We start from the raw sequence: 70,113 nt of genomic DNA on the forward strand, positions 1-70,113 counted from the left end.
GAGTCATCCTTCCTGTGACCCAACGTCAACCTGCTGTCTTTCTCCTGACAATTTCCCCAGAGAACTACCCTAAACTGCTTGGTAGACATGAAAAGAAAAGGACGGCTTTGGGGATGCTCGTGACATAACATCAGTACAGGGATTTGCAAAACTGCTCCATGGCATTTACTGAAGCTAAACACATGCATATTCAATGACTCATTAACTTCACTCCCAGATGCACGCCCAACCAAAATGTGTATGTAGGTTCACCAAAATACCAACAACCTGATTCGCTGAAGATTTTTAAAAAACTTTCGTTTACGTATTTTTGAGAGAGAGACAGAGTGTGAAGAGGGGAGGAGCAGAGAGAGAAGGAGCCACAGAATCCGAAGCAGGCTTCAGGCTCTGAGCGGTCAGCACAGAGCCCGATGCAGGGCTTGAATTCAAAAACCACGAGATCATGACCTGAGGCGAAGTTGGAAGCCTAACAGACTGAGCCACCCAGGCGCCCATTGAAGTTTTTCAAATAAAATTCTCAGCAACACTGATAGAGAATAAATATATGGCGATATAGTCATGCCATGAAATAATTATGCAGCAATGAAAAAGAACCCACGCTACAGCCAAGACTTGAATGAAACTCACAGGCGTAGTGTTGAGCCAAATCAACCAGACACAAAAGTGTCCATATGTCCTAACTCTATTTCTATGAAGTCAAGATAGAGGGTGGTGACTGGAAGGGGACTGGAGGGTGGCTTCTGGGGACAGGGTGTCGTTAGTTACCTATATGCCAATTACATGAGTATGTCCGCTTGAGAGAATTCATTGAGCTGAACGTTTACGACTTGTGCACTTTTAGGGGTCATGTTAAGCCTCACTAAAAATTGACTTAAAATCATGAAAAGGTTAAGTTTACTGCAAAATCTCTCCCACTGATCTCTGCAGAGCCTCCTTACTGGTCTCCCTACTGCCATTCCCATCCCCTTACGATCAGTTGGCCACCCACCTCACCCCAGTCTGAAGCCAGAGTATTCCCTATGAAAATGTAAATTAATTAATACCCCTAACTGGCTCCAAACCCTCCAATGCGCCCCACTGCACTGAGGGTAAGATCTGAGGTCTCCACCTTGATCCACATTACCCTGCATGAGGTGGCTGCATCACCCTTCTGCTTGTCCTCCCCCTCGCCCCTTCCCTCCCTCAGATCCAGCCTCCATGTTGTCCCCCAAACATGCCGAGCTTGCTCTCGCTTCAGTGTTCTTGCACTGACATCTGCCTCTCTATGGTGCTTTCCTTGGGCATCTTGCAGGGTGTCTGCTCACAGACACAGCGAGACTGAGCCTCTCCCCCACTATTCAATCTAAGTAGCTCCACCACTTTCTAAAATAGCACCTGGCTTTCTTTTAATCATAGCTCTTGTCTACCTAGTATTTCCTTATTTGCTTAACTTGTATGCCTTGTCCAAAGCCACATCATCAATGCCTAGAATGTTCCCAGGACACAGAAGGTGCCCTGTAAATGACTGTTGAATGAATGGATCAAAACAGCTGCCATTTAATGAGCACGTACTATACACCAGGCTCTATGCAGTATGCCACTCAGTCCTCATTAATGTTATAAGACACACATTCTTACCCCCATCTCATTTTAACAGAGGAGGAAACTGAGACTCAATGAGTAAGAGTTGACTCTGGAACACAAAATCCACATCTGTCTGACTCTAGAAAGATCTGGGAGCATACTAGGGAATGGAGGAGGAGCGGGGCCACCTTCTCCGACCTGTCCCATCGTGACACCCCTTAGTCCATTCTCTCCCTTCCTGTCTCCAAAGATGCAATAATAATGGAGGATCATGGACCCCTAAAGAATCCTGGAAGTTCCATGGAAGAACTTGAGGGGGTCTGGAACTCTCAAAATTTTATGTACAAATCTTTGTGGACATTTGGAGGGGAGAGAGCCCACACTTAACCAAATTCTCAAAGGATTTGTGATCCCCAAATCATTAAGTAGCTTTGGCCCAGGAGGACATTGGAGATGAGGACACCTCTGTGCCAGACCCCAGCTTTCCCTCCATGAAGTCCCAGCTGTGTGACTGAGGACAAGTGTCTTCCCCAGGCTGAGCCTCACGGTCCATACCTGTGAGATAAGGATAGCACCTCACCTCGCCCGCAGGCGTGTGATAAGCCAGACCTGATGAATTCCCACGGCGATACAGATAAATCCTAGCCATGTAAATCTGAGCAAAGAAATCAAGCCCAGGAGTTTACAGAAAAGCGTGGTGCCCTTGGGAGGCACTGAAGTAAAAAGTACTCGGGGCCTGTGCATACCCATCCCTCCACTTGTGGGAACATTCTCTCTCTTAAAAGCAAAGGGATGACAAACCCAAGATTCAGGAGTGTGGTGGCCTTGGGGTATGTAAGCTGGCAGTTATGTCGGTGACCCAGTTCTCCTGTTGCCCAGAGGGTGCACCGGTGTAGATTACATTATTCATAAATAAATTGATAATCACATGTAAAATCAGGCGTGGAAAGCGGTGATACAGAGCCTGGTAAACACTCCAGTGTCAGCCATTACTGCACATTTGTTTGTGGCCGTTATTGGTAAGAACCTTGTGCTTCCTCCCGTCTTCCTTCTCCTCCTGGCATCCACCTGGGCCAATCTTCGCTCTCTTTTCTTGCCAGAGGAGAAACTTATGATTGGTGACTCTGCCCCTTCTCTCTCTTCCAGGGCCGGTCAGGCGCCCAGAGACTCCACAGGCAGAGGCAGAAGAGTATGAAATTCTATACCCATGGCTTGCGCCCAGACGCCTCCGCGTGCCCACCCACCCACCCACTCCGGGGCCAGTGCCCACACACTTCAACTGAGCAGGGACGCCTCTGACTGTCTGACCACCAGCTATCATGCTTCACCTCCATGCACCTTCCTCGCCACCTTCATACACCCCACCCGGAGCCTGAAAGGATGCCTTCACTCCTTCTGGGGAGTGATCCCCAGGTCCAGGGGCAGTGAGTCACCCTCAGACCCCATGCATCGGCATCTCACCCTCAGGAAGGATTTGAGTAAGCCTCTTCTGTCCATCTGCAGAATATTCCCCAAGAAGGCCAGAGGACGGGGGCCTGGCGGGAGACGGCCATGGGCCTTCGGGTGGTCCCTGGCCAGCAGAAGCAGGAGTCCCGTGAGGACAGCAAGGAGGAGAACGACGCTGAGCTCCATGGCCCGGCCCAACTGTCTTTGTCCCAACTTCAGCCTTGATTGAGCTGGGCCTTTTATTCTGAGCAGGCTGCCCCACCCAGTTATGTAACTGCCTTCACTCCCCGCCTCCCCTCTCATCACGTCCAGGAGTGTGAACTTAAAAGGGTGGTGTGTTTCTCAAGTCGGGAAGTCCCATTCTTCTGGCTCACACAGCCCTGTACATGTTGACAGAGACCAGGCGGTAGCGATTCCAAAGCCCTCGAGAGTGCATGTTCCTGGTGCTCACATGCTGTGTTTGTTTTGCGGCTATGGGTGAGCATGCGCATTCGCCTTGAAGTGCTCGGGCTTGCTTACGTCCCACGCCTCCTTGCGTCTGTGCCTGTGCTGGTATGACTTTATATGCAGAGCGCTGTTGTATTCACGTGAACGTGCTGGTGTGTTTCTGTGTATGCATCTGCATGAGGTTGCGTATATGTTTTTGCCTGTGTCAGGGCTTACATGTGTGTGCATCTGGGCGCAAGCCCCCCCCCCCGCCCGCCCGTGTGTGAGGCTGGGTGTGCCTGCGTGTTTGTGCGTCTCCCAGTCCCTGTCTCTGTGGGACCTTTAGGTGGCTGGTGTCTACCTCCAACACCCTATTCCACCCCCTTCCCCTGGTGACAGCCACTGATGAGAGGATGGGAGGACAGGAGGAAGGAGAGGCACAGAAATGGGGAGACTCAGAGAGAAAGAGAGACAGAGACGGAGGCCTGGCGGGTGCGGCGTTCAGTTCCCTCCCCATCCCCGGCTCTCTGATTGCTCTGAGCAGTGCCTGGCACTTCTGTCCCCACCTCTGGCTCTGCCTTCACATTGCAGGACGTTTCTCTGACCCTCTCAGACAGTCTTGTGTGACTATCTCTCTATCCTTTGCTATCTCTGTCTTGGTGTTTCTGTTTCTGCCTTTAGATTCTGAGCTCCAGGAATGCAGGAACTGGGTGCAATTTGATTGATGTCCCTTGCGCTCATGTGTGTCTCCATCATCAGGCCCGGCCTCCAGCAGGCTCAGTCCAAATTTGTCCAGGACGTGAATGAATGTGGCCACATGCACCCGTCGTGCCCTGGGCCTGGGTTTCCACCTCACTCTGTCTCTCTCCCTCAAATGGGAGTGGGGGAATATGAGGCAACATCATCTCTCTTACAACGTTGGCCAACCCTTTGCAGGTCGCAGGACTATGACCCCAGAGGTTGAATCATACCCTCCCGATCCAGGAGAAAAGGACTGATAGTCCCGATATCTTGAATTCAGGGGTGGAGCCTTAACTTCACTGATCTGGGAGAGGTGCCACCATGGACTTTCCTGACCCAGGTCCTGGCCCCTGCTGTGCTGTGTATCTGGCACTGAGCCATGGCCCCATTCGAGCCCCGGGTGTCACTGAAGGAGAGCCATAAAGTGCTTTACACAGAGTAACTCACTCAGTCCTCACCCTTTAAGGTAGGTACGGTTGTCACCCCCACTTTATAAATGGGGAGAGTGAGGCAGAGAGAGGTGGACAGTTTTACCAAGAGACACAACGGCAGGTTAGAGCTGCATCATTCAATATGGTAGCCACTTGCCACATGCAACTATTAAGCACTCGAAACATGGCTAGCAGAAAATGTGAAACTTAATTTAATTTAGTTAGAAATTGATACTCACTTCAGTGGTTAGAAAACTTACAAGTACATTTGGAGCAACTTGGGTATGTGAACCTAGTTTTTCAGTTACAAATTTCATGAAATCTAAACACAGATTAAGTATTTCTGAAGAAAAGTCAAGGTCCCAATCAAGGCGTTGTGTAAGTGCGAAATACACACCAGATTACAAAAAAAGATATGCTGAGAGTCAGAGGCAGGACAGGGAGAAGCCAAGAAATAGACAAGGAATATAGTGTAGGGATGGAGGCAGAGGAAGGGAAGGGACAAAAGAAACAGCAAGAGAACAGAAGAGCAAGAGAGAGGCAGAGATACAGAAACATGGGGACAGAGTCTGCAGGGGGCACAAGTGGGGCCGCCAGCTGTGGAAGAGTTGTGGGTTTTGTTTGTTTAGAAGAATATGTTTTAACATTTATTTAGTTTTGAGAGAGAGAGGCAGAGTATGAGGAGGGGAGGGAGAGAGAGAGAGATACAGAATCTGAGGCAGGCTTCCAGCTTGAGCTGTTTGTTAACACAGAGCCCAACGCGGGGCTCAAACTCATGAACTGCAAGACCGTGACTTGAGCCCAAGTCAGATGCTCAACAGACTGAGCCACCCAGCCACCCCTTCTTTGTTTAATGTTTATCTATTGTGAGAGAGGAAGAGCATGCGTGGGGGAGGGGCAGCAAGGGGGAGAGAGAGAGAGAAGGGAGGGTGTAGAATCCTATGCAGGGTCTGCACTGTCAGCGCAGAGCCCAATTCAGGGCTCAAACCCATGAGATCATGAACTGAGCTGAAATCAAGAGTCTGACTCTCAACCGACTGAGCCACCCAGGTGCCCCAAGAATTGGTTTTTACATATGAAAAGTGTTTGTATTTTTTAACAGCTTTACTGAGGTACAACTGACTACAATAAACTGCACAAACAAGATGATGAACATACCATCACCCCGAAAGTTTCCTCATGATTTTCTGTAATGCCTCCCTTCCCCATTTTTAAAAATTTTTATTAAAAAAAATTTTTTTTAAGTTTATTTATTTGAGAGAGAGAAAGCATGAGTGGGATAGGGGCAGAGAGAGAGAGAGGGAGACACAGAATGGCAAGCAGGTTCCATGCTGACACCGTGCAGAGCCCTACAGGTGGTATTATGTCACTTCACATATCGTATAAGAACCTGCCCATAGAATATTCTGGAGCTCTGGGCTGCTGTTTTCACACGGATTATTTTTACATATGCTGTAAGCCACACACTACATTGTAACTATCTCATTTAAACATTCAATTATCTCTTTTTTTGAGTTTTTAAAATATTTGGCAGTTTTTATTTATCTGTTTTATAAGAAGTTCAGAAAAGCTGTTTAGAATGATGTGAACTTCAAATCGCAGACTTGTGGAAGTGTGACTTCTGAAAACTACTCATTGATAAATGCATATATATTGAATAAGCTTACATAAGGTAATATATAGTATTATATACGTAAGATGGAAATGACTAGGGCTTAGGCTGCTGTCTCTGCTGAATTTTTTTCCAGAATTTTTTAATTTTATTTTTTTTAATTTACATCCAAATTAGTTAGCATATAGTGCAACAATGATTTCAGGAGCAGATTCCTTAATGTAAACATTCAATTATCTTTTTAAACAATTTAAATAATTGGGGGGGGGCATCTTACTTATTGCCCATGCAATTACTGTTCCCAGGTTCTTCATTCTTTGGTGTAGATCCCTATTTCCATTTGACATCATTTTCCTTATGCCTGGGAGACACCCTTTCACATTTCTTGGGGTACAGACCTGCTGGTGAGGAATTCCTTAACGTCGGTGTATCTGAAAACATCTGTATCTTGTCTTTGTTTATAGAAGATTTTTAGCTACATGTAGAATTCTAGATTTAGAGATTTGTCATGTCGGTATCTTAAGATGTGTCTCCACTGGTTTCTTAGCTGTACTGTGTCCGATGAGAAATCTGATGCCCGCTTTATTGCTGTCTACATCATGTGTCCTTCTATGTCTGCTTTAAGATTTTCCTTTTTTCTTTTCTTCTTTTTTTTCTTTTTTTTTTTTTTAAGAAGACTCCATGCCCAGCATGGAGCCTTATGCAGGGGCTTGAACTTATGACCCTGAGATCAAGGGTCAGACATTTAACTGATTGAGCCACCCAGAACCCCCAAGATTTTCTTTTTAACACTAGTTCTAGGGCCCCTGAGGGGCTCAGTCTGACCATCTGAATTCAGCTCAGGTCATGATCTCACGGTTCGTGAGTTCCAGCCCCACATCAGGCTCTGTGCTAACAGCTCGGAGCCTGGAGCCTGCTTCAGATTTTGTGTCTCCCTCTCTCTCTGTCCCTCCCCTGCTCTGTCTCTCTCTGTCTCTCAAAGATAAATAAATCTTTAAGGTTAAAAAAAAAAAACTAGGCCTGAGAAATTTGATTATGACATGTCTTGGTGTAGTTTTTTTTTTTTTTTTTTTAGTGTGTGTGTGTGTGTGTGTGTGTGTGTGTGAGTGTGTGCTTGAGTTTAGTTAAGATTCTTAGACCTGTGTTTTTTATCATTTTTGCCATATTTGGAACTTTTTCAGCCATTATTTTTTCAAATTTTTTTCCATCCTCACCTCCCTCTGTGTCTCTGCCTGGCTATCAGCCCCTTTCTTTCCCTCTCTTTTAAATTTTTTTTAATGTTTGCCTATTTTTGCAAAAGAGAGAGTGGGGGGAGGGGTAGAGAGACACACAGAATCTGAAGCAGCCTCCAGGCTCTGAGCTGTCAGCACAGAGCCCAACACGGGGCTCAAACCCACAACCGTGAGATCATGGCCTGAGCCAAAGTAGGACACTTAACCAAATGAACCATCCAGGCGCCCGTTTTCTCTTTCCTTTAAAATGGGGAACCAGCAGTTTGTTTACAAAGCTAAACAAGCAACCTGCCAGCAACAAAAATCCTGATCTAGGAGGTGAGGTGGCTGAGTCACCCCACATGCATGAGGGGGAGGCAAGGTTATGCTTTATCTGAGTCTCAAAGTCAAAACTGCCAGGCCCAGCTTCTCCCCATACACCTCTAACCCAGGAGGAGGGCACAGATAATCCTGATACTGTGAAATCAGGGGTGGAACCTGTACTTTCCTGACCTTGGAGAGGTGCCACTGTGGACTTCCCTGGCCCCAGCGAGGTCTTGTTTCCTGCTGTCCTGTGTGATCTAGCACTGAGCCTGGGGCCTCATTTCAGCCCCAGGAGTCACTGATAGGGAGCTGTGAAGTGCTTTGCACAGAGTAAGGTGCTTAATCCTCACCCTCTGAGGCAGGTATTGTTGTCATCCCCATAGACGGGGAGAGTGAAACCCAGAGAGCTTAAGACCTTGCCCAAGCTCACATAGCAGTGTAGAAGTAGAATCCGGTGTCAAATCTGGTCTCGTTGCAGAACCTGCTATTCAACCACTTCCCTCTGCTGCCTTTCTGAGAGAGATACAGAGACACAGAGACATGGAGAGAGATAGCAGACAGTGAGAAGCAGAGAGAAAGAGAGTCAGAGAGGACAAGAGACAGAAGAGAACTGTAAATTCTGGGGAAAAGGGATTCTTTGGAAAAATTAACTAGGGAGAGATTGGATTGAAAAAGGCAAGCAGGTTCCTTTCTTGCAGAACTTCTCAGGGCCTTTAGAATGCTAATTTGCACTGTTAATAACCCAGCAAGAGGGCAGGAGGGTCAATAGCAGCTCCCCAGCACATCTGAGAGTCTAGGGACTCTGAGGGAAGACATTCTAGGAAGTGTTCATACGTGAAAATAAAGCACTAATTTTGAGTCAGGCAGACTCAGTCTCAAACCTCAGCCTTGTCATGTATTTATTGTGTCAGAGACACCTAGACAAGCGTCAGGTTTCTCCCTCTGGGAAGTGTGAGTACCTACCCTATGGGGTCACCGCGAGGATGGAGAAGAGACCCAATGTGCACGGCTTGGGACACACTAAGTGCTCGGTGAATGTACAGTGGCCACAGGAGAGACCCAGAGACCCAGAGGCCAAGGCTAAAGGGAGTGGAAGATCAGACAGACCCTGAAGGAGACTCGTCATTTGACAAGATGGTAAGAGAATGAGAAACCCGCTCTCCTAAGACAACAAGACACGTGGTAAACACTCATTCATTCATTCAACAAACACTTATTGGACAGCTGTGTGGAGGCGCTATTCTAGGCTTGGGGGAGGCAGCAATGAACAGGACAGGTAAATAAATACCTGGCTCTTACAGAGCTAACATGCTAGTGGGAGGGACAGACGACAATAAGACAGGAATCAATACAGAATGATTCAGAGTGACAGGGCAATATTCAGGCATCGTGCCCTCAGTTGTCCTGGTGGTTTCCCCTCCAGCACCCGGTGTGGTCCTCAGTGGCTGCGCGTGTTGAATGGAAGGTAGCGAGACCCTCACATTGGAGAGTGGCACGTGTCACTATCAGGGCAGAAGGTACAAAGATGGAACCATGACACCTGAGGCTGTGAGGGTAAAGATGGCACAGAGGCAGGTGGAGAGATGAGGAGATGGCCAGAGAAATGCGGGAGCCCAGAGACTGAGGACAGACAGACGTACAGACCTATGGAGATTGAAGCCTCACTGAGAGACAGAACAGGAAAGACAGGGGTGCTGAGGGACTAGTGAGGTGCAGGGGGAGTTAGTGAAGGGCTGAGGGACTAGTGAGGGGCTGAGGGAGACAAAGAGGGACTGAGGGACTAGTGAGGGGCTGAGGGACTAGTGAGGGGTAAGGGGAGCTAGTGAAGGGTAGACGGAGCTAATAAAAAGCTGAGGAACTAGTGAGGGGCAGGGAGAGCTAGTGAGGGGCTGAGGGACTAATGAGGGGCAGGGGGAGCTAGTGAGGGGTAGAGGGAGCTAATAAAGGGCTGAGGGACTAGTGAGGGGCAGAGGGACCTAAAGAGGGACTGAGGGCCTAGTGAGGGGCAGGGAGAGCTAGTCAGGGGCTGAGGGACTAATGAGGGGCAGGGGGAGCTAATGAGGGGCTGAGGGACTAGTGAGGGGCAGGGGGAGCTAGTGAGGGGTAGAGGGAGCTAATAAAGGGCTGAGGGACTAGTGAGGGGCAGAGGGACCTAAAGAGGGACTGAGGGCCTAGTGAGGGGCAGGGAGAGCTAGTCAGGGGCTGAGGGACTAATGAGGGGCAGGGAGAGCTAATGAGGGGCTGAGGGACTAGTGAGGGGCTGAGGGACTAGCAAGGTGCAGGGGGAGCTAGTGAGAGATTAGTGAGGGTCAGGGGGCATGAGTGGGGAGCTGGGGCAGTGAGAGTTCAGAGCCAGGCTGAGAGGCTAAGGGGGGAGCCAGTGCATCATGGCCCAGTGGTTAACCACTGGCTGCTAGAACCAGAGGACTTGGGTTCAAATCCCAGCCCCAGCCCTTTCCATAGGACAGCTAGAGGGTTATTTAAGCTCTCTGTGCCTCTTTCCTCATCTGTAAAATGCTCTCTCCCCATCCCCAGGGATGCTGTGAGATTTCAGTCAGTTATGTTTGTAAAGCACTTAGATAGACCCTGACACATAGTATGTGTTCACTGAACATGTTTCTCTGCTAAAACCCAACTCATGAGACAAGAGGTTTGCTACAAATCCTCTTTGGCCCATTTATGCATTACAGTGCACGATGATACCATGGGCCTCTTAGGATAATTTTTTTCAACTGCATATAATTAAATTCGTGAGATAAGCCAGACATAAAAGGGCACGTATTGCCTATGATTCTCTTGATATGAAATATCCAGAGGAGGCAAATCCACAGACACAGAAAGCAGATCTGTCTTTGCCAGAGACCAGGGGAGAATTAAAAGCGGGGGGGAGGGGGAGACTGCCTAAAGCCACAGGGTTTTCCTTTTGGGGTGATGAAAAAGTTCGGGAACTAGCTCCGGGTGGGGATGTACAATATCGTGCATGTACTTAATGCCACTGAACTATACAATTTAAAATAGTTAAAATGGTAAATCTTATGTGCATTTTACCACAATTGAAAAAATTTAATTCATGGGGTACCTGCGTGGCTCAGTAGGTTAAGCATCCAACTTCGGCTCAGGTCGTGATCTCACAGCTTGGGTCATGGGTTCGAGCCCTGTGTCAGGCTCTGCACTGACTGTGCAGGACCTGCTTGGGATTCTCCCTCTCTGCCCCTCCCCTGCTTGTGCACGTGTGTGCTCTCTCTCTCTCAAAATAAACTTAAAAAATTTTATTTCATTAGGGTATATGTGCCCACCCCCAATATTTATAGCCATGCTGTCAACAATAGCCAAACTATGGAAACAGCCAAAACGTCCATCAACGTCCATGAATGGATAAAGAAGATGTAGTGTGTGTATATATATATATATATATACATATATACATGTATATATATATATATATGTATACATATATATGTGTGTGTGTATATATGTATATATATATGTGTAAATATACACACACACACACACACACACACACACATACACATACTATGGAATGCTACTCCGCAATGGAAAAGACTGAAATCTTGCCATTTGCAACAACATGGATGGAACTAGAGTGTATTATGCTAAGTGAAATAAGTCAGAGAAAGACAGATATCATATGATTTCCCTCATGTGTGGAATTTGAGAACCACAACAGATGAACATAGGGGAAAGGGAGGAAAAATAAGATAAAAACAGAGGGAGGCAAACCATAAGAGACTCTTCAACGTAGAGAACAAACTGAGGGTTTTTGGAGGGGAGGTGGGTGGAGGGATGGTTTAAATGGGTGCTGGGCTAAAGGAGGGTACTTTTCGGGATGAACATTGGATGTCATATGTAAGAGATGAATCACTGGGTTGTACTCCTGAAACCAAGACTACACTGTATGTTAAGTAACTTGATTCTAAAAAAAAATTTAATTTGGGGTGCCTGGGTGGTGCAGTTGGTTAAACACCTGACTCTTGATCTCAGCTCAGGTCATAATCTCACAGTTCTTGAGTTGCAGCCCCACATCAGGCTCTGCACTCTCTTTCTCCCTCTCTCAAAATAAATAAACTTAAAATTTTTCATAATAGAATTCCTATAAAAATTAATTTTGCTGAAAGTTATCAGATTTTGACTTCAGAAAAAAAGGAAGTTATCAGATTTTAATTTAAAAATAAATCAGGGGCGCCTGGGTGGCTCAGTCAGTTGAGCGTCCGATTTCAGCTCAGGTCATGATCTCACAATCTGTGAGTTCGAGCCCCATATCGAGCTCTGTGCTGATGGCTCGGAGCCTGGAGCCTGCTTCCGATTCTGTGTCTCCCTCTCTCTCTGCCCCTCCCCTGCTCATGCTCTGTCTCTCTCTGTCCAAAAATAAATAAAAACATTAAGAAACAAAAAAATTTTTTTAATAAAAATAAATCAAATAGTGTGATATAGTCTGTTCTTCCTAATAAACACCTTAAATAACAAAATCTGGTGGTGGGTCCATAGCACCATATTTTCAGAGTGGTAATGAGTCTAAATGTTGTTTCAAGAGGTAGAGCTGTGGGGCGCCTGGGTGGGTCAGTCGGTTGAGCCTCCGACTTCAGTTCAGGTCATGATCTCCCAGGTGATGAGTTCAAGCCCCGCGTCGGGCTCTGTGCTGGCAGCTCAGAGCCTGGAGCCTGATTCCGATTCTGTGTCTCCCTCTGCCCCTCCCCCGCTCTTGCTCTCTCTCTGTCTCAAAAATAAAGATAAACATTTTAAAAATTAAAAAAAAAAAAACTTTATTGCCAAGAAATGCTGATCACCACCTGAGCTTTCACCAAGTTGTAATCAGTGACCACAAATCCCCACACCAAACATAATGATAATGAAAAGGTCTGAAATCCTACCAAAATGTGACCCAGACATGAAGTGAGCCAAATGCTTTTGAAAAAATGGCGCTGATAGACTTGTATCTCCATGCAAGGTTGACACACACCTTCAACTTGTAAAAAAGAAAAAAAAAAGCGAAGTCTACAAAGCACAATAGAGTGGTGTGTAATGCAGCGCGGTGTGCCTGTATCAGACATGAAGGACCCGCAAAATCTCCGCGAGTGTGCGGGTAGGCGGCACCACTCACAGGCAGGCCTCTGGGAGTATGAGTGGGGCCTTTTTCCTCCCCGGGTCCCAGCATTGGTGAGAGGGGCCAGGAGGAGAGTGGGTGGTCCGTGGAGTGCCCGCACTGTGGTCCTCCGCAGCCTGAAAGTTCCCGAAGGCCCCTCGTGCCGGCTGGTTGTTTACTTATTCGCCTGACAGCAAAGTGCCCTCTCGGAGGGGTTAAAAAATCTATGACATGCTCAAAAGCAGTCCAAAGAACTATAGATGATCTAGAATAGGGGAATGTTCTCACAAGGGGCTGAAATCTGGTCCTGGGGTCCAAAGTGATGGAAATAATACCAGGGTATCCACGAGGCTTTATGGTGCCTCTCTGTGAGAAGAAAGAAAGGAACCAGGGCACCTGGGTGGCTCAGTCCCTTAAGCGTCTGACTTCCGGTGGGATCATGATCCCACAGTTTGTGGGTTCAACCCCGCGTCAGGGCTCTGCTGACAGCTCGGAGTCTGGAACCTGCTTCAGATTCTGTGTCTCCCTCTCTCTCTCTGCCCCTCCCTTGCTAGAGCTCTGTCTCTCTCTCTCAAAAATAAACATTAAAAAAAATTTTTTAACATTAAAAAGAAAACAAAGGGACCTCCTCTGGCCAAGTGGCCTATTGAATGTATGGCATGAAGAAGAAGGGCCCTGCTCAGATTTCGGTCACACCCACACACACACATTTTAAATTTTTTCATTTGCTAAAAATAAAAACAACTTTAAAAATTAAGCACAATCCGGGGCGCCTGGGTGGCGCAGTCGGTTAAGCGTCCGACTTCAGCCAGGTCACGATCTCGCGGTCCGTGAGTTCGAGCCCCGCGTCGGGCTCTGGGCTGATGGCTCAGAGCCTGGAGCCTGTTTCCGATTCTGTGTCTCCCTCTCTCTCTGCCCCTCCCCCGTTCATGCTCTGTCTCTCTCTGTCCCAAAAATAAATAAAAATTGAAAAAAAAAATTTTTTTTTAAATTAAAAAAAAAAATTAAGCACAATCCTTCAAGTTCTGCATAAAATAAATAGCATGTTTAACTCAAAATAACAAATATTTTTTAATTTTTTGAAATGTATTTATTCGGGGGGGCAGTGGCAGAGAGACGGGGAGAGGGAGAATCCAAGGCAGAGCCCAATTCAGGGTTCGAACCCACAAACCATGAAATCGTGACCTGAGCCAAAGTCAGACGCTTAACTGACTGAGCCACCCAGCTGCTCCGAAATAACAAATATTTTTTAAATGATCACTTCTGTTATTACCCAAAAATTAGAAGCTAGGTAAACACTGGCTAATATTTTTATTTAAACTAGTTTTTAATTCTATACAATGCAAACAGTATGAAATAAATCAAGCAGAATAAGAGTATAAAATGAAAGTAAAGTCTTCTTCTTTGGTCCTATCCTATTCCCCAGATTCTAAGTCCTAGAACCCAGCAAAGAGCACAGCTGATGGTTTCTTGTGTAGCCTTCTAGAATTTGTCTAAACAAATGCAAATGTAGGTACGAAAATATGTGTCTTTTACAAACATTCATTTAACCTCACAGCTTGGGTATTGAACCATTGCAGCATGTAGAGTTCTGGCCCATTCTTCTTCCTCTTCTCCTTCTCCTTCTGCTTCTGCTGCTTTTCCTCCTCCTCCTCCTCCCCTTCCTCCTCCTCATCCTTCTTTTTTTTTTTTAGTCTTGACGTCAGGAGCGGAATGCAGTGATTCATCTCTTACGTATGCCACCCAGTGCTCATCTCAACAAGTGCCCTCCGAATGTCCATCACCCATTTAGCCCATCCCTCCACCCACCTCCCCTCCAACAACCCTCAGCTTGTTTTCTGTATTTAAGAGTCTCTTAGGGGTACCTAAGTAGCTCAGTTGGTTAAGCGTTCCACTTCGGCTCAGTTTGTGAGTTCAAGCCCCGCGTCAGGCTCTGTGCTGATGGCTCAGAGCCTGGAGCCTGCTTCAGATTCTGTGTCTCCCTCTCTCTCTGCCTCTCCCTCACTCATGTTCTGTCTCTTTCTCTCTGTCTCTCAAAAATAAACATAAAAAAAAAAAGAGTCTCTTGTGGTTTGCCTCCCAGTCTGTTTTTATCTTATTTTTCCTTCCCTCTCCCTATTCTTCTTAATTGGGTACCTGGCATTCTACTGTGGATGTACCATAAGGAATGCACGCGTTTCCATCCTGATGGGCATGTCGATTGTCTCCTGCTTTTCGCTTGGCTCCAGTGTACATTGTTCTGCATAGGTCTTGGGCCACATCTGGAACTATTACTGAAGGAGCAATGTCTTGGATCTCTGGGTCACACCCGTTCATTGAAGAAGCCACTGCCTGATTTTATGGATGGCTATTTACAGACAGAAGGACACAGGCCCAAGGATGATCTAGAGCAGTAGCCATTAATCCACAGTATCCCATCTGACTTTGTGGCACATTTGATACATGATTGATTCTGGGGTCTTTGAAAGCCATAGAACTTCACCTGGGAAGATACCAGAAGTGCCATGGTCTAGCTCCTCCTCGGATGGAGGAACAGGTTCATTTCTCAGACACTCTCCAAAATGACTACCTAGGACGTACCTGCCCTCACAGGTGGACAAGAGTATGTGGCATCCTGGCCTACAGGAGAAAGAAGGTATATGTTCAAGAAGGAGATCAGGAAGGGGGTGCCTGGGTGGCTCAGTCAGTTCAGCCTGCTTCAGGCTGTGTCTCCATCTCTCTCTGCCCCTCTCCCGCTCGTGCTCTGTCTCTCTCTCAAAAATAAATAATAGACATTTAAAAAGTAAAAAAAAAAATCACTTTGATTTCATAGCCCAGCTATCTGGGAAAAACAGATTTAGAGGCTTTAAAACTAAATCATTAACATCATAAGTAGGTCGAATGTTAGAATTGTAGGGTCTTTAAAACAACCAAAATAGCTGGCCTTTATTTTTTTAACTTATCTATTTATTTTTATTAATTTTTTTGAGAGACAGAGAGACAGCATGAGTGGGGGAGGGGCAGAGACAGAGGGAGAAGAGAGAGAATCCCAAGCAGGCTCCACACTGTCAGGACAGAGCCCACTGCAGGGCTCAAACCCACAAATCATAAGATCATGACCTGAGCCAAAATCAGGAGTCAGACACTTAACCACCTGAGCCACCCAGGCACCCCCACAGTAGCTGGCCTTTATTAATCACTGACTCTGTGCCAGGCAACGTTGTCAATATTTTACAGTCATTAGGTCACTCACTGCTCCCACAGCTTCAAGAGGTGAGTACTGTTCACTCCATATTACAGTTGAGGAAACCGAGGCACAGAGGTTGCCAGCTGGTAGCACCTCCAGACCTCCCCAGAATCCAGCACCAAAAGGATTAACACCCAGCTCAGTCTCCCCACCCTGCTCCTGCCATCTATCAGATGTCTACTCTTATTGTTCAGGTGTCAGACACTCGTAATAGCACCCCTGCTTGGACCTATCATGTGTCATTTCTGGAAGGAAGTGGGATCTTCAGTCCAAAAATTAACATCAAGTTCACCCAACAGAGGTGTAGAAACACGGGCCAAAGCCAGGGCATCTTCTCAGTAGACATTCTTGAGTGCAAGCCTCATTTGAAACCATCTGTAAGGTCAAATAAATACTCTGGGCAACAAGCCCTTAATCTCCTGAGGAGTTTCTTTCAGAACTAGGTCTGAGGTCAGACCACGTACTCCACTCAGCATTCCTGGGGCCTGCCAATATCCTCTGTGTCGTCCACCAAAATGCTTCAGCTATAGGTCCACTCCTTGCAATGAAGGGAAGGACGCGGGCTCCTCTCCCGCTTCTTGGGGCCAACCTTGGCCAACACACCGCATACGCGTCCCTCCGAGGCTTGCCTTCTGCATGGTTGAGGCAGAGGCTGCTAACAAACACCAACACCCACCTTCCCTCCTCTTCCCCCGCGCACGCCAGGACATTTCCCAGTCTCCCTTGCGGGGAGGCCTCGTCATGTGATGTGTTCTGGCCAATGGGATGCAAGCGGAAGTAGTGTGCTCTGCAGGTTGCAAACTTGCTCTGCAAAAACCTCCCACGTGCAGGGCTCATTCTCTCTCCACCCCAATTGCTGGCTGAGCGGCATGGATTCTGTGAACCCAGGAGAGAGAGGATGGAGCCTCAAGACGCATGGAGCCTGGGTCTCTGAATGATCCCGTGAAAGTCCACCCACCAACTACATACACCTAATTTACATAAGTGGAAAGTAAACTTGCATTGAGTTAAGTCGACAGGCTTTTGGAATCTGTTACAGAAATTTGTGTTACTTATCCTAATTCAGTATTGTCGGGAAGGTGGCAAAATCACCTCCCTCTCATCTATGAAATAGGAATAATGACACCCACGGGTTGTTGAGAAGATTAAGATGATGGATGAGTATTTCTGAGACGTAGACATTTCAGTTCAATGTGTACTCATCCTTCCCCTTCCTTCCTCTTCTAATATCCCCACAAGAGAAGCTTGTGGAAGCTTCTAAAGGAGGAAACTTCTGACTGGACTCCCATTTACTGGATACAAAGGCCAAGTCAACAATGCCTGGGCTATGGCTTGGACTTTTATCCCAAGTGGGGGCACGGTCGGACCTGTATTTTGACAAGAATGCTGTGGCTGCTGTGAGGGAAAGCAGTGTGGGCAGCACGCAGGGCAGAAAGCTACCTTTGGAAGGCTGTGTGAGCCCATTACAGCAGGGGCTGCCATAACCAAGCACCACACACCTGGTGGCCTGAACACCACAAATGTGTTACCTAAGAGCATGAAATCAGTGTCACGGGGCTATTCCTCCCAAAGTCTGTGAGGGAGAATCTGTTCCAGACTCTTCTGTGATTGGTGGGCCATCTCTGGTGTTCCTTGGCTTGTGGGAGCATCACCTGATCTCTGCCTTCTTCTTCATGTAGAGTCCTTCCCAATTTCCTTTAGTTTTTTAAAGTTTATGTGTTTATTTTGAGAGAGAGAGAGAGCACGAGCAGGGTAGGGGCAGAGAGAAGGAGAAACAAAATCCCAAACAAGCTCCAGGCCCCGAGCTGTCAGTGCAGAGCCCCATGCAGAGATCAAACTCACAAACCAGAAGATCACAGCCTGAGCTGAGATCAAGCATCAGATGCCTAACCGATCGAGCCATCCAAGCACCCCTCAGTTTCTTCTTTTTATAAAGACACACTCATGGGCACCTTGGTGGTTAAGCATCCGACTTCAGCTCAGGTCATGAGCTCACAGTTTATGAGTTTGAGCCCTGCATAGGGTTCTGTACTGACAGCTCAAAGCCTGGAGCCTGCTTGGGATTCTGTGTCTCCCTCTCTCTCTCTGCCCCTCCCCCACTTTTTCTCTCTCTCTGAAAAATAAATAAACGTTAAAAAATAAAAAATAAAGGCACACTCATATTGGATTTTAGCCAATTAATGACCTCATCTTAACTCAATTATCTACAAAGATGTCATATCCATATGAGGTCACATTTACAGATACTGGAGGTCATGGTTTCAAGGCCTTTCCTGGAAACACAATTCAACCCATGGCAGTAGTGGAGGTGCAGACAAGTGGACACATTGAAAAGGTATTTAGGGGGCGCCTGGGTGGCTCAGTCAGTTAAGTGTCCAACTTCGGCTCAGGTCATGATCTCACAGTTCATGAGTTCCAGCCCCACATCGGACTCTGCGCTGTCTCCCTCTCTCTGCCTCTCCCCTGCTTGTGGTCTCTCTCTCTCAAAATAAAGAAATAAAGTTTAAAAAGAGAAATAAAGGAAAGGTATTTAGGAGGTAAAATTCACAGGATGTGGCAGTGAGTTGCACCAAGGCAGGAGGAGAGGGCCGTGCCGAGGGTGAGGCTGGAGTTGGGGTTCAGGCCAGGACACTGGATGGCTGGGAAATCCCCAAAGGACTGGGAGTTGTTCTGGTCTTGTTACTGTTCCTGGCGAGAAGGTTGGGTCTGGAGCACCCTCGTGTCGGAGGGTGGGGGCATGTGTTGCTCCTGGAAGTGTGGGAGCAATGGGAGGTGTCCCCACTGCAGACTCAATCTTGGAACCTTACAACGAATTGTCTAAACCTTAAAATTAGAGACTGTGAGATCTTAGAATCATAGATTAGTAACAGATGACATTGGCAGAGTCTTAGTCCATGCAATTTACATTTGTGAACTTAGTGAGCTCTCTCGTCATCTTCTGAGACAACATCCCCATTTTCAAGAGGAAGAAACAGGACAGATGCAGGTGTCCCCAGCCAGGGTGAGAACATGGCAGAAATGGATATGATCCCAGGTCCGCCCAACTCCAAGACCCTTACACAATAAAATTCCTTACACTAATGCCAATATTAATTCTTTTAACAACAACGATGGTCATGAAAATGATAAGAATGCTGTCATTACAGAACTTGCTGTGGGTCAGCACTGCTGGCTTTGAGTCACTGAACCCCCACCTCACAGGGGAAGAAACCGAGGCTCAGAGATGCTAAGCTCCTGTTTCAAGGTCACCAGCAAGTAGGTGGCAGAGGTGTGGCTTGAATCCAAGCTGTGTCTGTCTTCCATGTTAGAACAGCAGAAAGGACCTCCTCACCTACTTGGACACTCGAAAATGAAGGAAACGAAGGCAGGGAAGAAAAGGTCTCATGTAAGTTTCAGCCCAGGGAAGAGCCACGGTGACAAAAAGGGATGTAAAAGTCTTGGATCAGAGCCCTGTGTTTATAGACATTCCTGTGTGCTGTTCTTTCACACCCTTCTTGAGAATGCCCTTAACAGGGGACACAAAGCAGGCCTGGACCCTTAATCCCCTGAGGAAATTTTTGGAATTCTGTTCCAATGCCTCTCCCACTTCTGAGGTAAACTGGTCTAAACTCAATACCTGAACCTGCCACTTACTAGCTGTACAACTTGGATAAATGTCTTGACCTCTCTGTGCCACCTCATTTCATGGGGTGTTTTTGTTGTTGTTGTTTATTTATTGATTTATTTTGAGAGAGAGAGAAATGGAATGAACAAGGCAGGGGCAGAGAGAGAGGGAGAGAGAGAATCCTAAGCAGGCTCTATGCTGTCTGTGCCCGATGCAACGCTTGATCTCATGAACCATGAGATCATCACCTGACCCGAGATCAAGAGATGGACGCTTAACCGATTGAGCCACCCAAGCGCCACTCATGGGGTGGTTTTAGAGACTCAATGAGGACAAAGGTGTTCTAGATCTGGCACATAAGTTCTTCAAAAATTTTAACCTCTCCTTAGCCTCATTCTCAATAAATCATATGCCTGCATGGGGCAGGGCCAGGGAGGGGGGCAGGGAGGATCTGAGGCACAGGGATAGCTGGACAAGGAAGGGTCCTGGAAGTCCGGGGTGGGCAGGTCACTGAGATGCTCAGATCTGATATGGACTCCTGTGACCCCAGACTTTGGATTCTGTCTGGTACCTGAATGGGCCAGGGCTCAGATATCTCAAAATATCAGCTGATAGCAGGTCAATAAATACTTTGAGAAAATGAGAAATTGACAATCTGAAGCCCAAGCCCCGATTCAGCCTGGGCACTGAGCTGGGTCCTAGTCACTTAGTGAATTTGACCCTGGTCACACGCTGCTACCCCCATAGTGATCCTGAACACTGCTTGGCCTACAAAAGGCACCTCAGGGAGAAGAGCAAAGACAAGGAGATATGAACCTGTGTGCCACGTTTGGTTGGAGGTAAGTAGGGTGAGTGCTTAGGCCAAAGCGGGTATCAGGGGAAATTTTGGAAAATGGACCCAGAGAGGTCCCTTAGGCCCTCAGCAAAGCTTTGAAAATCCCACTGAGCAATTTTGACTTTTTTCTTGGAGGGCTTTGGAGAACCACAGAGGATTTTAAGCAGGAAAGGACACAATCAATTTGTGCTTTAGAATAGTCACTGGTTTGGAGACTGGGTTAAAAGGGTGACACAGGTTGAGGGACATGGGGGAGAGGCAGCCCCCAGGATGGTGTAATAGAGTAGGTTAACTGTTGTAACAAAGATTCCCATAAATCTCAGTGGCATAAGGCAACAGAAGTTTATTTCTCATTCACATCTCATTTGGGTGAGGGTTTGGAGGGTCTCCCCCTAGTGGTCACTTCAGGACACAGATGGGTTTGGGGATTTGTTGTTTTTGTTTTTTCCTCCATTTTGTGGCTCTTCAATCTTGCTGGTGGACAGAAAGCCTGCAGAGGATTTCACTCCGGATGCATAGTCGCCTTGAGCCAGAAGTAACACGTATCACTTCTGCTCTCATATTGTGAGGGTGAGAACGGGTCACACGGGTCTCATCGACGTAATGCTACCTGGACAGTGGCTTCTCGTCAACAACTCCAGAAGGCACAGCACAACTGTTTTGGTGGCCAACTCGCTGTGCCTAGGGCACACCACGGCTCCAGTCGTGGGGGCTGAATAGTCAGGAATTGTTTCTTAAGTCAACAAATGTTTATAGAGCTCCCGGTATGTGCCGGACGCTGTTGTAATTCCTAGGAATTCAGCCAGGGACCAAAGTTCTTGCCCTCAAGGAGCTTAGATGTTTAGGGAGGAGACGGATAATAAACACATATGTGCTATTTTTCTTTCAGTTGCAAATAGCAGAAACTGACCTCAAACCAGTTAAAAAAGCAAAAAAGAAAGCAAAGGGGCAGTATTGGTTAGCTCCCATATTAGTTAATTTGGGTATTCCGGGAGGTTAACCAGCTTCAGCAACTCTTTCACGACCACCACCACCCTTGAGAGGAAAGGTGCTTCTGTCCCTCCCTTTGTGCTATGGCTTCATTCTGGGTCGCTCTCACATTTTTTGGAGGGCAAGTTGTTCATTACAGCCCCCAACCCCCTATTAACTCAGGAGTGACCCTGATTGGCCCCGCCTCAGTCACATGCCCATCTTTGGTCCATGAGTCTATGACATAGACCATGAGTCTATGACAGTAGCAGCCAGAGCCATTGTTCCCCCTTGAGGAGGGTGGGAGGGGAGGACAGTGTCTGGTCTTACGGCCCCACTAGGATCAAGTACCTGTGTTGTGGAGGAAGTTCCCCACATCAGGTGATTACCAGGTAAGGAAGGAAGTGAAGGAGCACTCAGATGACAACAAACAGTAGACCTCTCAGTCCTAGTCCACTGTGGTCCACGTTTAGACCAGAATCAAGACACACCCACCTGCTCCTACATGCAGCCCAAAAGCAGCCCCACTTGGGGGCACCTGAGTGGCTCAGTCAAGCGTCTGACTCTTGATTTCAGTTCAGGTCATGATCTCACAGTTCACGGGTTCAAGCCTTGAGTCAGGCTCTGCGCTGACAGTGTGGAGCCTGCTTGGGATTCTCACTCGCTTTCTCCCTTGCCTCTCCACTCCCTCTCACAAATAAACTTTTTAAAAAATGTCCCTGTTCTGGGGCGCCTGGGTGGCGCAGTCGGTTAAGCGTCCGACTTCAGCCAGGTCACGATCTCGCAGTCCGTGAGTTCGAGCCCCGTGTCAGGCTCTGGGCTGATGGCTCGGAGCCTGGAGCCTGTTTCCGATTCTGTGTCTCCCTCTCTCTCTGCCCCTCCCCCGTTCATGCTCTGTCTCTCTCTGTCCCAAAAATAAAAAAATAAAAAACGTTGAAAAAATAAAAATAAAAAATGTCCCTTTTCAACACAACAGCAACTCCCATACACGACCAAAAATTTCATTTACCCTCCGTCCCCATAAAAAGGCTAATCCCTGAGCCAGGGTCTAACAAAGGAACTCTGAGCAGGGTGTGAGGTGCACACTGTGGCAAGGTGTCAGTCAGATGTCCAAAACCTTTCAGCCCACCGAAACCATGGGCTGTACCCCTGCGGTACAGCCTGTTGACTGTCTACACCACAGCCATTCCCATTCTCTTTTTTTGGACTGCAAAGTTTGGGTCCCACAAAAAAGCTTGGAAATACTCATTTTCCCAGCATTCCTTGCAGCTATGGGTATTCCTGTGTCAAAGTTTTGGTCAAAAAGACATGAGAGGAAATTCCTGCTATGTTGTTCCAAAAAAAAAGATTCTTCCCCTTTAATAAAAAGGGAGTAGGATGTGAAGAAAGTCCTAAGTTGCAGGCTGCTCGCTGCTTGACTTTGGAGACAGCTGGGCAAGGACTAGAAGTCAGCAAAGAGGACAATGGAGTGAGCGAATGAACAGTTTTTTATTACCTTGTGAGTTACCAAATCAGTTCTGGCACTGCTTACCTCCAGACTTTGCTTTGTAAGAGAATTAAATATCCTTATTGTTAAATGCACTGTTGATCCAAGATTTTTTTTCTTTTATGTTTATTTATCTTGAGAGAGAGAGAGAGAGCATAAGTGAGCAGGGGAGGGGCAGAGAGAAAGGGAGATAGAGAGTCCTAAGCAGGCTCTGTGCTGCCAGCACAGACCCCAACGCCTGGCTTGATCCCAGGGACCATGAGATCATGACCTGAGATGAAACCAAGAGTCAGACGCTCAACCAACTGAGCCCCCCAGGTGCCCCTGGTCCAAGATTCTTCTTTCACTGTTCACTAGGTGACCAGGCTGTACAGCGAAGGTTAGAGGCAGTTCATGCCACCCAGGGGAGAAACGGGTGCATAATTCAAGGTCACTGAAACAGACAACACACACACCAGGCTCAAGTGATACAGCCTTTACTTACAGCAAGGGAAGAGATCAAGTTCACAAGATCCAGGCCCCCATGACCGGAAGATCTACTCCACGGCCAACACTGGCCATGTAAATGCACACACCCCACTTTATGCTGCACTGGAAAGACCCGGACCCCTCCCCTGGGGGGTCTGAAATCCAGAAAGCTAGGGACTTGTCTGAGGGCCATTGACACATGCACTTAAGTAGAACAAGGGAGTACTGGGGCACCTGGGTGGCTCAGTCAGTTAAGCGTCTGACTCTTCATTTGGGTTCAGGTCATGATCTCCCAGTTCGTGGGTTTGAGTCCTGCCTCTGGCACTGCACTGACAGCACACAGCCTGTTTGAGATTCTCTCTCTCCCTCTCTCTCTGCCCCTCCCCTGCTTGCTCTCTAGCTCTCTCTCTAAATAAATAAAAATAATCTTAAGAAAAAAAAAGAACAAGGGAGTACTCATTAAGTTTGACACAGGGAAAAATATTTCCTCACAAGGCAGTAAGCCCAGCACAAGCTGGGAGCGCTCCTTACCTCTTGATTAGGAATTGTTCCAGGCCCAAGGCGTGTTGTTATGCAACTGAGCGGGTGTGGAAAGACTGCTCACAAGAGACTGACTGCCGTTTCGCAACAATTCTGCTACTGGAAGCAGAAAGTTGGCATTCTAACGGTCAACATCTTGGCAGTGCAGTGACCGCCTTTGACATCCAACATGCCGGCCTCTAGTCCTCTTCTCTGACACCTAATTCTCCATCTTGACCTCCAGGTCCAACCTGAAGGGGGTTTAGAGGAGGATTTCCCTTCCAAGGTTGTACTGTTTTAACTTCGGGGAGATGTTTCAATTTCTTGGGAGTTCCATGGAGGTTGCCTGTAACGCCAGGAATCTTGACAAGTCCTGGTTCTTGAATCTGAACTTAGGCTCAGTCAGGTGCCCTTGTGTTAATTAGAAAAAAGCACTCCCTCCAGATGGATAAATTAGAAGCAAAAAAAAAAAAAAAAAAAAAAAAAAGGATCTCATCTGGCAGATCCATTCCTCAGAATGCTACGTTAGATGAGTACCAATTTTTGAAAAATAAAAAAGTGTCTTGGGGCGTCTGGGTGGCTCAGTTGGTTAAGCATCGGCCTTCAGCTCAGGTCATGATCTCATGGTTCATGATTTTGAGCGCCGTGTCGGTGGTCTGTGCTGGCAGCTCAGAGCCTGGAGCCTGTTTCGGATTCTGTGTCTCCCTCTCTCTCTGACCCTCCCCCGCTTGTGCTCTTTGTCTCTCGAAAATGAATAAATGAAAAAAAAATTTTTTTAAAGAAGTAAAATGGTGGGGGCGCCTGAGTGGCTCAGTCCGTTAAGCATCTGACTCCTCATATCGGCTCAGATCATGATCTCGGGTTGATCGGATCTAGTCCAGCGTCCAGCTCCATGCTGACAGCACTGAGCCTGCTTCAGATTCCCTCTCTCCCTATCTCTCTGCTCCTCCCCCGCTCACTCGCCCTCTCTCTCTCTCTCCCAAAATAAATAAACTTTTTAAAACAAGAGAGAAAGAGCCTTTTTTCTACATCATCTAGATTCAACCCTGGCTCCATTGCCTCTCTGAGCCTCAGTTTCTTTATACGTAGGATGGTACCAACTCATAAGCGTAGTTACCACAGGATTTTGTGAGAAATAAAGGGGATCATCTAGTTATTATTACTGTATCTCCCTCTGTGTCTTGCCTCTCCAGCCATTCTGTCCCCACCTCACCCACCCCGTCAGCCCCTCCACCTTCCCGCCTCAGCCCCTCACCTGGAGCAGACATTCCTGGGCTCGCAGCGCCACCTGGTGGTCTGGAGGGCCTGATCCTTGGGGCAAGTGCAGGCCGAGGTGCCTGTAAACGCGAGGGTGCTGGGCTGGAGAGGGTTAGAGAGGATGCTACCTACTATTGCGGGAAGAGACTGTTTGTGGGAGAAAGAGAGTGCCCCTGTGCACACTGTGCTGAGTCTCAGTGGGTCTGGGCTCTGTGAACGCGTGGGGGAATCCATGGAAGGTATTATGTGAAGGACAGTTGAAAAGTCTGAGACATACCTGGAGGTTTGTGAAAATGAAAGACAAGGTGTGCACGAGTCTCTCCGAGGGGGTGTGTCAAAGCTAGGTCTGGGCCCTAACTGGATATCTGTGTTGTTGGGAGGCTGTGTGTAAGTGTAAATATGTGAATGTACTATATGGACCCCATAGCTCTAACCGTACCTCTCTAAAGACAAAACAAAAATGCAAAAACATCTTCAATGCCTTTCATTAATGATATCATAGCAACATTGATGTTGTTATTCTGAAACCTTTAGATAGATGTAAATATAGACTATGGATATGGATATATAATGTTACCATAGGTATATATAGATGGTATTGATATAGATAAATGATACAGACATATATAGTATAAAGATGACATATAGTAGAGATACAAGGATAAATTATGTAGATGGAGATGATGTAGAGGTAGACAATTTAAATATATCTGATACAAGTATGGTACAGACATATGATATTCATGCATAGATACAGATGATAGAGAGAACATAAAGCAGGTAAATAATTATGTTAATACTTGGGACGCCTGGGTGGCTCAGTCAGTTGAGTGCCTGACTTCGGCTCAGGTCATGGTCTCACAGTTCATGAGTTCGAGGCCCACACCAGGCTCATTGCTGTCAGCACGGAGCCCGATTTGGATCCTCTGTCCCCCTCTCTCTGCCCCTCCCCCACTTGAGCTCACGCCTTCTCTCTCTCTCTCTCCCTCAAAAACAAATAAGCATTTAAAAAAATTTAAAGAGGGGCGCCTGGGTGACGCAGTCGGTTAAGCGTCCGACTTCAGCCAGGTCACGATCTCGCGGTCCGGGAGTTCGAGCCCCGCGTCAGGCTCTGGGCTGATGGCTCAGAGCCTGGAGCCTGTTTCTGATTCTGTGTCTCCCTCTCTCTCTGTGCCTCCCCCGTTCATGCTCTGTCTCTCTCTGTCCCAAAAATAAATAAACGTTGAAAAAAAAATTTAAAAAAAAATTTAAAGAAAAATAATATGTTAATACCTTTAAGAACCAAGATCTTCAACTTAAGAGAAAGAGGGTCCTGAAGTACAGTTTGTAAAGAAAAAGCAAGAGAAATGCTTGATTCATCAGCTTTCAAATCACGAGTTGTTTCCTTAGCGTCCTTCAAAGGTAACCCACGAGGTTCATTTGAGTATCGTGATACTAATTCCCTGATATGCTGGATCACAGTGAGAGTTTTATGTTTATGTCAGCATCTAGGGAGGAAATATGAACAAGTGATTTGAAATGTAAGCAAATGAGGGGCACCTGGGTGGCTCGATTGGTTGTGTCCAACTCTTGATTTCAGTTCAGGTCATGGGATGGAGCCCCATGTCAGGCTCTGCACTGACAGCACGGAGCCTGCTTGAGATTCTCCCTCTCTCTCTGCTGCTCCCCTCCCTCAAAATAAATAAATAAACTTTTAGAAAAGGAAATGTATGGGGCTCTTGGGTGGCTCAGTTGGTTGGGCGTCCAAATTCGGCTCAGGTCATGGTCTTGTGGTTTGTGAGTTTGAGCCCCGCATCAGGCTCTGTGCTGACAGCTCAGAGCCTGGAGCCTCCTTCGGATTCTGTGTCTCCACCTCTCTCTGCGCCCCCCCATACTCATGCTCTGTCTCTCTCTGTCTCTCAATAATACATAAACATTAAAAAAATTTTTAAAAAGGAAATGTAAGCAAATGAAAGACAAGGCACTTACTAACTCCAGGAAAAATAAGCCTGTAGGATAAAGAAAATGTAGCTGTAGGGTCGCTAGATGGCCCAACTGTGAACTCTATTACACAATCATAATAATGTAAACACTGAATATTGATTCAACTAGAAATGAAGATAAACTCAACTGAGGGACTGTGGGGAGGAAAAAGTTTTGCTGAAGGCACCCCAGGATTTGGTCCCTGAGGGAATTCTGCAGGAGACTGAAGTCCATGCATCTCCTTTGTTCTGGGGTGGAAGGCTGGAAATACCCGCCTCCCCATAGATGCCCATGCTCTCGTCCCCAAATGAGCTCCCTCAGATGGTAAAGGAGACCTTGCCGGGGCACCTGGGTGGCTCAGTCAGTTGAGCCACCAGCTCTTGATTTCCACCCAGGTGGTGACTGCAGGGCCATGGGATCAAGCCCGGGCTCCGCGCTGAGCATGAAACTTACTTGGGATTCTCTCTCTCCTCCGTGCTCAAATAAATAAATAATTTTTTTAAAAAAAGACCTTGCAGATGTGATTAAATTAAGGATCTTGAGATGGGAATATTACTCTGGATCATCCTGGGGGCCCAATGTAATCATAAGCGTCCTTATAAGAGAGAGGGAAGGAGGCACCTCAGTGGCTCAGTCTGTTAAGCGTCTGACTTCGGCTCAGGTCATGATCTCCCAGTCAGTGGGTTTGAGCCCCATGTTGGGCTCTGTGCTGATAGCTCGGAGCCCAGAGCCTGCTTCAGATTCTGTGTCTCCCTCTCTCTGCCCCTCTCCCATTTGCGTGCTCTCTCTCTTTCTCTCTCAAAAAAATAATAAACATTTTACAGAGAGAGAGAGGCCGGAAAGGTCAGAGTTGCAAGTAGAGTGATGCAGCCAGGAGCCAAGGAATGAGGGCAGCCTCTAGATGCTGGAAGAAGCTGGAACAGATTCTCCCTGGGGCCTCCAGAAGGAAGCCGACCTATTGACACCTTGATTTCAGCCCTCGAAGACTCATTTCAGATGTCTGACTTCCAGAACCGTAAGAAAATAAATGTGCTGTCATAAGCAAAGTTTGTGCTCATTTGTTACAGGAGCAATGAGAAACTAATACACCCCAGTATAGATCCTTCTGAAATGGGATGAAAGGGAGGCCCCAGACCTAAATGATCCTCAGCCCCAAGCTCCCCGCTTCCATACCCTTCTGGGGCTTTTGTGGCAACAAAGAGATGGGGAGTCCCTCTGGCTTACACAGCCTAGTCCACGTATCAGGCCACATATGCCTCACCTCCTGGCCTTTACCCAGGCTCTCCCTGTTCCCTGCCTTTCCCTCGTGGCTGGATTGAGGGTTCAAAGAAAATCTAGGGCTAAGACTCATTCTGAGGCCTCGATCAGCAGTTAGTTTGTACCTGGGGTCAGGACTCTTGGAATGTCCACTGATGGGGACATTGTCCAACCCCTGCTCATCTGGTCCCTGGAAGAGAAGCCAAGTTGTTGTAGCATCTGGTTCGGGGTTCATGCCCTTGCCTCCAGGAGAAAGTTTTCAGAAGATTAGGGAACTCATTCAGTTACTGCCATCAAGTGTTTATTTTCAAAAGAAACCGTGCCTCGGGGCACCTGGGTGGCTCAGTCAGTTAAGCATCGGACTTGGGCTCAGGTCACAATCAAAAGGTTGCTGAGTTTGAGCCATGCATCAGGCTCTTTGCTGTCAACACAGAGTCTGCCTCAGATCATGTGTCTCCTTCTCTCTTTGCCCCTCCCTGCGTGCTCTCCCTTTCTCTCAAAAATAAACACTAAAAACAATTTTAAAAGGGGCACCTGGGTGGCTCAGTCGGTTAAGCATCCGACTTCAGCTCAGGTCATGATCTCACGGTCCGTGAGTTCAAGCCCCACGTCGGGCTATGTGCTGACAGCTCAGAGCCTGGAGCCTGCTTCGGATTCTGTGTCCCCCTCTCTCTCTGTCCCTCCCCTGCTCATGCCCTGTCTCTCTGTCTCAAAAATAAATAAAACATTAAAATTTTTTTTAATTTTTTTTTTAAAGAAAGAAAGAAAGAAACTGTGCCAAAGTCCTTGGTATCAGAATGTCAACAGGGAGAGGTTCCCACCCACCCACGCCTCCAGCTTCGCCTCTCACTCAACTCCTTGTACTTGTTATACCTGAGTTGATGACATTGTGCAAGCCACTTCTTGACTCTGGCCCCAGGTCAGAACAAAGGCGATGGATGAGAGAGTCCCTAATGGGCTTCCAAGATTAAAACTCCACACTTCTGAGAGCCTAGAGTCCCCAGGCAGTGTGGCACAGGCTTTGGATTCAGACAGACCAGAGCTCAAGCCTTAAGCCTGACGGTTATTGGTTGGGTGGTCTCAGGAAAGCGACCGAACACTCCTGAGTTACCAGTTTTCTCATCTGTGAAATGGGGATTAAATAAGACAACGCCTCTTGAGTGCAAGGCACAGTACCTGGCTCCACACCCCCTCTGTATATGCCATTGCTGTTGAGTTTGAAACAGTTATTTATCATTAGGTCTGTGCTGGTAATTGACCCCGAGGGCCAAGCATCCGCCAGGTCGCACGTCCATCTGGGTTGTGAGATAGTAAGTATGGTCAACTCCTTTGTTAACACAGGACACAACAGATCAAAGGGAGCACAACAGAAAACATTAACTGCTCAGAGATCGTGATTGAGACTGTGGAGATCGGTCCTTAATCTGAGATACATGCACGCCCGCAAGAGTCCATGAAGGCTTTCCACTGGATAGGCAGCCACAGGGACAAATTAAAGGGGAAAAAATGTTTTTAATTTGTTTTAAAGATTATTTATTTATTTTGAGAGAGAGAGAGAGAGAGAGCATGAGTCGGGTAGGGGCAGAGAGAGAGAGAGACAATTCCAAGCAGGCTCCGCACTGTCAGCACAGAGTCTGATGCGGGGCTTGAACTTGTGAACCATGAGATCATGACCTGAGCCAAGATCAAGACAAGAGTCAGACACTTACCTGAATGAGCCACCCAGGCCCCCAAATTAAAGAAAATGAATGCCCAGATCATCACCTTCCCAATGGACAATTCCCTAAATAAATCTGCCTGAGAATGTCGCTAGTTTGGTAGGACTTAGCCATTTCCCATTTCCGTCCTTCACCACCTTTTTTTTTTTTTAATTTTTTTTTCAACGTTTATTTATTTTTGGGACAGAGAGAGACAGAGCATGAACAGGGGAGGGGCAGAGAGAGAGGGAGACACAGAATCGGAAACAGGCTCCAGGCTCTGAGCCATCAGCCCAGAGCCTGACGCGGGGCTCGAACTCACGGACCGCGAGATCGTGACCTGGCTGAAGTCGGACGCTTAACCGACTGCGCCACCCAGGCGCCCCTGATTTTTAAAAATTGTTAACATTTATTTACTTTTGAGAGAAAGAGACAGAGCATGAGCAGGAGAGGATCAAACTCACAAGTAGTGAGATCATGACCTGAGCCAAAGTCGGACACCCAACCGACTGAGCCACCCAGGCGCCTCTACTTTATTTGATTAAAAAAATTTTTTTTAACTTTTTTTTTTATTATTGAGAGGCAGAGAGAGACAAAGCATGAGCATGGGAGGGGCAGAGAGAGAGGGGGAGACACAGAATCTGAAGTGGGTTCCAGGCTCTGAGCTGTCAGCACAGAGCCCAACGCGGAGCTCAAACTCACGAACTATGAGATCATGACCTGAGCCGAAGTCAGATGCCTAACCGACTGAGCCACCCAGATGCCCCAATTTATTTGATTTTAAAATTTATCATGAAGCTGTAGTAATTAGGCTTGTGTGGAGTTGGCACAGCATGAACAGAGACCAGTGGATGGAAGAAATTGGGCAGCTCAGAAGAGGGACCCACATCTGGATCAGGCCAGAGATGGCATTATGGAGCAATGGGAAACAGATGGTCTTTTCAATAAAGGGACTGAGACAACTGAGTAATGCAGAAAAAGGAAATTCGATGCCTGCCTGCCATCACACCAAATATCAATTCTAAGTAGATTGTAGATCTAAACATGAAAGGCAAAATAACAAAAGTTTTAGAAGATAACATATGAGCACAATCCTTATCAAAATAACACCAGCATTCTGCACAGAGCTAGAACAAACAATCCTAAAATTTGTATGGAGCCAGAAAAGACCCCGAGTAGCCAAAGCTGTCCTGAAAAAGAAGACCAAAGCTGGAGGTATCACAATTCCGGACTTCAAGCTGTATTACAAAGCTGTAATCATCAAGACAGTATGGTACTGGCACAAAGCAGACACTTAGATCAGTGGAACAGAATAGAGAACCCAGAGATAGACCCACAAACATATGGCCAACTAATCTTTGACAAAGCAGAAAAAAACATTCAATGGAAAAAAGGTCTCTTTAGCAAATGGTGTTGGGAAAATTGGACAGTGACATGCAGAAGATCGAGCGTGGACCACTTTCTTCCACCATACACAAAAATAAACTCAAAATGGCTGAAAGACCTAAATGTGAGGCAGGAAGCCATCAAAATCCTGGAGAAGAAAACAGGCAACAACTTCACTGAACTTGGCTGCAGCAACTTCTTATTTGACGTGTCTCCAGAGACAAGGGAAACAAAAGCAAAAATGAACTATTGGGACCTCATCAAGATAAAAAACTTCTGCACAGTGAAGGAAACAATCAGCAAAACTAAAAGGCAACCGACAGAATTGGAGAAGATATTTGCAAATGGCATATCAGATAAAGGGTTAGTATCCAAAATCTATAAAGAACTTATCAAACTCAACACCCAAAAACAAATAATCCAGTGAAGAAATGGGCAAAAGACATGAATAGACACTTCTCCAAAGAAGATATCCAGATGGCCAACCGACACATGAAAAAACTCTCAACATCACTCATCATCAGGGAAATACAAATCAAAACCACAATGAGATACCACCTCACATCTGTCAGAATGACTCAAATTAACAACTCAAGCAACAACGGATGTTCGCGAGGATGCAGAGAAAGGGGAACCCTTTTGCACTGCTGGTAGGAATGCAACCTGGTGCAGCCACTCTGGAAAATAATATGGAGGTTCCTCAAAAAATTAAAAATAGAACTACCCTATGACCCAGACATTGCACTACTAGATGTTTATCCAAAAGATACAAAAATGCTGATTCGGAGGGACACATGCACCCCAGTGTTTATAGCAGCACTATTGGCAATAGCCAAAGTATGGAAAGAGCCTAAGTGTCCATCAACTGACGAGTAGACAAAGAAGATGTGGTATATATATTCAATGGAATATTACTTGGCCATCAAAAAGAATGAAATATCGCCATTTGCAACAACATGGATGGAACTAGAGTATATTACGCTAATCAAAATAAGTCAGCCAAGGAAAGACAAATATCATATGATTGCACTCATACATGGAATCTAAGATACAAAGCAGATGAACATAAGGGAAGGGAAGCAAAAAATAACATAAAAACAGAGGAAGACAAACCATAAGAGACTCTTAAATATAGAGAACCAACTGAGGGTTGCTGGCAGGGTGTTGGGTGAGGGGAAAGTCTAAAGGGGTGAGTGGCATTAAGGAGGACACTGGTCGTAAAACCACAATGCAACACAACTACACACTCACAGAATTGCTAAAATCAAAAAGGTCTGGAGCAAACACTGGCCTAGAGGGGGAACAGAAAATCTATATGCTGCTGGTCAGAATGTTAATTTGTATAATTATATCATCACTTTTGAAATCTGGTAGTAACTACTTAAGGCACAAGAAATGCATATCCAATAACCCATTCATCATTCTTCTAGGTATATACCCAACAGAAATGCGTAAATATAAATGGAGAAACATAAACTTTAAAATCTCACAATATTGGGGCACCTGGGTGGCTCAGTCAGTTAAACATCCGACTTCACCTCACGTCATGATCTCACAGTTTGTGAGTTCGAGCCACAAGTCGGGCTCTGTGCTGACAGCTCAGAGCCTGGAGCCTGCTTCCGATTCTCTTTCTCTCTCTCTCTCTCTCTCTCAAGAATAAATTAACACTAGAAAAAAATTTTTTTAATATTCAACTCTGGTTATAAAATTTACAGTATTGGGGTGGCTGGGTGGCTCTGTCAGTTAAACGTCTGACTTTGGTCATGATTTCCCAGTTCAGGAGTTTGAGCCCCACATCAGGGTCTCTGCTGCAAGCACAGAGCCCACTCCAGACCCTCCGTCCCCACCTCTCTCTGCCCCTCCCCAGCTTGTTCTCTCTCTCTCTCCGTCACTCTCTCTCTCTCAAAAATAAACATTTAAATAAAATAAAAAATAAATTGACCTTTAAAAAAAAGTGACAGGGGCAGCTGGGCAGCTCAGTCGGTTAAGTGTCCTACTTCAGCTCAGGATATGATCTCACTGTTTGTGGGTTTGAGCCCCGCGTCGGGCTCTGTGCTGACAGTTCAGAGCCTGGAGCCTGCCTTGGATTCTGTGTCTCCCTCTCTCTCTGCCCCTCCCCAGCTTGTGCCCTGTCTCTCCAGTTCTCAAAAATAAATAAAAATTTAAAAAATTAAAAAAATATATATGACTGACTCTTGATCTTGGCTCAGGTCATGATCTCATGGGTTCATGGAATCAAACCCCAGGTCAGGCTCTGTGCGGACAGCGTGCAACCTGCTTGGGATTCTCTCTCCCTCTCTCTGCCCCTCCCCTGCTTGCACTCTCTCTCTCTCCTTCTCTCTCTCAAAACAAATAAATAAATTTAAAAAAAGTTATATTATTGATAAAAAAAAAACTTCCTAGAAAATAGTAGGTGAAAGTAAAAGCATCTCCAGTGATCTCCAAGGCTGGTGCAAAAATCCCAAAAAGATCAATTTGAAATGCAAAATAACATTAGCCGCACATGATTTTTGAAAAGTATTGTAAAGTACAAATTCTTAAACGAATTTTTTTAATGTTTATTTATCTTTGAGAGAGAGAGAGAGAGAGAGCACAAGCAGAAGAGGGGCAGAGAGAGAGGAGGACACAGAATCCGAGGCAGGCTCCAGGCTCTGAGCTGTCAGCACAGAGCCCAACATGGGGCTCGAACTCAAAAGCTGTGAGATCATGACCTGAGCCGAAGTCGGATGCTTAACCGACTGAGCCACCCAGGTGCGCCTATAAAATATAAATTCTGCTGAGGGTTGATGGAGGGAGGTGGGCGGGGGATGGGCTTATATGGGTGGTGGGTATAGGAAGGCACTTCTTGGGATGAGGTCTGGGTATTATACATAAACAACGAATCACTGAATTCTACTCCTGAACCAATATTGCACTGTATAATAACTAACTAAAATTTAAATTAAAAAATATATTTTTCAATAATTTTAATTTTATATAATTTTATATAATTAAAATTTATATAATTTTAATAATTTTAATATATATATAAAACAAAATACAAATTCCGGTGGGGAGTCCATTGAGAGTCCCTCTGCCTGTACAGTCCCTCTGTACAGAGTCCTGCACTCCCTCTGCTTGGTGGTGGCAGGTGGTCTTACCCCCCACCCCACCCCACCCGGGGCCTCACCCTCAGTTCCTCAATTCCTTGATCCTCCCTCCCCTATTCTGTCCCACCTCCAAGAGCTGGGATTCCTGGGGGCTAGGACCCAGGGCCACACTCTCTCTCCTGGTGAGTCCAGCCATTCGTAGGCTCCGAATGCCACCTCTTTCTGCTAAGTGTGGGGTGTGAAAGAATTCACCCAAGGCAGAACAAAGGAGATTGAAGTTTATTGAATGCGCTGTAGAGGAGCAGCGGGCAGAGCAGCAAAGGAGAGACTGTCTGCCAGGAGCAGTGGTGAGGAGCTACAGTTATAGGGTAGAGTGAGGGAGTGTGGGGATATATGGAATTTTCCCTTTTTTGGTGGTCATTCCACACTCTGTGCTGGAATCATCATGAACAACGCTGAGCTCTTCCAGTCCCCTGTGCTACCCCGAGCCCCCCAACATGCTGTTCCCTCTGTGAGGAACACCTTTGCCCATGATCTTCCTCTACTCATTCCTCAGACTCACATATGCCTCCTCCAGGAAGCCCTCCTTGACACCCACCATTCCCAGACTAGCAGGCACTTACTCCGGGTTCAAACAGTCCTCTGTGCCTCCCTGATCTCAGCCCTGATCCCGTTGGGCAAGAAATGGTGATCGATCCGTCTCTCTACTGATCTGTGAGCCTCATGAAGGCAGGGCTGTCTTTATCTCCACTGTGACCACAGCATCCCCCAGCCAGGCCTGGACACAGAGCTGGCTGGCACCAACTCTGGATGTAAGGAGCTGAGGCCCAGGTTCTCCAGGGCGCCCAGCATCTGGCACAGGCAGAGGGACCTTCTGCATCCTCACCTTCTCCTCTCCTCCAGCCTCTCCACTTATTCTGGAAGCTAGCACAAGGTGAAATAAAACGGAATTAATGGGGCGCCTGGGTGGCTCAGTCGGTTGAGTGTCCAACTCTTGGTTTCAGCTCAGGTCATGATTTCACGGTTTGTGGGATCGAGCCAGGCATTGGGCTGTGCACTGGTGGTGTGGAGCCTGCTTGAGATTCTCTCTCCCTCTCTCTCAAAATAAAAAATTAAATTAAAAAAAAAAAAAAAAACAGGGAGGGAGGCCTTACGTGGCTCAGTCTGTTAAGCACCTGACTCTGGTTCAGGTCATGATCTCAGGGTTTGTGGGTTCAAGCCCACTCCGGGCTCTGTGCTGACAGCTCAGAGTCTGGAGCCTGCTTCGGATTCTGTGTCTCCCTCTCTCTCTAGCCCTCCCCCACTCATCCTCTGTCTCTCTTTCTCTCTCAAAAATGAAATAAACGTTAAAAAAAAAAAAAAAGAGGGGCACCTGGGTGGCTCAGTCAGTTGAGTGTCTGACTTTGGCTCAGGTCATCATCTCATAGTTCTTGGGTTTGAGCCCTGAATCAAGCTCTGTGCTGACAGCTTGAGCCTGGAGCCTGCTTCAGATTCTGTGTCTCCCTCTCTCTCTGCCCCTCCCCCGTTTTCTCTCTTTGTCTCTCAAAAATAAATAAACATAAAAAAAAATTTTTTAAAGAAAGAAACAGGGAATTAAATACAGATGGAATGTGCTACAGATTCAAAGACAAGTGTGCATAAAGGGGAATGTAACTTCCCCAAAGTAACACCAAGAGCCAGTGACCCCCCCCCGACCCTGGGTGCCGCCTTTGGTCAACTTTCCAAGGGTGGGTCTCACTTTTGCGGGAAGATAGAAAAAAAATGGAACCAATCCAGGCTGGTTCCTGCAGCTGAACTGAGAACAGTTCCTCGAAGTTGATGGCCTAGCCCAGCCAGGAAGGAAAGAGCTGAACAGAGAAAAGCAATTCTTTTTCTGTAGTCTTTGAAATTTTTTTTTAATTTTTCTTTAACATTTATTTATTTTTGAGACAGAGAGAGACAGAGCATGAGCATGAACGGGGGAGGGGCAGAGAGAGAGGGAGACACGGAATCGGAAGCAGGCTCCAGGCTCTGAGCCATCAGCCCGACGCGGGGCTCGAACTCACCGACCGCAAGATGGTGACCTGAGTTGAAGTCAGACGCCTAACTGGCTGAGCCACCCAGGCGCCCCAGTCTTTGAAATTTTTAATGAGCCCGTAATCCTCTACCATGTGTATAATTTTCAGTATCTCTGAAAAATTAGAGGCGATAAAGGCACTGCCTTCGGGCTGTCATGAGGTTTGGGCACCACGCCTGGCAGGTGCCCACCCAGAGCCAGATAGCAGCGAACTGCCTTCACCCTCTGAGAGAAGTACTAATATACTGTCCGCTCCTACTGAGCACTGCAACAGAGGGTGGTCAAGTCGCCCCTGCCCAAGGTCACCCAGCTCAAGGCCAGCACGGGAATTGAACCCAGGTAGCTCCTGGCCGCAGAGGGCAGGTGAAGAGGGGGAGGAAGGCAGGGAAGGGTCAGTGCCTCCGGGGTTCTCCTCACCCCTCTCCCCTCCAGCCCAAAGCAGTGACCTGTGGGGCGGAGGGCGCCCCTGGTGGAGCAGCCGAGCAAGCCAGGGGGCGAAAGGAGAAGGTGAGAAGGTGGGGGGTGCGGCCAGGCGGGGCTCCTACCAGGATATGGAAGGATGGGCTCGCTCATTCATTTCTTCGACAACTGTCTGCCCAGAGCAACTGGTCTGTGCTCCACTGGGATGGGGCAGGATCAGGGAGGGAAGGACAGGAGTGGAGAAACAACCCAGAACAGGAAGCGCCTAAGAGCTATGTAACCTTGAACAGGTAACCGAACTTTCTTCAGCCCCCATTTCTTCTGAGGTTGGGAATATTTTAGCACCTCCCTCAAAGCAGTAATGTGAGGCTAGTAGGAGTCATGCCCTTTGTTGGAAGAACCCAAAGCAGATTCCTTAACCCAGCCAGAGGTGGGGGGGGGGGGCGGTGAGGGGTCGGGACTTACTATTTACTGAGCCTCTAAAGCTTGAGGTGAACGGAAAGCTAAAGGTGAACAGGAAACCCAGACCCTGCTCTCACGGGCTTACCCAAAAGCTCGTGCGTCCTGTGCAGACAGAGTTGAATTCAGGTAACACCTGTTTCCAGAAGTTGCTTCCAAAACTCTAACTTGGGTCTCCCTCTTCCCACACCACTCCACCTCCTCAAACATTTCCTGTTCCTTTATTCTTTTTTTTTTTTTTTAAGTAAGATTTGCACCCTACTTGGGGCTTGAACTCAGGACCTTGATCTCACATGCTCTACTGACAGAGCCAGCCAGGTGCCCCTTCCTGTGCCTTTTGAATGCAAAACCTTAAGCTCACTCCCTTGTTGTTCCAACCGACCAATTCTTTATTATTACTAACACTTTTTTAAGTGGGGGAGGGGCAGAAAGAGGGGGAAACAGGATCAGAAGCAGGCTTTGCCCTCACAGCAGTGAGCCCAATGCAGGGCTCTAACTCATGAACTGCAAGATCTCACCTGAGCTGAAGTCAGGCACTCAACTGACTGAGTCACCCAGGGGCCCTTTGGATGCTTAACCTACTGAGCCACCCAGGCACCCCTGCAACCAGCCAATTCTTAAGATGCTGCCCTCCACCCTTCTTCCACTCCCTCGCCTCCACCAACCGGCTGAGCCACATATTTTCAGCCACCAAAACAGTTCTTGCCCTAAGAGAATTCCAAAGAAGGCTGCCGAATCTGGGACATTTTCATCTCACTCAATGTGTCTTCCCAGGGTGCCCAGGGGTGAGGAAGATGGGTCCTGTTCCCACCCTCATCCATCACTGGGCTTGGAGATGGAACCAGCATCAGGCAAATGATCACAGACGTGCAGTTTGAAGACCCCACCCCCACCCCCAGCTTCAAGTGGGGAGTGGCCTGGAAGGGGAGCCTGGGAACCAGGAGCAGCTAGAAGGGAATGGGGGTATACAGAGAGGGGAGGGCAGGAGGGGGCAGAGTGAACCCAAATGCTGCAGGCATAAGGAACCAGACCCCCATGACTGGACATTTGAAATGAGGACGTTCTCAGGGCGAAGGGCTGACTCAGTTGGTAGAGCATGGGATTCTGCCTCTCAAGGTTGTGAGTGCAAGCCCCACGTTGAGGGGTAGAGATTACTTTAAAAAAGGAAGTTCTCAGCTAAATGAAAGACGTAGCACCGTCTGTTAAGAGGAAAAGCCGAAATACCCTAGAGACTGATCCAAAGGAAAAATGGATGGAGGCTTTGCATCAAAACCATTGCCTATTGAAATACCTCCCAGGAATGAAAACGAATGAACCAAAGTCACATGTATGGCTAGATCTCAAATATTAAAGTAAAAAAGCCAGTTTTTAAACCTGCCAAGGAATACTTTCCCAAATATTATGCGTGGATGCACAGATATGCAGTAAAAGATAAAAAACAAAGGGTGGGGTGCCTGGGTGTCTCAGTCAGTAAAGCATGCAACTCTTCATCTCGGGTTGAGAGTTCAAGCCCCACGTTGGGCATAGAGCTTACTTAAGACAAAACAAAACAAAACAAAACAAAACAAGACAAAACAAACAAAAAAACCCATAGGCTCCAAATGGTGTGATTTAGACCAAGTTCCCAACCAGGGCTTGATACTTAATCTAACTGCAGTTTCAGCCTCCCCAAGAAATGTACACTTATCTGGTCAGTCAGGAATTTTTGAGTCAGTGCCATGAGTCTGCCACTTGGATCCTCTCCAGTCCCCCCAAAAGATGAGGTAATCTGCATGATAAGACCCTTGTTTTTCTCTTAAGGGGAAGCCACCTTGCCCCAAACCCTGTAACAATGCTAATAACTTTCTTGTCCCCCCTTCTTTAAAAACCTTCCATTTTGTACATCTCCTCAGAGGGCCCCTGTATTTACTAGATGGGATGCTGGCTGATTCCTGAATTGTTTAATAATGCCAATTAGATCTTTAAATTTTACTCACTTGAACTTTTCTTATTTAACACATTAAAGAATATTGCTGGCGGCGGGGGGGGGGGGGGGGGGGGGGGCGGTGCGCCTGGGTGGCTCAGTCGGTTAAGAGTCTGACTTCGGCTCAGGTCATGATCTCATGGTTTGTGAGTTCAAGCCCTGCGTCGGGTTCTGTGCTGACAGCTCGGAGCCTGCTTTGAATTCTGTGTCTCCTTCTCTCTCTGCCCCTCCCCAACTTGTGCTCTCTCTATCAAAAATAAGTAAACGTAAAAAAAAAATCTTTAAAGAATATTGCTGGGGGGGGGGTGGGTAGGACTGAGTGGCTCAGTTGTTAAGCATGACTGGGTTGTGAATTCAAGCCCTGAGTTGGGTGCGGAGAAGAAAGAAAGAGAAAAAGAGAGAGAGAGAGATCGAGAGATCGAGAGAGAGAGAGAGAGAGAGAGAGAGAGAGAGAAACAGGGAAAGAGGGATGGAGGGAGAAAGAAAGAAAGAAAGAAAGAAAGAAAGAAAGAAAGAAAGAAAAAAGGGGGGAAGGAAGGAGGGAGGAAGGAAGGAAAGAAAGAAAGAAAGAAAGAAAGAAAGAAAGAAAGAAAAAGAGAGAGAGAGAGAAAGGAAGAAAGAAAGAAAAAAGAAAGAAGAAAGAAAGAAAGAAAGAAAGAAAGAAAGAAAGAAAGAAAGAAAGAAAAAGAAAGAAAGGTTGCTACTTTGCTTCCTGTGACGAAGTCAATTCCCTGAAGTTACTCACAGTCAAGGATGCTCTTAGAATCTAGGGAAGTACCAGGGCAGGGGTGCCAGGAAGGAAGCAAGACTCATTTTTAACTTCTCCTTTTGCCTAGTTCTGGGTGCTGGAGGGGGGGTGGCTTTGAGGGAGGGAAGGGCTGGGAGGAGAAAGTCAGGAGGAAGACACATGGGCCAGACCGCAGACTGGCCATGGCTTGACCAAAGTCAAGTTCTAGAACCATAAGGCTTTGGAGGATCCCAAGCAAAATTAACCCTGGCAATTTCCAGAACCCACCCACCACTCAGCCTGCTGGAACCCCGGGGATAGCAGCCTCCAGAGTGATCTTAAAAAATTCATGGAGGGGCGCCTGGGTGGCGCAGTCGGTTAAGCGTCCGACATCAGCCAGGTCACGATCTCGCGGTCCGTGAGTTCGAGCCCCGCGTCAGGCTCTGGGCTGATGGCTCAGAGCCTGGAGCCAGCTTCCGATTCTGTGTCTCCCTCTCTCTCTGCCCCTCCCCCGTTCATGCTCTGTCTCTCTCTGTCCCAAAAATAAATAAATGTTAAAAAAAAAAAAAAAAAAATTCATGGAGCTAAATTTAAAAAGGGTTGCTCTCCAGCTTCCCTCGGCCCAGAGCAGAGGATGTCTGATGAGAAGTAGCTGGTGGGGGAGAGGAGTCAGTTGTCAGCCACCCAGGGTGAAGAGAGACCGGGATCCACTAGAGAGTACTCTGTTACTGTGAAGCCTATATTGGGACCCTCTGAATCTGTGTTATTTAGACCCAAGAATTTGGAAACCTTGATCGCTCTGTACATGACTTTGAGAGGCTAACAAATTGTATCCAGATCGCTCATTCAATAAAATATGTATTGAACACCTACTGTGTGCCAGACACTGGGGATACATCTGTGAACCCAACAGAAGTCCCTGCCCTTATGGAGAAAACATTCTGGTGGGAGAAGGCAGAATAAAAATGTAACTGCACACATAACATGATTTCAGGTAGTGATAGAGGTTATGAAGAAAATGTTTATGTATTTTACCAACACATTCAAAGCTTACTATACACCAGGTACTACTGTAAGTACTTTTAAAATATTAACTTGTTTAACATACATTAAAGGTCTTATTTAATGAATTAAAGCAGGGTCTGGGATTGGGAGACAGCGCTAATTCAGCTTGTGTGGTCTAGGAAAGTCTCTTCTGGAGGGGACTGGCCTTGAGCTAGGAACAGAAAATGAGCCAACCTCAATCACCAGGCCAAGCATTTCAGGCTGAGAGCTAGTGCAAAGGCCCTGAGGCTGGCTTAGGTGTTCAAGAAACTAAAACAAGGCCAGCGTGAGTGGCGTATCATGAGCAGGGAACAGAGTGGGCCAACATGATATCAAACTCAGCAGCCAGTAGACAGCTGCCGAAGAGTCTTACAGGCCACCACAGGGGGCTTGAATTTTATTACCAGGGTAATGGTAAGTCTTGTCTTGGAATCTTTAGAATCTTGGGGATTTGGAAGTTTTCCTACCTACGGGATGTTGTGTAAAAATTAATAAAAGGGAAACTCACTAAAATGGAGTCAAGAGGTTGTACAGGGCAAGCTCTCAACGCCCAACCCACTCAAAGCCAATTGCAAACCCAATAGAAAGAGAAGGACTTTGACATTGGGTGCTATTATACTATGCTTGCTGGAGAAAGGAAAGCTCCGCTCCTCCCCACCGCAGTAGTCCAGCCAATGAGAGACAGCCAAAACCAGCCAATGAGAAGCCACTATACTTCCATCTCCCAGTTTGCTCCAATGGACTTTTTGTTTACAGCAGCCTTCCCAACTCCCCCCACCTCCAGCTCCTTCCTCTATAAAAGAGCATACCTCTGGGCGCCTGGCTGGCTCAATCAGTTAAGCCTCTAACTCGATGTCCTGTCAGGTCATGATCCCGGGGTTTTGTGAGTTCGGGCCCATGTCAGGCTTGGGTTGGGCTCTATGCTGGTAGTCTGGAGCCTGCTTGGGATTCTCTCTCTCATTTTCCCTTGCTGCCCCTCCCCTGCCAGCTCTTGAGCGCTCTGTCTCTCAAAAATAAACAAAACGTTAAAAAATTAAAATCAATACAATACAATACAATACAATACAATACAATACAATACAAAATAAATAGGGGTGCCTGGGTGGCTCAGTCGGTTAAGCATCCAACTTCAGCTCAGGTCATGATCTCGCTGTTCATGGGTTCAAGCTCAGCATCGAGCTCTGTGCTGACAGCTCAGAGCCAGGAGCCTGCTTCACATTCTGTGTCTCCCTCTCTCTCTGGCCCCACCCCTGCTCATGCCCTCTCTCTCTGTCAAAAATAAATATTTTTAAAAATTAAAATTAAAAACAAATTTAAAAAAAACAAACACATGGCCAGAATGTTCCCTGCAGTGTCCTCTAGTCTTGATTCTAGCCTCTGACATCCAAGGGGTGTGCCCGGAAACTGGAAGGGAGAGGTGGGGAGGCTGGCCTACACTTTGTTGCCATATAGGAGGTGCCAGTTCTATGTTCCTCCTTTGTCTTGTTCTGGAGGGTTCCACGAGGTCCCAAATCCAACCTCTAACCTTTCTGTCCACAGGGGCTTTAGTCCTGGGACAGCTTACCAGCTATCCCAAACTTAATGACACCAAATGAGAATTCCTGCAAAACCTGCTCCAACCGCTTCCCACCTCTGGTCCCTACAGGTTCCCTCATCCCCTTCCTTGCCCCTGTACCAGGCATCACCATCTTTCTACTTGCCGAGGACAACAAATCGAGGAGTAGAGAAAAAAAATTTGTTTCACTAGAGAACACATCCTTCTGGGTTATCAGACTCTGGTCTTGTTTCCTGTCTTATGCAATATAATCTCCTCTCTCTCCTGTAATAGTCTTTAGCATAAACTCTCTCCTTAGCTAAGACCAGAAGTGTTTGCATTTGACAGGCTGACCTTGATTCCTTCCTTTGCTGTCACACCCAATTTGTCAGCAAATCCTACAGGCTCTACCTCCTCATACATCCCAAATATATCCATTTCCTTCTTTCCCCACTGCCGCCCACCCTGCTTCAAGCCATTGGCATCACTTACCTGGACCTTACTTGCCTTGGGTTCTTTGCTTTTTCTTCATCTGCTCCCCAGACGCCCACAATTCATTCACCGGAGGGTAGCCCAAAAGATCCTTTTAAAATGCAAAAAGAGGGGCACCTGGGTGGCTCCGTCGGTTGAGCCTCCAACATCAGCTAGTGAGTTCAAGCCCCGTGTTGAGCCCTGCGTCAGGCTCCGTGCTGACAGCTCAGAGCCTGGAGCCTACTTGGGATTCTGTGTCTCCCTCTCTCTCTGACCCCCCTGGGTGTGCTCTGTCTCTCTCTGTCTCAAAAATAAATAAACATTAAAAAAATTAAAATAAAATAAAATGCAACGAGAAAACTAATCTAGGAGAAAGTAGTGATCAGTGCAGTGGGTGGTGGGGGGTACTGATTGGGGAGGAGGAGGGGGGAGGTTTCTGGGAAGATGGTAACTCGCCATCCTGATAGGAGTTTGGGTTACACAGATGTAAGCAGATGAAATGCATCTTAAATACACTTGAGATTTGTACATTTCATAGTATGTAAACTTACCTGGGGCGGGGGGGAAATGCCCTGGAAACAAATATTGAACTCTAGCAAATGATGCATGCTGATGTGTTTAGGAATGAAGTGTACTGGTATCTGCAACTGTCTGAAATGCATCCAAAAAAAATCATAATAAGATGGATTGGTGGGGCAGGATGAATAGGTAAGAAACAAAGAAAGAATAGTAATGATGAGGGAGCATAAGGCAAGCTGAGGGTAAAAGGGGAAAGCACAAAGTAACAATACCTCCCTCCCTCTCCCCCCCCCCCGCCATTGCCCCCACCCTCGAAAGTGGGATATGTGTGATATTCCTCAAGCTCTCCTGACAGCCAAAGAATAAAGGAAAAGGCAGAAAATAAATGGTGGAATAGATAGAGATCACAGAACCAGAGTACCCAACGGTTTATAAATATTTTCCTAATTATAAGAAAAAGGCAATCTTATCAATAGCCTAATCTCCAGGAACTCCCTACTGTCTTAATGCTTTGCTAGACAGAAAAGCAACCTTAGTTTGACAATAGCTAGGCCTCCAGGAACCTGTGAGTCCTCTTTAGCACATGGAAATCCCTTTAAGAAACTTCCTCTTGACTTTCTCTCCTCAGCCCCATAGTATGTAACCAGCCACTCTGCACAACCCCAATGCAGCTCTTTCTGCCCACGGGTCCTGTCCCGGTGGTTTCATAAAATCATCTTTTTTGCACCAAAGAGGTCTCAAAAATTCTTTCTTGGCCATCAGCTCTGGACCCCCATCACTCCAAAACCCCATCCGTAAAATGTTTTTGGTGGAATCTAGGTGGTGAATATGCAGGTGTCTACTGTATGTTTGAAAGTTTTCATAAAACGTTTAATGAAAATGCAAAGCAAACTAGTGCTGCTTATGCCGGAAACCCTTCACCTGCTTCCTTTTGCAGGACAAACTATGCAGATAAGTTTTCTAGGACCCTGCATACCTCCCTGCTGATCTCATCTCCCACATGCAATCTTTGATGCAACAAATATTTATGGAGCACCTCCCGTGCTCCAGGCACTGTTCTAGACACAGGGGATACAGCTTTGAACCAAACAGCATGGACTTGACTTTGGAACGGTCTTCCTCAAGGAGCTCATTCCGGAGGCAAACCCTTGAACAACTGGAGATTATCTTAATTTAAGACTTCACTTGCATGTCAATATAAGCTCAGGGAGGGCAGGACCCTTCTCTCTTACTTATAGCTGCATCTCTGGGTCTAGAACAGTCTTGTTTATAGTTAGACCTCAATAGCAATTAGTTGAAGAATATTTTATTTGGTACTTGTTATACACGCACCTGGACCTCTTTGAAGTTGTTTACACATGAACCTATTAATCCTTAAAACGATCCCCATTTTTCAAGAGTTAACAGAGGCACAGAGAAGCTAGGCTGTGAACTCAAGCACTCTGGCTTCAGATAGCATGTTCCTAACCATTATACGATACTAAGTGAATGAATGATGGAGTCAGTCAATCCTTCTGAATGGCCGGGAATTCAAACCCCAGCTCTGCCGCTTGTTAGCTGTGTGGCCTGGGGTCAGCCGATTTATCTCCCTGGACCTCAGATGTTTTATTGTTAAAGGTCAAGTCCTCCTCCTGGTTCACCGTGAAGATGTAAGAAAGATGTTGGAGGAAATCGGCTCAAAGACGCGCGCACGCACAAGCGAACGCACACCCCGACAGCCTCGAGGAGGGAGGTGGAAGCTGGGGAGGGCGGCCGCGGGTCACCTCTTCAGGCACGGGGTGTGGCCTCCTGGAGACAGCCAAAGTCTCTGGCTCCCGGGCTCCTCCAGTGTGCCCACGCCCTACCTGGGGCCCCAGGCGCTGTCTCCGCCCCCCGAACCTAGGTGACCTGGTAGATACCCGTTCGAGAGCGTGTCCCTACACCCGGCGGCCGCAGGGGGTCTCGAAGAAAGAAATCCGGCGGCGGGGAGAGAATCCTGACTGTAGGTAGGGGGAGGGGCTGGCTGCCCCGCCCCTCGCCGCCGGATTTCGACCGCGAGGAGCCGCCCGGCTCCCGCCCCTAGCTGGCCCAGCCGCGTGGAGTGTCTGGGAACCGGGAGACGGAGCCAACCCGCCGATATGGAGGCGGCCAGCACCGGGACGCTGCTGCTGGTGCTGCTGCTGCTCTTGGTGCTGACGCTGGCGCTGCCCCGGACCCCGGGCCACCTGCCCCCGGGGCCCATGCCGCTGCCGCTGCTGGGGAACCTCCTGCAGCTCCGGCCCGGGGCGCTGTACTTGGGGCTCTTGCGGGTGAGGGGCGGCGGGGACGCCCTGGTTGGGGCAGGGGTCCGGGGCCAAGAGAGGGAGGGGGCCCCAGGAGAGAGGGAAAGCGGAGTGCCAGAACAGACAGGCCCTTGGGTATCCTAGAGGAGGCAGGCGAAGGGTGCAAGGGCGAAGGGGTTATGGGCGTTCTGGGGTGGGGCAGGGCTCCGGAGCTGAGAAGGGTGGAAGAGGGCGCGGAGGTGAGAGGACCCTGGGGTGTGGGGCCAGGGCTAGGAGGAGCAGAATCCTAGAGAGGATGAGAGCAGGGGAGCAGGATCCAGTGGCAGAGGGGTCCACAGAATCCTGGGAAGGTGCTAGAAGCAGGGGATTAAAGCCAGAGACTGGGAGAGAGCCCTCTAGCAGCAGAGAAGCTGATGAAGGGAAGCCTGTCCCAGGGGGAGAGGTAGCTGGGGGGGGGCAGAAAAGAAAAGGGGAGCGGTCGCTGGCGGGAAGGGGAGGTTTGGCTAGAGAGTTCCAGGTATTTGTCTGCAGAGAATAGGGGCGTGGGAGTGCTGTTTGCATGGGACTCAGCTAGGAGGGACCTGGAAGTCTCCAGAACAGCAGGGAAAGAGGGCAAGAAAGAAGGCTGAGATAGTTTCAACCCTTTGCAGGAGAGAGGAAGAGGCCAGAGGTTCTCCATTCAAAAGGAGTCTGGGGGACTCCAGAACATGGGGAGGGGGAGGGGGGTCTTGGGGAAAGATTTGGCAGGTGCCCAGCAGTGTCTGCTCCAAAATCTGAGGGTTTAGCAGTGATGGAAAAGGGTGGCTAGTTTGGGGGTAGGGGAAGAACTGAGCAATCAGGAGAGGTCAGAGTCTCAGCTGCCCATTTTTGCTGTCATATGTCTGAGTTGGGAGGTAGGGGTGGTTCTGGGTTGTCCCCGGGTCTGAACCGGGGTCTCTAGGAAATAAGGAGTTGAGGACTCTATGGGGAGGGGGCCTGAGAGCCCGATGCAGAAAGAGAACTGAGTCTCCCAAGGGGGCTATTTCTGTCTGGAGGGGAGGGGCTTCCTCCTAGGTACTTCATCCAGTGATGGGGCTGTGATGGGGACATCTAAACTGAAAGAGGCCATAGCCTGTCCCTCAGCACCTGCCCCTTCTCCCTCCCTACCCCCAGCTAAGTAAGAAGTATGGACCAGTGTTCACCGTGTACCTGGGTCCCTGGCGGCGCGTGGTGGTCCTGGTTGGGCACGAAGCTGTCCAGGAGGCCCTGGGAGGTCAGGCTGAGGAGTTCAGTGGGCGGGGGATGCTGGCAACGCTGGACGGGACTTTCGAAGGCCATGGTGAGTCATGAGCAGGGCTGAACACCCCTGGCTCCTTCCCTTAGAGCCTGCTACCACTTGACTGGTATGATTTTTTGTGCGTGACTTAGTGTCCCTGAGCCTGTGTTTCCTCATCCATAACATGGGGTGATAATAGCACTTGCTGAGGTCCTGCTGAGGTTTGAATGAGCCCTGGGCCAGGTTGTAGCGATGTCATCACTGCTCCAGGTCAAGCCCCCAGGGCTGGGAGAGACCAGGAGAGCTTTCTAGGCACTGGGAATGGGTGGGAACACTTAATGTTATAAAAATTATTCTCTGCTAAGCCTGGAAGTAGGAGCCTGGTGTTGGGCACTATCGGGACACAGCAGTGACCTAGAGCTTGTTAGCCACTGGGGAGAAAGACCCAGGCAGTGACAGGCCAGAGAGGTCAGGCCTAGGATGGGGAAGGCAGAGAAGCCAGGGCCAGGATAGAGGAAGCCCTGGGACTTCTGGAACCTGAAGAGGCACCTGACCCAGCCTGTTTGGTGGGAGATGTCTAGGGAGTCTTGAAAGACGGGTTGTCTGAGCTCAGACTCCTAGGATGAGTGGGAAGGGCATTCCAAGCAGAGACTAGCACGTAGGAAAGCATGGAGGTGAGAGAAGAAGCATCCATTCATTCATTAAATTGACAAATCTCTATCATGCCTGGCCCTATAGTGGGCACTGGGGACACAGAGATGTCCAAGACAGATGTGGCATCCTGTCTTACTGTAGGAGAGGTGGGCTTGTCATGAGACTGGAGGGAGGGAATGGAACTCTGCAACCTGCCTTCAGCTCTGACAGCAGTACACAAGGGAACTATACTGGAAGGGGGAAGGGAGGGAGACGGGGAGGAATCAAGGAAGGCTTCTCAGAGTAGGGGACAATTGCAATGAGACCTGAAGGAGGAATGGAATTAGTTCAGCGAGAATGGAGAGTGAGTGATCCAGACGGGGGGGGGGGGGGGGGGGGGGGGGCAGTGGGGGCAGAGCCTAGAGGGGGGATCCTGACACCACTGAGGAAGCAAGAGAAGCCCAGTTCAATTGCAGCAGGATGAGTAAGAAAGCTGGAGAAGTGGGTCATGCCGGGCCTGAGTCACACCAGAGTGCTTGGTTTTGGGTTTTTCTGGGGGCTGTAGATGGAAGTAGGGATGGAGTATGGTCAGAGCTAGAAAGATCCTCGGGTTGCTGTGTAGGAGCCCAGGGAGGGGACTCTGCTGGGCTGGAGCTGAGGCTGTGGGAAAGGGAGGGGGGTGGCTGGGAGAGGTGTCCAGGGCTCTGGACAGGGGCCGGGGCCGGGGAATGGTGGGCTGAAATGAGGAGGAGAGGTGCGGAGGCCAGTTTGGGACACCCAGGAGGCCACTAGGGGCCAGCACTGCACAGGTGAGATGCTGAATTCAGAGAAGGCAAGGTTTTTGTCCAATGCAGACCCTTAGCTGAAGGAGGAAAAGTCAGTTCCATGCTCCTCCCTCCCGCTTCAGTTTCCAGCTTCCAAATGACGTGGGGCAGGGGACCCCATGGTACTCTGTAAATGTTGGGAAGGAAGGAGGAAGAGGAAGGAGAGATAAAAGGACTCCAGGGGAGGGGGGATGGGAAAAGAGGAATAAAAAGATAAATGCAAGGAAGAAGTCCTCACTCATCCTGGTTCATCACAGAACATGTGTGACCGGCTTCTCAGGAGAATGTCACTCTCTGACCCAAGGTTAGGCATTTACTGAGTACTTACGGAGTCCCCTGCCAGTCCCCTGGGCTAGGCTGATAACGGACTCGGGACAGGACCTTCGGAGTCCTCCTTGGGCACGTCACTGGGAGCAAGGGAGCAGTCCTGGGGGTTGGAGGGGAGGGGGCCAGTCCCTCCTTGAGTCCAGCCTTCTGTGCAGGGGTTTTCTTCTCCAATGGGGAGCGATGGAGGCAGCTGAAGAGGTTCACCACACTCGCGCTGCGGGACCTGGGCATGGGGAAGCGAGAAGGCGAGGAGCTGATCCAGGCGGAGGCCCGGTGTCTGGTGGAGGCATTCCAGGGGACAGAAGGTCAGCAGGGTGGGGTGAGCCTGGGGTGCCCTGTGGTGTGCCCGAGGGTGGGGAGGACCTTCCCTCTGGCGCTGGGCTGAGGGCTCTGTTCGCCTCCTGGAGCGCCTCCTCCACCTTCTGTCTCTGTCCTCATGTCTCCCCAGGGGTCATCACTCTTAGTGCTTCTTTTCTTTCTCGATTTTTCTGTTTCTCTCTCCTATAAGTCTATCTTTCTCTGTCTCTCTCCCTATCCATCTTTCTCACTCAGTCTTTCCCGGTCTCTCTTTCCCTGTCTCTTTTTCCGTCTCTCCCTGTCTCTCTGTCTGTCTCTTTCCCCTTCTGTTTCTCCCTCTGTCTTTCATCCCCCTGTCTGTCTCTCTCTATGCCTGTCTCCTTCCGGTCGAGTCCAGCCCCCTGTCCGTCACAGCCCTCCTCCCTGCCCCCTCCTCCTCAGGACAGCCATTTGACCCCTCCCTGCTGCTGGCCCAGGCCACCTCCAACATCATCTGCTCCCTTACCTTCGGCCTCCGCTTCCCCTATGAGGATGAGGAGTTCCAGACCGTGGTCCGGGCAGCTGGTGGCGCCGTGCTGGGGATCAGTTCCCCATGGGGCCAGGTACGCGGGTGGGACCCCTCTTCTTCCCCAAAGGTTCCTGCCTACCTTTCCCAGGTAACCCCCAGAGCACCCCTCCATGCTGGTGCAGGGCCAGGCCCCATGGAAATAGCTGTCCTTCTCCCCCGCCCCTCGCAGGCCTACGAGATGTTCTCCCAGCTCCTGCAGCACCTGCCGGGGCCCCACACACAACTCCTTGGTCACTTGAGCATCCTGGCCACCTTTGCCGTCCAGCAGGTGCAGCGACACAAGGGGAGCCTGGACACCTCCGGGCCCGCGTGCGACGTTGTGGATGCCTTCCTGCTGAAGATGGCAGAGGTGGGGGAAGGTCAGGGTTGGGGGGGCCTCCTGAATGGGGCTGGCGGCCAGGCTGGGGCCCACTCTGGCATAGCTGGAATCTGTCAGGCCTCCCTCTCTCTCTCCCTCTCCCTTTCTCCCTCTCTCTCTCTGACCTTAGCCCCCTGTGCAGGCCCCACCTGTACAGAACCCCACTGTACCCCACCCCAAGACATGTCAAGTAAAATCACTTGATCATGAGACCTTGTGATATCAAATTACAGGAATAAAGTCCACTTCCTTCATCCAATAAGAACAATATATTATTACAAGGAAATTGCAATGAAGGTTAAGCCTATGGAAATAGCTACTTTTGAATTATCCAAACTTTGGAATTATGGAAGACATTCAGGGCCACATCCTTGGAATAAATGCGGCCACCCTGTTCATGGAGAGACAGAACATTTTTCTTAACCTCGTACCCCATTTCCTTCCACTTTCATTTTCTAAATGGAACAAAATTTTTGAAATGGTGGTAAAGCACACATAACATAAAATTTACCACCTTAACCATTTTTTTGGTAAAGATTTTATTTCTAGGAGGCACCTGGGTGGCTCAGTCGGTTAAGCTTCTGACTCTTGATTTCGGCTCAGGTCATGATCTCCCAGTTGTGGGATCCCACACATCGGGCTCTGGATTGACAGCATAGGGCCTGCTTGGGATTCTCTCTCTGCCGCTCCCCTGCACTCTTTGGCACTCTCTCTCTCTCTCTTTCTCTGTCTCTCTCAGAATAAAAAAAAAAACTTAAAATTTTTATTTTTAGAGGCGCCTGGATGGCTCAGTTGGTTAAGCATCCAACTCTTGATTTCGGCTCAGGTCATGATCTCAGGGTCATGGAATCAAGCCCCACGTCAGGCTCTGCACTCACAGTGTGGAGCCTGCTTGGGATTCTCTCTCTCCCTGTGCCCCGCGCGCTCACTCTCCCTCTCTCTCTCTCAAAATAAATAAGTAAACATTAAAAAAAAGATTTTATTTTTAAATAATCTCTACATCTAACGTAGGGCTCGAATTTACAACGTCTGGATCAAGAATCACATGCTCCTCCCACCACCAGCCAGGTGCCCCCTACCTTGACCATTTTTAAGTGTCAAGTCCAGTAGTGTTAATATATCCACATTGTCGTGCAGAAAATCTCCAGAACTTTTTTTTCATCTTATCAAACAGAAACTCTCTACTTGGTTAAGGACTCCCCAGCCCCCTCCCAGCCCCCAGCAACCACCTTTCTACGTTCTGTCTCTATGAGTTTGCATAATCTAGGGACCTCATGTAAGTGGTTTGTCCTTTTGCGATTGGCTTATCTCACTTAGCGTGATATCCTAAAGGTTCATCCATGTTGTAGCCTGTAACAGCATTTCCTTCCTTTTTAAGCCTTTTTAAGGCTGAGTCCTTATTCCACCGCATGGATAGACCACACTGGGCTCATCCATTCATCTGTCAGTGGACACTTGAGCTGCTTCCTCCTTTGGTCTGTTATGAATAACGTTGCTATGAACAAATACCTCTTCAAGATCTTGCTTTCCATTTGTTGGGTTCCCTGCACAGAAGTGGAAATGCTAGATCATACCATAATTCTATTTTCATTAAAAAGAAATTTTTTTTAATGTTTATTTATTTGGGGGGAGGAGCACAAGAGGGGGAAGGGGAGAGAGAGAAGGAGACACAGAATCCGAAGCAGGCTCCAGGCTCCTAGCTGTCTGCACCAAGTCTGACGCGGGGCTCGAACCTCACCAACTGTGAGATCGTGACCTGAGCCAAAGCTGGGCACTCAACCGACTGAGCCACCCAAGCGCCCCTTCTATTTTAATTGCTTAAGGAACCTCATGCCATTGCCCATAGCTGCGCCATCTGACATCCCCACTGAGGGTGACAGGGTTCCGGTTTCTCCACATCCTCACCACGTGCCATTTTCTGTTTGTTTGTTTTTTATAGTGGCCATGCTCTTTCATTTTCAAAAACATTCCAACCAAAGAAAATTAATATCAAGAGTCCACTTCCCAACTTGCCCAAACATTTATACAACCCCCACCCGCCCCGACAAAGCTTCAACTTGCCGTGTTGCAGCCCCAGGCGTGGCTGTGCTGGGCCTCTGCTCCCCACAGCCTGAGTTCTCTGAGCCCTTCTGCCTGGTTTCTTCCAGGAAGAGCAAGACCCAAACACAGAATGGACTGACAAGAACTTGTTGATGACAGTCATTTATCTGCTGTTTGCCGGGACGGTCACGGTCAGCACCACGGTCCGCTACGCCCTCTTGTTTCTGCTGAAATACCCTCAGGTCCAAGGTAGGAGCCTTTGGACCAGCCAGCCCTGGGAACGGAAGTGAGGGCTCAAGAGGAAGAATGTTCAGGAGAACGAGCTGGAGCCTGGTGGCGAGAATGAACCCGGCATTGGGGGTGTCTGACGAGCGAGAACTTGGGGGCGGTGGGGGCTGCAGGTTGATGTGTGAAGCGTAGTGAAATGAGAGATGAGGCAGGGGGCCTTGTATGCCTGATCCTGAGCAATGGGGAGCCACAGAAGGATGCTGAGCAGAGGAGGGCAGGGTTCAATTAGCCTTTTATAAAAAATCTTTCCGGGTGAAAGAAGATGCCGGGAGCCCAGGGAAGAGGATGGGATAGGGACCTGGGCAGGAGAGGACAGGCCTGGGCCAAGCTGTGGGGGGAGAAGAGGGGCTGGGTGAGCAGGTAGAGAATGACGCGGGAGGCCCAGGGGATTTCGGGACCAGAGGGCCATGGAGGCACCCTGAGATGGGAACAGAAGGAACGAGGAGCTGTTTCAGGGGAGATGCTGAGGCCAGTTTAGGACAAGTGTAAGGGACCTGGGGCCACATGGGGGGAGGCATCCACGAGGCCACAAGACATCCAGGTCAGGATTTAACAGGATCCTTGATCTCAGGGTCCTGAGTTCAAGTAGCATGTTGGGCATAGAGTTCACTTAAAAAGGGGAAGGGAGGGGCGCCTGGGTGGCTCAGTCGATTAAACAACCAACTCTTGGTCTCAAGTCAGGTCTTGATCTCAGGGTAGTGAGTTTGAGCCCCATGTTGGGTGTAGAAATTAGTTAAAACAAAAACTAAGGTCATTAGGGCACAAGCAAGAAGCAAAAGATGACTGGCTGAGAGGCAGAGCTGGGGGTGTGAGCTCTGGGAAAGCCCAGCATTTTGGAGTCAGGCAGCTGCATCAAATGCCCTCAAGCCAGTGGGGTGGGCTGACCTGGCAGGTGGCCTCAGCGGAATGGAGTCCGCTGTGACTTTAGCAATCTGGGCCTCAGTTTTCTCATCTGGGAAATGCGGATGGATAATGGTATCCCACCTCGCAGCATTGCTGTGGGAATTGAGAGGAGAGACCCTGTGCTCAGCACATAGGTCATGGGGACTCTGGCTCAGTGCGATCTGGGAACCTCCTCCCTGCCCAGCAGCCTCACCCCAACCACGGCCACTTTGAGAAGATGGGGCTTCCAAGGGTAGGATCGCGGGGCCCCACCCCACCTCTGACTCCAGCCTTCCTCTTCCTCGGTGCAGAGCGTGTCCGGGAGGAGCTGACCCGGGAGCTGGGGGCTGGCCGGGTGCCAGGCCTGGGGGACCGAGCCCGCCTCCCCTACACGGACGCAGTTTTGCATGAGGCGCAACGGCTGCTGGCTCTGGTGCCCATGGGAATGCCCCACGCCCTCACGAGGACCACCTGCTTCCGAGGGTACACCCTTCCCCAGGTGGGCGCCTGCACCCAGTGGTCGTCTCGGCCTCAGACCTGAGTCTGTTGCTGTCTGTGTCTCTGACTGTTTCTGATTATTGGTCTCTCTCTGACATCCCTTTCTTGATGTCCCTCTCTCCTTCCCTGTCTCCCTGTTTCTTTCTGGGTGCATTTCTCTTGCCTTTGCCTCTGTCTCTGGGCCTCAGCTCCCTATCTGTCCAACGGATATCCTAATTCTACCTCCTTCCAGGGTGGCTGGGACAATCACAAGCCAAAGGTGACAGGGAAGCAATTTAGGAACTGCTGTAAACCCCCACCATCAAACCCCTCCCTCCCTTCTTCCCCACGCCCCGCCCAACTCCTGCCCTCCATTAGAGAGCAACTCGGAGCCAGCACCACCAGGGGGCGATGTCCGCCCGGGAACCCCAGATGCCGTCGTCCCGCAAGCTGCTGCCTCCTCTTAGAATCAAACCCATAGTAGTTACGATCTGTTTTTTCTCTGGGACCTTGGGCAAATCACTTCACCCTCTGAACCACTCTCCACCCCTCTTCTACATCGGGAACAAAATAGTATTAATTTGAGATCTTAAGGAACCTGCAAGACAATGCTTGCAAAACACCAACTCCGCTCTTGGTGCAGGGTGTCGGGGGTTCCCCAGGGGTTCCCTGTTCGGCCGCAGCAACCATTGCTAGTGCAGTGACGGTCGCAACTCTTGATAGTGATTATGTAAACAGGCATCAGTGATTGAGGACTTGCTCTCACCAGGTATCGTTTTAAATGCTTCACAAATATATTACCTTACTTAATCTTCAGCCTTCAGAGCAACCCTACCCTATTACGCCCGTTTTACAGATGAGGAAACGGTGGCCTTTAAAGATGAGAAGACTTGCTGGGATCACCCAGCCTACAATGGTAAAGGCAGGATTTACACTCAGGACCTGTGCTTTAACCACAGTTACCTGCTTCTCTTATTTTAATAGTCATAGCATGAGCCTGTTTTTTGGAGCCCCCCTCCACTGCACAGCCTTGGGAACACTGTAACTGATCTCCACCGCCACTGGGAGGGGTCGGGGGGAGGAGCGGGAGCTGGGCGGAGGGGAGTCGTCAGGGACAGCCCTCACCTACCCACCCTTGGTTTTACCCGTGGAAGAGCACTGTGGGAAAGAGCTGGACTCTGGCCAGGTGGCTTAGGACAGCCACAGATGAATCACAACATACCCTCAAAGTTGAAAGACAAAATTAAAAAATAACAAACTCTGCTGTCACCGAATGGTACCTTGGGCAAGTTGCTTAAGTTCTTTGGGCCTCTGTTTTCCCATCTTGAAAATGGGAGTCATGTCGAAACTACTTCCCAGACTTGTGAAAAAGTTTTAGCGGGTTCAAGTGTATGTTTGTGGATGTGAGAGTGAGTGAGATACACATACATGTTACATAAGAGAATATATCAAAAATGCTTAATTGGGGCGCCTGGGTGGCTCAGTTACACGTCCAACTTCGGCTCAGGTCATGATCTCGCGGTCGGTGGATTCGAGCCCTGCGTCGGGCTCTGTGCTGACAGCTCGGAGCCTGGAGCCTGCTTCGGATCCTGTGTCTCCCTCTCTCTCTGTCCTTCCCATGCTTGCACTCTGTGTGTGTGTGTGTGTCTCTCTCTCTCTCTCAAAAATAAACAAACGTTAAAAAAAATTTTTTTTTAATGCTTAACAAAGTACCTGGCCCATAACAAGCCCTTGAAACACGTTGATGCCATTGTGTTTTGTGAACTGGAGTCCCTGACACTCCGGACTCTTGTGCTCTGCCCTGACGCCTGGGTGGGGAGGGATATTTGTAACTTTGTTATTATTCCCCCTCAGGGCACCGAGGTCTTCCCCCTCCTGGGCTCTGTCCTGCATGATCCTGAGGTCTTCGAAAAGCCAGAGGAATTCAATCCAGACCGATTCCTAGATGCAGACGGACGGTTCCAGAAGCAGGAGGCATTCTTGCCCTTCTCCTTAGGTACTTGCTGGGCCCGTCCCTGCTCACCTGCCCGTCCTCCCCACACCTGTGGGTGAGGAGGGCCGGCCCAGCTCTGTCTCCCTGTTCCCTGCAGGGAAGCGCGTCTGCCTCGGAGAGGGCCTGGCTCGGGCAGAACTGTTCCTCCTCTTTACCGCCATCCTGCAGGCCTTCTCCCTGGAGAGCCCGTGCCCGCCAGGGACCCTGAGCCTCCAGCCAGCCGTCAGCGGCCTTTTCAACATCCCCCCAGCCTTCCAGCTACAAGTCCGGCCCCACTGACCTCCACCCATCCTGTGGCCCCGATGACGGAGGGAGCCATGGGAGATGGTGGCCTTCTCATGGGGGTGGGCGTGAACACGCTTGTGTCTCCAGAACAGCAAGTCCACACGACAGGCAGCCACGTCCACGCACCTGGAGCTGTTTTCTAGGGTCCGTTGCACAGATACTCAGCCTACATGTCCACAGAGCCATGCTCACTCAGCCCACGCAGCTGCCAAGACACGCAACCCCCCCCCCCAACTTCACGCGGCCACGGAAAGGTCCACGAGGCAACTCTGCCACACAGGCTTTCTGTAGTCACAGATTTAGTGCGTCTGGAGTCACGACCATGTGCCCAGATAACACACCATCTCGTACACAACACAACTCCCCTTGATGTGCAACCCGCATGTGGGAGTTTGGCTCCTACCTTAACAAGCCACAGAAACAGCCTCTATGTTCAGGGCCCACACGCCCTCTTCGCCCATCCAACTTACCAATGCTGCCAGTTCTGGGAGCCTGCTGCAGAGGGGAACGTGCCCCTTCCCGGGTCATGTCCCCACACAGAGAGACCGGCCCTGTCTTCAGCCCCAGCATACCCTCTCTCTCGCAGCCACACTGCAATCCAGGCACATGGCCATCGCTGTCCGCATGCCCCCGACCACTGAACCACACAGCCAGCCCACACATGACACCATGCCATTTCCAAGTATCTTCTCACTGAGACACGCCATTCCCGGGGAGCACAGCCCTGGCCTCCTCCAGACCTTCAGCCCTCAAGGATACCCCTTTCCAAGCCCCTTGATGCTCAGATTCTCCCAAATATAAATATATCCCCGAGTGTGCAGTTGTGCGCACAGGCCTGGGAACCAAGGGAACTTGGACACACTGGACCCTCTGATCAGAGCCCCCCCCCACTCTTGTTTATGTAACCATGTTAAAAGCCTCCCCTGCCTGTCCCTCCACACATACACACTGACCCACCTCCCCTCCCCACGCCCCAGTTAGACCCGGTGAAAGGGGCTAGATGACCCAGTTGGGGCCAGATTCCAACTCCCGGTGTCAGGGAAGAGGCCAGTTCTGACGTCCTTGTGACTTGAAGGTCCCCATTTTGCAATAAAAGTTGATGTCTGGCCCCTGTCAGGGCCTGGTGTGCCTGTGACAGTGTCTGTCATTGTGAGTAAGGGGTGGGAATGGGGGGTCCGCCCCTCCCTCGAGGCTGGGCGGGGAGCTAAAAAACATGGCCCCCGCCCACCCTGGCTGTTGACATCAGTACACCAGATGTGGAGGGGGGAGGGGGGGGCCTGTCCTGGGCCTCACTTCCGGTGAAGCTGATGTGGGGAGGGGGGTGCGGGCAGGGAGAAAGTAACAGGCTGAACTGCAAGCCTGGGGTGGGGTGGGGGGCCCAGCCAGGGAGAGCCTACAGGTGAAGTTCCAGATCCCGGCCCTGGGAACTTTCCGAGTCTGAAAGCTGCCTGCCGGAACAGCATTCCTGACCCAGCTTTGCCTCTTCCACAGGCTCTTTTCCTCCTGCCTTCCCGTCACAAGGAAGGGAAGTTTTCAAACACAAAAATAGAGAGAATGGTGTAATGAACCCCTGTGCCCGTCACCTGGCCTCATCGATAACCATCAACTTTCTGCTAGTTTTTTTTTTTTATTTGCCCATCACCTGGCCTCATTGATAACCATCAACTTTCTGCTAGTTTTCTTTTCTTTCTTTTTTTAGTTTATTTATTTATTGTTTGAGGGAGAGAGAGCACACATGAGTAGGGTAGGGGCAGAGAGGGGGAGGGAGAGAATCCCAAGCAGGCCCCCCACTGTCAGCGCAGAGCCGGATGTGAGGCTTGAACTCAGGGACCATTAGATCATGACCTGAGCCGAAATCAAGAGTCAGACGCTTAACCGACTGAGCCACCCAGGTGTCCTAGTTTTATTTCTGCTATCACTCAGTTACGACTAAGATTTTATTTTTATTTCTTTTTTTAAGCCAAACCTAAATTTTATTTATTTTGAGAGAAATAGAAAACACATGTGCGCACTCTCTCTGTCAAAAATAAACATTTATTAAAAAAAAAAAAAAGGAAGAAGAAGGAGCACCTGGATGGCTCAGTCAGTTAGGCATCCGACTCTTGGTTTCGACTCAGGTCATGATCTCAGGGTTCTGTGAGTTTGAGCCCCACGTCGGACTCTGTGCTGGCGGCGTGGAGCCTCCTTGGGATTCTCTCTCTGCCCCTCCCCTACTCACGCTCTCTCCATCTCTCTCAAAAATAAATAAACTGTAAAAAAAAAAAAAAATTATTGGACCCAAAATGAAAATGTAGAATTAGTGTGGTCTTCAGTTTTGTGTGTGTTTATGGTAAAATACATATAACATTTATCATTTTAACCATTCGTAAGTGTTTAAGTCAGTGGCATTAAATATATTCACAGTGTTGTGTAACCATCACCACTATATTCAAAAATCTTTATTATCCCCCCCTCAAAGGACCCTTTACTACTAAGCAATAATTCCCCCCTTTCAATTTTACTTTTTTTTTTTTATTTTTTTTAACGTTTATTTATTTTTGAGACAAAGAGAGACAGAGCATGAACGGGGGAGGGTCAGAGAGAGAGGGAGACACAGAATCTGAAACAGGCTCCAGGCTCTGAGCGGTCAGCACAGAGCCCGACGCGGGGCTTGAACTCACAGACTGTGAGATCATGACCTGAGCCAAAGTCGGACACTCAACCGACGGAGCCACCCAGGCGCCCCTCAATTTTACTTTTTTAAAGTCCCAACAGGGGCGCCTGAGTGGCTCCGTCAGTTAAGGATCCCACTTTTGATTTAGGCTCAGGTCCTAGTCCCACGGTTCAAGGGATCCAAACTGGGCTCTGCGCGGACAGCATGGAGCCTGCTTGGGATTCTCTCTCTCTCTCAACATAAATAAAAAGAAATTAAAAAAAAAAAAAGTCCCAACAAACACCCATTTCACCCCTTCTCACATTTACCAATTCTGCGGTCTCCATATTCACCTTTCCCTGATGGCCTCCTAAGGGTCCTTTATAGTTCAGTTTGTTCAAACAAGGATCCCATTTGAACGTCTCTGGTCTTTGAGATCTATAGCCACCCCTCAACATGTGTACATCTGCTTGTTTTTTAAAGAAACTTAGGTCACTTGCCGTGTGCAAGTTTTCACATCCTGGATTTGACTGAAAGCATCTTTGTGGGGGCACTTGAGATGTCTTTCTACTCCAGGAATTTCCTGTAAGATGGGAATTCAGCCAGATTTGGGCTCATTCTGGCAAGATCTCCCCACTGGAGGTTCTGGGGCCCTTCCTGGTACATCATGTCGCAGTAATCCATGGCCCCATGTACCACGGCCAGGTCCTGATCTCTCTCTTAAGAAGTTTCCTATCAACCTTTCACTTATTGGTCTTAGAGGGATCCTTTTTTTTTTTTTTTTTGTAAGTTTATTTATTTTTGAGACAGAGAGCAAACATGAGTGGGGGAAGGGCAGAGAGTGAGGAGAATCCCAAGGGGCACAGAGATCAAACCAGGGGCACCTGGGTGGCTCAGTCGGTTGACCTTCTGACTTTGGTTCAGGTCATGATCTCACAGTTTGGGAGTTCGAGCCCCGCATCAGGCTGGCTGCTGTCAGCACAGAGCCCACCTTGGATCTTCTGTCCCCCTCCTCTGCCCCTTCCCCGCTGGTGCGCTCTCTCTCTCTCTCTCTCTCTCTCTCTCAAAATAAATTAACGTTAAAAAAAAATAATAAAAGAACCAAAAAGATCAAACCAGGTCCCTCTCTGCTCAGAGCCCACCCCCCAGCCCCCCAGTGGAGAACTCTTCTGTGCTGTTGGTGGGAATACACATTGGGATCGCTATAATGATAAACAGTATGAAAGTTTCTCAAAAAATTAAAAATAGAAATACCATATGACCCTGCAATCCTACTTCTGGGTATATATCCAAAGGAAACAAAACCAGTGTCTCCAAGAGTTATCTGCACTCCCGTGCTCATGGAAGCATTATTTACAGTAGCCAAAACAGAAACAACCCTACTGCCCCTCAGCAGACGAATGGATACAGAAAATGTGAAAAGAGGGGCGCCTGGGTGGCTCAGTCGGTTAAGCCTCCAACTTAGGCTCAGGTCATGATCTCGCGGTTCACCAGTTCGAGCCCCATGTCAGGCTCTGTGCTGACAGCTCAGAGCCCGGAGCCTGTCTCGGATTCTGTGTCTCCCTCTCTCTCTGCGCCCCCCCCTCCCTCGCTATCTGTGTCTCTCTCTCTCTCAAAAATAAATAAACATAAAATGTGAAAAGAAAAAAGTAATAATAATAGGAGGTGCCCGGCTGGCTCAATCAACAGAGCACGCGACTCTTGATCTTGGGGTTGTAAGTTCGAGCCCTGTGCTCATGCCAAAATTACTTCAAAATATAAATCTCAAAAAAAAAAAAAAGTTCTCATCACAAGATTAAGAAAAATTTGTATCTGTGGTGACAGATGTTGATTAGACTTACTGAGGTGATCATTTCTAAATAGACACAAATATTGAATCACTACGTTGGGTCCTTGAAAGTAATGTCGTATGTCCTCCTCCCTAGGCCAAGGTCCTCCTTGACCTTATCATCCATCCCAGACACGCGGGTCTCCTCCTTGAAGTTCTTCACATGCTTGCCTCCAGACCTTTGTACTGGCTGTCCGCTCTGCCTCCAATGCCCTTTCTTCATGACTCACTTGCTAATTAACTTCAGATCTCAATCACATCCTCAGAGGGGCCTCCCCTGACCACCCTGTGGTGTTTTTTTTTTTTAAGTTTATTTATTTTGAGGGAGAGAGAGAGAGAGAATGTGCGCATGCAAGTGGGGGAGGGACAGAAAGAGGGGGAAAGAGACAGAATCCCAAGCAGTCTCCACACTGTCAGCACAGAGCCCAATGTGTGGCTCAAACCCACGAACCGTGAGATCATGACCTGAGTTGAAAGCTCAACTGACTGAGCCACCCAGGCGCCCCCTGACCACCCTGTTTAAAATGGCACTCTTGGGGCACCTGGGTGGCTCAGGAGGTTGAGCATCCGACTTCAGGTTCAAGCCCCACGTTGGGCGCCATGCTGACAGCTCAGAGCCTGGATCCTGCTTCGGATTCTGTGTCCCCCTCTCTCTCCGCCCCACCCCTGCTTATGTTCTGTCTCTCTCTTTCAAAAAAGATGAATAAACATTAAAAAAATTAAAAAAAATTTTTTTTCAATGCTTTTTTTTTTTTTTTTTTAGTTGGATGCTCAAGTGACTGAGCCACCCAGGTGCCCCGAAAAAAAATTTTTTTAATGGCACTATCACCCCTTGGTATTCCCTCCCCTGCTTTGTGTTTTCCGTTGCCCATAATGCACCCTGATAAACCTTTACCTGGTTGTTGTCTCTCTTCGCCTTGGAATATGAACTCCATGAGGGGAGACGTTTGTCTCCCTCGCTGTGGAATCCCCAGCCTCCGGCACACGGAACATTTCTGTCCACCCGTCCATTTCATTTTTTAAATGCATTTGGAAGTAAATTGCAAGCACGTAGTAGGTGCTCAGCAAATAGTTCTTGAGTGAGCAAACACAGATTCCAGTTGGCCATGCACACAGCCAGATGCACAGAACTCTAGGTGTGCAGGGTCCCCCAGCGAGTTTATTTATTTTTATGTTTATTTATTTTTGAGAGACAGAGACAGACAGAGGTGTGAATGGGGGAGAGGCAGAGAGAGAGGGAGACACAGAATGTGAAGCAGGCTTCAGGCTCCGAACTGTCAGCACAGAGCTTGATTCAGGGCTCAAACCCAAGAACTAGGAGATGATGACCTGAGCCAAAGTCAGACACTTAACCGACTGAGCCTCCCAGGCGCCCCTCGCCCAGTGTATTTAAACCTTTGTTTTTAAAGTTTATTTATATTAAGAGAGAGAATCCCAAGCAGGGTCTGCACTGTCAGCACAGAGGCTGATTCGGGGCTCAAACTCGTTAACCATGAGATCATGACCTGAGCTGAAATCAAGAGTCAGATGCTTAACCGACTGAGCCACCCAGGCACCCCTCTCCCAGTGTATTTAAACAAGTGGGCAAACCTTTGTACAAAATTTGTGCCCCCCCCCAAAAAAAACCACAATAATTAATTGGCCCCTTTATGGCAGGCCTTTTATAGGGTGGTTGGGATGCAGTGGTGACCAAGATATACCCAGTGCCTGTCCTTTCAAAGCCCACAGAGCAGCAGGAGGAGACAGACATCAGACACATAATATATATGTGCCAATGAATGTATCATGATGGCCCATGCTGTATTGCCAAAAAAAAGGACAGAAGTGTTGACAGTGGACAACAGGAGACCTAGATTAGACCAGGAAGAGCCGGCAGAGTCATAATTGAGGGGGGATGACCGACATGGGACTGGTGGGTGTGCAGGAGATAAGGACAAGGCCGCAGAGCAGGGAGAGAAGCCTGGGGACAGGAATGGGAGGCTAGGTAGACAGGAAGGAACATGCAGTCAGCAGTTTGAGATTTCATCTTGGAAGGTCTGGGGCAAAGAAGGAGAAATATCTGATTCGGGATTGAGAAACATTTGTCTTGTGTCGCTGTCTACAGGTTAGAAGGAGGGACAGTGGTGGCAGCTGGGAGACCACTGAGGAGGCCAGGCTGGACCGTGGTGAGGTCAAGGGGAGGACAGCAGCACCAGGTGGGAGAGAGGTTTATGAAGCTCCTCCATCCTGCATGGGGACTTAGTCACTTACTGCGGGGAGGGGGCAGGGGGGGTTGTCCAAGAGGACACTGAGGGTCTGGCCTTGGTGGCGGGATGGATGCTGACTCTGTCACTGAGATGGGACACACAGGAGACAGCTCAGGGAAGCCTCTGGTGAAGAACCCTAAGTGCCAGGCTGAGGGGCTGAGAGCTCAGCCCCAGCACAGTGGTGGGTCACAGTTAAGCAGGAGAGGGACAGGGTGAGAGCTGAGTTGCAGAAACAACCCTCTGGCCACGGGGAGGCAAGAAGGCCAAGGAGGAAACCAGGGCATAGCCCTGTGGGGAAGGATGGGGCTAGACGATGGGGGTGGGGAGGAGCCTACTGGTACACACAGAGATGAATGCCCAGCCCCCTCCTGCATAGACACCCAGGCTTGTAGAGAACCCCCTCCCATGGACACAACACAGAGGGGCACAGAAACGGACAAGCAATTGAATCAACACACAGGCGCCAGGATGCACAGTCCCACCAGAGGGAGACAGCAAGGCGAGAGACCAACAGATGAGACGCAAAAACTCAAGGGCACCTTGTCAGCTGTGTTACCACGTGCGAAGAAGAACCGTACACGCACTGACCTCACATATCCTCCCTCTAGCTTACTAAATGGGTTCTATTCTTTAAGAATTTTTTAAAATCTTTATTTGTTTTTGAGAGAGAGACACACGGAGTGAGGTGGGGGAGAAGAACAGAGAGAGAAGGAGACACAGAATCCGAGGCAGGCTCCAGGCTCTGAGCTGTCAGCACAGAGCCCGACGCGGGGCTCGAACTCATGGAGTGTGAGACCATGACCTGAGCTGAAGTCGGACATTCAACCCACTGAGCCACCCAGGCCCTCCTATTCTTAGTCCCATCTTATAGATGGACAAACAGAGGCTGTGGGGGTGGGGGGAGTCAATGGCAAGGTCACACAGTTAAAGGTAGAGCTGAGACTCCAACCCACATCTTCGGGCACCCCTGTGAGTGCCCATACACTGGCGTCCTGTTTCTGCGCCCACATGGGTCTTTTTTTTTGTTACAAGGATCCATGTCTGCCCGAGTCTATCCAGGGGATGCCCGCTGAGCCGCGTCTTCCCGTTCCTGGTTTCTGAGTTTCTGCAGGAACGGAGTTCCTGACCCGGCTTGTCTGAGTGGGTCCGTGGGCCAGCAACGTGCCCCTGCTTGTCCCCTGCTGTCCCAGCCTCTGTGTGTGGATGACATCTGAGTGTGTGTGTCCTCATCAGCGGTGCTGCGAGAGTGAGGGGGAGTGTCTGGCTGGGGCTGGGGCTGGGCTGGGGGTGGGGGTGGAGGCAGGGCAGGGGGGAGTCGCATAGGCTGAGAGGGGAGTGGAGTTCTGGAGGAATTGTTTACCAGACACTGAGAGAGTCCAGAGGGACATCGCCCAGAGCCAGGATAGCGAGCTTAGCCTCTCTGCCTCGCTGGCCCAGGATTAGGGGTCCATCCATCGGGCCCCTTCCCCCTCCTCAGCCTCGCTCCGCTCCGGGGCCCCTTTAAGACAGGGCTGGTCCTCTCCTCCCCGGGTTAACCCCTCCAAGCCCAGGTGGCCCCCTGGGCTCCGTCCTGTGGGCGGAGGCAGAGGGGGAGCCAGGGGCGGGGAAAGGGTTGCCCGAAGTCTGGGAGGGAGAGTAGGAGGCAGGGGAGCAGGGGAGGCGGCCGCTGAGCAGAGCCGGCAAGGGGCCCTCCGTGGCAGGCAGGCAGTGCCAAATCCGGGGAGCCCGGAGCTGGGGGGAGGGCTGGGGACAGCCCGGCCCTGCCCCCACCCCCACGGCGTGCCCGGCAACTTCTGAGGAAAGTTTGGCATCGTTCGAGTGGTGCCCCGAGGATGGGCAGGGTCCTGCTGGCCTGGTGCTGGGCGCTGTGCTGCTGGGGGTGCGTGGCCCCCAAGGGTGAGTGCTAGGGGCCTGCGGGGGAAGGCCAGCGTGGCTGGGCTGGGGCAGGAGGGAGCGGAGTTGGGGGGGGCCGGCTATGGCAGGTGTTGGGGGAGTCTGGGCCGGCTGGAGAAGTGTCTTCAGGACAACAGACAGGGAGACAGGGAGACACAGACACTAACGGAGAAAGGCCGGGGTGGGGGGAGGGTGGGGAGAAAGGGGCTCAGAGAGGAACAGGGTAAGAAACAGAAACTGGGAGGGTCAGAGACGGAAAGACATGGACACAGAGGGAGACGGACAGACAGAGAAACTGGGGGCAGGAGTGGAGCTGGACTTAACTTGGGGGCCCTGGGGAGTGGACCTCAGCTGGGGGCTGCCCCGGAAGGAATCTTCCAGAAAGGAGTACTAAGTCAAGCAGTGGGATGAGGAGGGCTCCGGAGCTCTCAGGAAAACCCTTGCCACTGTCACCCCCCACTTGTCCTTACCCCATCACTGTCCACTCCGTCTCTGGGCCAGGGGTCTCTGGCTCTAGCTTCAGCTCCACCATCTCCGGGGGGCTTCATTTCTCTGTCCTGGTCTCTGTCTTCATCTCTCCCTATTTTCTAAGTGTCTCTATGATGTCGTCTCTCTGTCTGTTTCCCTCTGTGTCTCTCCCCCCAACTTTTTTTCCCCTGTCAGGGGTGTCTCTTTCCTCATCGCTTATTTTCTGTGTCTCTCCTCCAGTCTCCGTTCCCTGCTGTCTCTGACTCCTCATGCCTGACTTTGTCTGGCTTCTCTGCGTCTCTGTCTCTCCTTCCCTGTTTCTCTCTCTCTCTCTCTCTCTCTCTCTCTCTCTCTCTCTCTCTCTCGTCTCTCCCTCCCCACCTCTTTTTCTTCCCCGCCATCCACCAGCCCAATCCGTCAGGTCTCTAGAGACCCTAAGGGAGGGCAGCGGGGGCCTGGGGCTGGCCCCGTCGGGCAGTCCAGGGCGTGGGAGGCTGCCAGATCCCCGGCCTGCTTCCCAACAGACGTAGGATGGGGGCCCCTGTAGGAAGGATGGAGGCCGGACCCCAGTCTCCTGGGAAGGCTCCCATCCTCCCCCAAAGCCTCCACCCTCCACCCCACCCCCCTGCTGAGGTCACTTTACAACTATGTGGGCCTAAGGGCCTGGCAGGCTGGGAGAAAAGTAGGGGTTCCTGAGCTAACTTTTGCCCATCTCCTTGCAGGCACACAGGCTGAGGCAGACCCTTTCGTGGAGAGTCCAAGGAACATCACCGGTGCCCGGGGACTTGTGGGGACCCTTCGGTGTGAGCTCAAGGTTCAGGGGGAGCCCCCCGAGGTGACCTGGCTTCGGGATGGACAGGTGTTAGAGCTGGCCGACAGTACCCAGATGCAGGTGCCCCTGGGCGAAGACGGGGAGGATGAATGGAAAGTGGTCAGCCAACTCAGGTGCTCAGCCTCCCCCTCCCACCCCCCCATCCCCACCCTGACCAACTGCATGCCTCCTGACCCCTGTTCCCCCCCACCCCCCCGGACCTCCATCGCATGGCGGGTGAAAGGTTATGGGCAGGAGCCCCCCCTGAGCTGGAACCCCAGTGTGGCCACTCGCTGGCTATGTGGCTTCGAGCATGTGATGTAACCCTGGGTTTCACTTTCCTCTTCTGTAAAATGAGTTAATAATAGTACCCACTTCTTAACCCCGAAGAGTTTCCAGTCCAGACCCCTTCTTTAAATTCTCTCAGTATGCAGCTCTGACCCTGAGCCTTTCTGTCTCTCCTCTTGCCCTGTTAGAATCTCATCCCTGAAGCTCTCGGACGCGGGGTGGTACCAGTGTGCCGTGAACCTGGGAGGAAAGACCTTCCTGTCCCAGCCTGGCTATGTTGGGCTGGAGGGTGAGCCCTGGGCTCAGAGGTCATGGGAGGGCAGGAAGCCTGAGTGATTAGAGGGTGCTGGGGAATTCAGGGTGTCCCCCGGGGGACTCGCAGCCTAGGAATGTCAGAGATTGTTAGGGGTCGGGAAGCTGGGAAGTCTCTAAATTATTGGGGGCAGGTCTGGGTGAGATTATATGTCTTGGGGTAGAAGACATCTTGGGGGTTGTGGCATGTCCTGGGGTCAGACATGGTCGGGGTAGGATACTCTGGGGATCAGCTAAGGGACCAGAGGTGCCACTGAACCCTCTCCTCCACCCCTGGGGGCCTCGCTTTCCTCGTTGGTAAAATAGGACTGGGAGCGAGACATTTTGGAAAAGAGACGTAAGGGACTCAGGTGTCCTGGAGTTCGCACACTGGTGGGGGCGTCAGATACTGGGATCACGTGTTCTGGGGGTAGAGACCTGAGGAGCCAGGCATCGGAAGGAAGTATGGGTGTCCTGAGGGATCAGACACAGGGGTCAAAGCATCTGAAGCCTGCCCTATCCTAGCGGTGAGTCAGACACCTTGGGGGCTCAGAGGGACCTCAGCATCCACTACCACTCCCTAGGCCTGCCTTACTTCCTGGAGGAGCCGGAGGACAGGGCCATGGCCGCCAATACCCCCTTCAACCTGAGCTGCTGGGCCCAGGGACCCCCAGAGCCCGTGGACCTACTCTGGCTCCAGGATGCTGTCCCCCTGACTCCAGTCATGGGCCGTGGCCCCCAGCATACACTGCGCATCCGAGGTAAGTCTGGGGATGCGGCCAGCTCAGCACGGAGGGCCAGGCAGGATGGAGGTGGGGAGCAAGGGAGCCCTTCATGCCTCTTCACGTGTGTCTGCCTGTCCCTCTATCCTTCACTGTCTGGCTCTTTCTGTCCCTGCTTCTCTCCTCTGAGTCTCTCTGCCTCTGCGTCTCTGTCCCTACATATCCCCACATTTCTCTCTGTGTGCTCTCTCTGTCCCTTTCTGTCTCTCTGCCTTCCAGCTCTCTCTGTTTCTCTCTTTCTGTTTCTCTATGTGTGTGTGTCTGTCTCCCTGTCCTTCTGTCTCGTCACCCCAGCCTGTCTGAATAGAATTCTTTGTCCTGGGTTTCCTCTGAGCTGTTCCACGGCCCAAATGTGTGTGTGTGTGGGGGGGGGGGGGCTGATGCCCCTTTGTCAGCGCTTGACCCCAAGCAGGGCACTGGAATCGACCGTGCCCTCCTCTTCTCCACCTCCCCCACCCTGCCCACCTCAGTAGCTGAAGAGTTTCACTGGGGGGACAGAGCCAAAAGCCGAGAGAGGAGGAGAAAGTGGAAGAGGGAGAAAGACAGTTACAAAGAGAGAGAGAGAACAAGAGACACGGGCAGGGACAGACCACAGAGGTAACCCAAGATGGAGAGACTGGACAGGGAGGTCTGAGTGACAGTAGAAACTCTCTTAGCCTCAGGGTGACCATCCTCTTCTGCACCACATAGATGGGGCAGGACCTAGCTTGGGATCACAGAGCAGTCAGAGGCAGAGCTAGGGCCCCTGGACACAGAGGTTTCGCCCTCACTAAGGAAGGAGAGATAGAGGAACACAGAGGGCTGAGGATCAGTCAGAGGGAGGCAGCTGGACCCTGGAGGGCATCAGCTTCTGGTACCCCCCACCCCCACCTGCTGCCTGGATCCTCTGGGATGGGTGGGGTGGGGAGGAGACTCTGAAGGGTCTCCAGAGGTAGAGGGAGGTGTCCACATTCTCAACATTCCGGGGGCCCTGAGTGTACAAGGAAGAGGTGGTGAGCATGCCAGCCCCTAGAAGGGTGACTCAGGCCCATGGCTCTGGGGCCTAAGTCAGCCTGGCAGGACCCCGGAGATGGGGAAGGAGGGGGTATAGGTCCCCCACTCCATCCCAGGAAGGAGATATGGGTGCCCCCCACCGCCCCGCAGGCGCGAGAGGATCCGTGTGTGTGTGTGTCGGTGTATGGTAGAGCTCTATGGGGAGGGTGTCTGTGTGCGTGTCTCAGTGTGTGTGTGAGGTCCGGGTGTGTATGTATCCATGTCCCTCTGGATCTGTGCCTCAGTGCATCTGTCAGCATCAACCTCTTCGTATGAGGATGTGCTTTAGGGAGGTCCAGCTTCTTTCCTTTTTTAAAATTTTTTTAATGTTTATTTATTTTTGAGGGAGACAGGGACTGAATGCGAGTGGGTTAGGGGCAGAGAGAGGGAGACACAGGATCCGAAGCAGGCTCCAGGCTCTGAGCTGTCAGCACAGGGCCCGACACGGGGCTCGAACTCACCAGCTGTGAGATCACGACCTGAGCCGAAGTTGGACGCTCAAAAGACTGAGCCACCCATGCGCTCCAGCTTCTTTTTTTCTTAATGCTTTATTTATTTATTTTTGAGAGGGGGGAGGAGGGGCAGAGGGAAAGGGGGACAGAGGATCTGAAGCAGGCACTCACGAACCAAACCGTGAGATCAAGACCTGAGCCGAAGTCGGACGCTTAACCAACTGAGCCGCCCAAGTGCCCCAGGGAGGGCCAGTGTCTATGGGTGTTTCGGTGTGTGTGTGTGTTTGTCACTAGGTATGCTTCTGTCAGCTTGGGTGTCTCCCCCACTGTATGTTTGGGTCTTTAGAGTATGTCTTTGTAAGTTTCTCAGGGGCTGCCAATGCACGTGTACGTGTGTGTGTGTGTGTGGGGGGCATCTGTTTCCTTGTGGACTCAGGATGTATCAGTGGACAACCTGGTGTTTCTTCAGTGTTTCCACGGACTGTGGCTGTCCGTGTCCACAGGATGTCTTTGTGGTTTCTATGTATATGTCACAGGGTGAGTGTGTTGGCATGGGACTGTCACATGGACATCTGTGTGTGCGTGCACGCGCATACATGTGTGAGAGGAAGAGAAAGATTCCCAGCAGGCAGTAACAACACCCTTCTACTTCTGTCCTGTCTCCCTGCAAATCAACCCCAGCCTCACTTTTCTCTTGGTAGATAAACAGCGTATATGTAGGTCTAAGCCATCTATGTGCACAGGGCAGCTTGTGTGTCTGTGTGAGTCCTGTGTGTCTACGCAAGCGTGTGTTTTTGTATAGTCTGTGTCTGAAATGCGTCTGAAGCAACCTGAGTGTCCAGCTGTGTTTGAAGGATTGGCTGTTTGTTTGCAAGCAAGTCAACATTCACCTCACTCACGTCCTGGTGTGTATTGGTGGGCCCACTTCAACTTCAATGTATGTTTGTTGCTTGGTGTGTGTATTTCAATTCAGTTTCAGCCTGGCTGGATGTTGCCTTGTGTTGCTAGGTGTTTGTAGGTTGTACGTTTATGTCTGTGGATGTATGTGTGTCTCTTTATAAAGTGCATCAATGTCAGTCCCTGTGTATATAGACACAAG

General features: G+C 49.5%; 3 protein-coding genes across 4 annotated transcripts in view; 2 read left to right on the forward strand and 1 right to left on the reverse strand.

Moving 5' to 3' along the window:
* Window positions 1–3,415, reverse strand: part of LOC125153673 (cytochrome P450 2B11-like) — a 15,608-nt gene extending 12,193 nt beyond the window's left edge. The window contains exon 1 of the mRNA XM_047837078.1: window positions 3,025–3,415. Coding sequence (XP_047693034.1) covers window positions 3,025–3,312 — 288 coding nt within the window. The 5' untranslated portion in view covers window positions 3,313–3,415. The remainder of the gene's footprint in view (window positions 1–3,024) is intronic.
* A 42,248-nt stretch (window positions 3,416–45,663) lies between these two features.
* LOC125153807 (cytochrome P450 2S1) lies at window positions 45,664–57,426 on the forward strand. Its single transcript, XM_047837325.1, has 9 exons — window positions 45,664–46,091; window positions 47,217–47,382; window positions 49,259–49,408; window positions 49,842–50,002; window positions 50,138–50,317; window positions 52,474–52,615; window positions 53,848–54,035; window positions 55,868–56,009; window positions 56,104–57,426. Exons 1-9 carry the CDS (start codon window positions 45,921–45,923, stop codon window positions 56,283–56,285), a joined length of 1,482 nt encoding a protein of 493 aa, XP_047693281.1. The 5' UTR covers window positions 45,664–45,920; the 3' UTR covers window positions 56,286–57,426.
* A 7,178-nt stretch (window positions 57,427–64,604) lies between these two features.
* The window catches only part of AXL (AXL receptor tyrosine kinase), a 27,719-nt gene continuing 22,210 nt past the window's right edge, over window positions 64,605–70,113 (forward strand). Inside the window, exons 1-4 of one of the 2 annotated variants that reach the window (XM_047835421.1) lie at window positions 64,605–64,893; window positions 66,081–66,303; window positions 66,646–66,746; window positions 67,333–67,509. In XM_047835421.1, coding sequence (XP_047691377.1) covers window positions 64,830–64,893; window positions 66,081–66,303; window positions 66,646–66,746; window positions 67,333–67,509 — 565 coding nt within the window. In that variant the 5' untranslated portion in view covers window positions 64,605–64,829. The remainder of the gene's footprint in view (window positions 64,894–66,080; window positions 66,304–66,645; window positions 66,747–67,332; window positions 67,510–70,113) is intronic. The other variant, XM_047835420.1, reaches the window with a different exon arrangement.

The sequence above is a fragment of the Prionailurus viverrinus genome, chromosome E2 (assembly GCF_022837055.1).
Source record: "Prionailurus viverrinus isolate Anna chromosome E2, UM_Priviv_1.0, whole genome shotgun sequence".
Classification (NCBI taxonomy): Eukaryota; Metazoa; Chordata; class Mammalia; order Carnivora; family Felidae; genus Prionailurus; species Prionailurus viverrinus.

What these genes read in the sequence shown, in the direction of transcription:
- LOC125153807 (XM_047837325.1), top strand. Translation starts at nt 45,921, where the DNA reads ATGGAGGCGGCCAGCACCGGGACGCTGCTGCTGGTGCTGCTGCTGCTC. An exon ending in GAAATACCCTCAGGTCCAAG is followed by an intron (nt 52,616 to 53,847) that starts GTAGGAGCCTTT and finishes TCCTCGGTGCAG; the next exon opens with AGCGTGTCCGGGAGGAGCTG. An exon ending in ATTCTTGCCCTTCTCCTTAG is followed by an intron (nt 56,010 to 56,103) that starts GTACTTGCTGGG and finishes TGTTCCCTGCAG; the next exon opens with GGAAGCGCGTCTGCCTCGGA.